We start from the raw sequence: 61,223 nt of genomic DNA, 5'->3' as shown, positions 1-61,223 counted from the left end.
GTTTTCCATTGTTTTTTAAAACCTTTTAATTGAAATTTTAGTATCATTCTCCTGTTGGGAGAATTTTGTTAAGGAGATCATTCAGAGGACTGTTTCAGACAGTAATCAAGGTGTATGCTTATTAGCTTGGGAAATCTAACTTTGCAAAACACTTATTAAGAAACACAGTAGTCAAAAATCCAGTCATTTTGCCACATCAAAGACACCCACAAATGAACTTACACGTAACACTTCCTAACAATAAAGTGAATTATAAATAAAGCAATTCGATGGAGGAAAAGGACAAAGGCTTGCAAGAAAATGTTCTGCAGGTCATATGTCAATATTCTGTGACAATGTTCTCAGTGGTGAAGAAAAAGTGAAGAGAATTTTAATGTGGGTAAGTGTCAAGGTGAAATTTTCCTTTTGGAATGCTGCTCATTGCTCACACTTTCAATCAGGATATTGGACTGTAATTCACAGTCCTTTAACTAACCCAGTGTTCATTTTAAAACATCATTTAAAAAATAAATAAAGATGCATTATTAAGAAACTCAGTACTGAAACCAAACACAGACCTACAGGCCACTCCAGTAAAGAAAATGATGTGCTTCCTCAAATTACCCTTGAACTAACTTATCTTCTGAAGGGACAGAAGCCAGAACAGAAGAAAAATGGAACTACCTTTTCTACTCCTTCTTAAGAGGTGTGACATTCTTCTTATGCCAAAATTAGCAGTATTCACTCTTGGCTTGAGGTGTTTCTCTGAAAAAAGTTTCATGAAACAGCTAGAGAAGACTTTCAACTTACTTTTTTTGTTGATGACAGAGGTCATTAAGACATATATTTGTGACCATGGATTCCACAAAAGTGTATTCATGATGACACTGACTTTTGTGTTTCATTGCACAATCCCTGAAGTGCCCTGTGTTCTATTCAATTACATCTGAACTGTGGACCTGACCCACCTCGTTTGAAGCACTACCTGACTTGATTATAAAAATTAAAACTGATTTTATGGTGTGGAAAATTTCCACACAGAAGAAGTTAAAGGGCAACTGGGATATTAATTTAAACCCAGAGTCAATCTAATTTTAAGCCTCTAACACATTAGAAGCAACAAGTTATTTGCTGCATCAGAAAGCTAAGCCTTTCTCTACTTTCAAAATAAAGTATGGATTAAGGTAAATTCACAGTTTAAGAATAAATCTCTAAATGGAATTCTGCTTCTCCACAATTCTGTTGTGTAATTATCCCCACAAGGAGAATCTGATGCATTTTAGCAAATACAATTCATTTTAACCTCCTTTCTTATGTAATGTAATGGTACATCAGTAGTGTCACTGAATAGTTACATTGTAGCAGTGGGGCATTTTTCTTCCTGGACACTGGATAAATAATCTGGAAAAATGTTCACAGCTAAATCAAGGCTTCTTAGCAACAGAGTAAAAAAATTTTATTCCTTTTTAGGGAATTCTGTTACCAATTTTATCATCTAGTACTAACTAACCAGGAAACCTGAAGCCTCTTGAAAATGTATGCCCAATATTCTGTACTTGGAATACTATTTTCTTGGCATTTAAAATATTCAAGTGAAAACAAAGAGAAGGACCCTTATCTGCTGTAAAAGTAGCAAGGCATTGGACCCCAAATAGTTGAACAGCTCTTCTGCAGAAGGAAAATGGAAAAGGGTTTTGTTAATTAAGTCAGAGGTAAATAAAAGAGGTTTAGCTGCACAAAGAAATCAGGAAAGAAAGACATTTTCTGAAAGAAGAAAAAACAGAAGAGTAAGTTTATTTCTCAGAACTGATAAGAAGTCTGGTTAAAAAATAAAGGTGACAATAATATCTTTTAAAATATTACATATGTGTTGATTCTGGGAGAAAAGATCTGGGTCGGTCCTCTGGGCCATCTGCTAGCAGGAAGGAATCTGTTGATTTATTGCTGAGCCGGATTGGAGTGAGCCGTCTGAAGTTGTCTGGAGAATATGGGAGCTGCACTCGGGCCCTTTGTGAGGGTACCACAGTGTCTTCACCAGATAACCATGGTGTGAACTTCATGTAGATGCTTTGGTCATCATCAGCTGAAAATACTGGGTTATCAATTCCTGAAAAAAAAATTCACCAGTGACAAATAAAAGTAATCAAAATAATTTCTTGATAATACAGCAAGATGCTTTATAAAAGGAGAGGCTGTTGGAAAAAATGGGTTGATACACTGGTATTTGTGTGTCTAAGTCAATACACAGACTATTGCACACACATATACCTTGGTTATAGCTAGTAGCTAGACATATACTGGATTTCAATAAAGAGCAAAATTGGTTGTCACATCAAATTTGCAATTATGTTAGGGATATCTTGAGAAAAAAAATAAAATTAATAAAAGAAGCAATCAGTCCACAAGTGTTAAGCAAGAGAAAAAAAAAAAAAAAAAAAAAAAAAAAAAAAAAAAAAAAAAAAAAAAAAAAGCAAAAAAGCACAGCATAAAATAACTGCAGAAAATTCAAATCAAATACCTTAAAAAAATGTGAAAAAACCCCAACTTCACCACTCCAGAAACAGATGAGTGTGAGGTAGCTATGGCAGGCCACGAAACAGTCAAAAGTAACATACAGAAGCCTGTTCATACAGTTACCAAGTTTGACAAGCTTTTACATAAACATTTTGCATCTTACCATCCACTTATTTCTAGGTGTCTTTATACATACTCAAACATAGAATTTGTCATGAAACAGTGTCATACATAAACTGCATTTAAGGATGTCTGCCACAAGAGTATGGACACAAGGGTTTTTCTTCACTGTAGGTACCAATTACACATGAAGCAAACAGTGGCATGCTGAAAAAACTTAAACACAGAAGTGCTAAAGAGAAATACTAAATTTTATAACTCCATAAGTCATATGAGGTGGTTTCTGTTATATATAGTTATAAGCTTCCAATCTAATATTTTGGAGTCTTTTAGGCCTGGAAATCAAGGGCATTGAGGGCTCCAGAAATGTTGCAATCTGCCCTTTTCAGTGACTTCTATAAGCCTGTAAGGATCTGACGGGATTGTAAACGTAAAAGTAGAAATCATGCCTGAAATAAGAACAAAATGTATCACAACGAAGTTCCAATGCAAGTGAAAAACAATTCCAGAGGACTAGTATTGACTGGTCTTGTGAGGTAAGACGATTCTAAAATAACATTTTCTGCTGCTAGAAATAATTAGTGGCTTTTAAACTGGTTTAAGTAGTCATGTTCACCACTGCTGTCAGTTTCAAATGTGATGCTCTCCATACCTCCAGATATCCAAAAATCAATTAACATTAATATTAAGCAAATGTATTTTCAGATTGAACACATAAAAAAATCACTCCATTAAAAAAAAACAAAAAAAAACAAAAAAAAAAAAACCTGAAAAAATCCAACCAAACAAAAAACCCCAGGCTAACTCATCAGCATTTCTAATGCATTTTGTTATATTTGAGGGGGAAAAAAAACCTTTGTAAGTAATAAATATTTTTACCAGCAGGAGCATCTGTGAAATTTTGTTTCGTCACATTAGCCAGGAAATCAACTCCTTTGCCTAGATGCAAAGTCTCATAATCATTATTTTCTTCTGATTCAGAAAACTCCATATCTAGGGGGAAAGAAAAAAAAAACGCAATTTCATTAGAAATTTTTATCAGTTCTGATAGAAAATGCTATTTCTTGCTGGTTTGACGCTGTCATGGTTATCAAAAATACATTTTTAACAAGGATTTTCATCACTTGACACAGGTCAGGATTAGTATAATGACTAGTTTCAAACCTAATGAGGTCATTGCTGCTTTTACTGCAGTAGAACAAGTTTTTCAATAGCTGCTAATCCACTTGCTAAGTCTGTCTTCCAATTAAACTTTTTTGGTGTTAAGTAGATGATGACATCTCTACGCAGAGTTCTTTAATAAGACAATATTGAATGACCTACTAATGAGTATTCAGAAGGCTCTTCCCAAGCAAAGTAGTTCTAGAATATTACACCTGGGGAGCCAACCTGTACTGCTCCTCTCAGTCAAACAAAAATAACACTCAGTAAATGATTCAAAGAAGGTACATAAGGAAAAATATATTTGCTTGGAGCTACTGAGAAAAGATTAAATTCCTCTCTATTTTACTTGAGTTGTCTTTGAGATCAAGGAGTTACAGGCATAACAAAGGGAAGAACACAAATCAAACTTAGTTCAGCGGCTTTTAACCACATTTCAGTTTTGAAGTGACACATATAATTTAAAATTGTATAATAAACATGTTAACACCCATCACATCTTGCAATGCCTGACACCAGTGCCAAAAAAATGTGTAAAACAGGAAAGAATTTTGGGCTTTATATGCAAAATCAGCATTTACTAGGGATAGTCCCCAGGCTGGTCAGCTTCCAATTACACTTCCAAGCCTGATCCATGTGATAGATCTGTTCATGGAGGGTGAAGCAGTTCTAGAACTGACCTCTGACTATGTGTTCCTTCCAAAGCTACGCTTTCCTTGAGTTATATCGTGCTTGCTTAGCCTCAACTCTGATTCAGACCCTTCTAAAACAGTGGACTTTAACTCAGATAAGAATGCAATCTCAGCTACTGAATTTTATATGGCTGATGTCTTAGGTAGACATATCCTGTTGTGATGAAAAAAATGAGCAGCTCTGTGTACCTTATCCAAACAGAAGCTGAAATTTCATTTCTATTGTAGCCACTGCATTGTTTTGGTTACAGAATATAAATGTGATACTTTTAAAATGTGAGCAAAAAGGCCAACTAAAATTTTGTTTGTCATCCAGATTCCTAAAAAACCAACTTCTAAACACTACATTTAAGCATTAAGCAGATCACTACTCCAAGTTCTGAACTATGACTAGAAGTCCCTTTTTACTGTCAAATTTGCTATGGCATATCACAATATCTTTTAGTGATGCTTTACTGGCAATGTAGCTGGTAAAATTCAGTTAATGAATACAGTCTAAGAGTCTTTTTACCTTTTTCCTTCAAAGCAAAGTCTTGTACTGGATTTTCTGAAGGAATGTTTCCATTTGGTATGACACTGCTATTTCTCTGAAAAGAAAGCAAAAAGTGACCAAAAATGCTAATTTCATCAGATAGCAATGGCAGTGATACCCTTTGAAATGACAAGATCAGCAGAATAACCTAAAATCCATTGTAATCTTTGTTTGAGACTCAATATGGATACCACTAATTTCCCACCTACACCTGAAGTGTGTAGAGATGCGGTAAAAAAAGAAACTTTGGCTCTTTTTATACTGTGTGTTCTCTCTTAGTTTCACGCAAATTTAGTTGAATGCTCCGTGCTATCCTGCTACCTCTATCCTGCAAAATCTCCCCGCAGTGTAGTAGCATGGTCCAGGGTCTGTTGTTTTTCAAGTGACCAGAAATCTCTCACCCAGAAGAACAGTCCCAAAGCATAGAGAAGTGCAGAATGTGAGAAGAAGCCCTTTGAATTATCTCCTAGTTTTATCTTTTCTTGCTTAGGTCCTCTAAATTCACGAAGTTCTATAGGACAGCGATAAGTGCAGGACATAGGACCCTTCAGAGTCCTCCCTACCCTTCCCACCCATTAGTTTGTATAATAGGTGGCTACATCTGGGTCCTTGTGAAAGTATTTTTACCCTTTTTTGGCCCCGGTCTCGTTTGTGGATTTTATTGAGCTTCTTGGGATGGTTTATTCCTAGTTTGGTACTCTTGAAAGATTCTAAGCGCTTCCTCATTGTCCTATGGAAAATCTCCTTGTCTTGTTTGTCATCTTCACTGTGCATGATCTCATGACGACTGTACAGGTGTTTGTGCTGTGGCCAGGAAGGGAAGACAATATTCATTTACTTAGAAATACAGGTGAAAGCCCTGAATCAATGAATTCAGTCAGTGTCATGAAAATGTAAACAACTCCGTAAGAAAGAGTGAACTAAAGATTAGCCTGAAGGCATTAATAAAACTCACATTTTTCTTTTTACTTCATGAAACCAGTCCAGGATTTTTAAGTGTGTAAGAGTGAACTGTCATTCAAAGTAAGCTTCTCCCCTGTAAGTGTCCGAATCCCTTCAGTTGATACACTTCATTTAATCCTGATCAGAACCTTTCCTGGACACAGTTCTGCATTCCACTGGCCCCAGTGATTTCAAAGGCACTAGTTATTATAAAAAACCATGTTCTTAAATGAGAAATCACACAAAGAGCCTATCTTCCTCAAGGGTCCAGATTTTGCAGTGAGTTCTCTCCTTTTGAGTTTCACTCACAAATTTTGGTTCCTATTTCCTCTTAGTTTTAGATTGAAAAACAGTCCAGTGCTAGCCTCTTGCTCTCACCTCCTGCCTGGGTTTATACAGGTACTGCTGCAGGGTGTGATGAGCGAGGGTGTCTTCTGTGTCCCGGATGCTTTTTCTTCTCTGCTCTAAAGCTTGCATGTCAAGGCAAACCGGTCCAGCTTTTTCTCTCCTGAAGAAAAACACAAGAAGTTGTTTTTAAAATCAGTGATTGCTGAAAAGGAAGAAAAACCAGGAAGACGAGGAATAAAAAGGAGAAAACAAGAGGAAGTTAAAAAAAAAAAAAAAAAAAAAGAAGAGTAAGACCTGGCTAAATGACAATGACTTGGGAAATGTGGAAAGATCACTGGTTTTTGTCTTTCAAGGGGATGTAGCATTAATTTATTCCACAGTTTACACTACACACGGAGTGTTCAGTAACAGATTCATCAAAAAGTTAAGGAAGGGGCAATTTTTTTCCTTCCCTCTCTCCTTACTTTTTCTGGAGCAAACACAGAAATAACATCTAGCCCTGTATATAACAGTTGGTGAACCAAAGACAAATGAAACAACTCTAATGTGGATGTCTGCTTCATCTTACCAGCCTTTACTGAAAAAGACTGTGTGTAAAATATGACATTACAAATCCATATATACACATTTTCTGGGGGAGAAAATATTAATTAAAGATCAAAAAAGTAGTGACTGAAGCCCCTGTAATTTGCATTTTTCAATTTTTTTAGCAGTGTTTCAATTTCCTCTCATGCACCACCCCATCAGTCCACATTACTTACAATAAATAAGAGACAGAGCTTTCCACAGTGCTTGGGAGTGGAGTGCTGAAATCCACATTTACCATGTTATCTGTACTCGGAGAACGTATAAATGCCAGCGAACCTCTACGTTCCCCCTGGTCACGGAAAGAAACAAGACATATTACAGCTGTAAAAACCTAGGACAAAATGCATATCAGAATACAGATAATTTGTGAGACTGTATTTATGCAAATGGCAGAAGAAGCACGGGAGGAGTTGTATCTAGATAATAAATAAAAGCCATTTTTAAGTTTTATGGTTTCTTTACGTTGAGTGACATTATCCCAACAAACAAAGCAAAGAGAAAATCTACTCTGCTCTTAGAAATTGATTTTGAAGAGGTGAATGATTTCCTGTGCCTCAATAGGTTTGTAAATGCTGGAAGCCAAGAGCATAGGAACATACATAAGCATGTTTATGTTTCAATACATCAACACATTATCAGCACCATTTTCTATTCTCTACCAGACTGGAAGCAGCAAATATTAAGTGGTAATAGAAGTCTACAAGACTATTAGAAAGAGGTTATGGCATGACAAGATGATATATTGAAGAGATGAGATTTTCTTTCAGTTTTAAAACTGGTGTCACAGAAATGAACTGCTGGAAAAGTTCAGTTTTATATCTTCATACTTTTCCCTACACCTTAAGTAATCTCTTGCTTAGCTAAAAGCTATCTGTTGGGTGACATTGTGGTTACAAAGGCTGAAAACATCTATGGTTTTGAATCACAGTGGAGTGAAATCCCATAGCAGATCTCTAGATTTTAAGCAGTAATAATCAAGAAAAATCACCTCCCTTGCAGAACAGAGATTTTATCTACATTTCTCCAACTTTACTGTGTGCCATTTATATTTTCATACTCATGGAGCAAACCAAAAAAATTATTTCTTTTGTTGTGGTAACCCACATACGTATCACAGTATGTGGGTTACCAATGGCATTAAGAAATACACTGTGGCCTCTGCAGGCAGAAAACTTGAGGTTAATAAAATTGAATTCTAGGAGAACATCATCCCATCCATTTTCTTAAGTGAATCTGACTTTATTTTCAAATAAGGTTTAATGTTTCATACGTACATCATACCATATCATCAGTGAAGGTATTTTAGCCAGAACAAGTTATGAACCATGAGTATTTTAAGTCACTTCCCTTCAGCTCCTCTGGGTTATTTTCATTTTTCTTGGCTTAGGTTCTCCCCTCTCAACTGTAAGGAATTTTCCTAGACAGAGACTGAACTCTCTCAGTTCTTATTTATTATATAGATGCACCATAGCAGCAGAGTTGAACAAAGAAAAATATATGAAATAATTTTTAAACTCCTAAGTTTCTTGCAAGTAAGAAGAGAGTGAGTAGCTGGGGAAGGCAGGTCTTTACTTGTCCTGGAAAAATAGCTTTAATTTCAATGTCAGCTTGTAATTCATAGATATTTAGTTCAAAGATATATTTGCAAAGTGAAGTTTTCTTTTAATACATTTTTTTGATACATTGCTTTAGCAACTTTTTAGTTGTTAAAGCAATGTATCATTGAAGAAAATATTAAAGTGAGAATTTAGGATTTACAACTCATAATTAATTTCTGCTGGAAGAAAATATGTTGCAAAACTTCTGTAGAACTTGGACAACTTTCAATTTCTTTTTCTATTATCAGATCAGTAGACATTTGCCCAACAGAATTTATCTGCAAGAAACAATATACACAAACAGGATTTGGACTAAGGTAACAAAAAGCCGTTCTCTTGTGTTTCATCTCCTAAAAAATTATTAATCTAACTTTTAGAAATCTATCTTTACTATATGGGATCAAAGACATTATTGGATAGAAATTCTAACTCTAAATCTGCATGTATTAGTGATCTGTAAAGCCCTTTGCATCTGTTAAAGAAAGAGAAGAAACCCTGTAATGAATCTACTGAACAGATTCAGCAATGCATCTGAACATGAGTTTCATGGTCATCCACCTCAAAGTCATTATCCAACTTTCTTCCTCTGAGGTGTGACCCAGAAAGAATCACAAGAAAGAAAATTAGTTCTTGAGCTCAGCTGGTCTAAAAACTAAATGGATAATTTACAAAATCTCAAAAGGAAGAATTTGCTTGTCTTATTGAACTATTCTCCATCTTCCATACTAACATAATTTCTGAATTTCCTCTTGTTTTCTGAGTTCAATCTCCAAAATTATGTTTCATTTGAAGGAGACTGCCTGGCTGTAGCTCATTTAAAAAAAATAGCTTAGCAGTAGTAGTAGTATCAATGATAGTAATTGTTTCTATTTAAATTAAAGAAATTAACTGACATATCACCTAACTGTGAAAATTAATTCAATTGGACATTATGGGCATGGATAGATTATAATTTCAAAAACCACTTTTAAAAATATTCAATTTAAAAGTATCCTTTACACTGTATCAATACTGCACATTCATTGCTGAGGTGACTAGTTTCATACTGAAGAAGATACATAATCGAGCAACATTGCTGCACTACTCCTGCAGAAGGTCAGAAAATTTCTTCAAATCTCCTTTAAAAACTTCTCCTGTTGCAAGTCCTAAGTTTCCCTAACTTCACAATTCTTTGATTGCAATTGATATTTGTAGTATATTTTACCCTAATTACTGAATCATGGGGGTTATGATTCCATGGAATTAAAGTTACATTTTACACTTTTTTTTTTCTTTTGTCCATATTACAGTGATCTGGCAGACTGAGATTAGCAGTCCCACATTTTGACCACATATGCATATCATTTGGAAGTGAGCTTCTTCAAATCAGATTTGTCATCACATAGACCCACTATCCTGCAGGATGTTGGCACATTTAGAAAGACAACACCTCTCCAGAATTACAGTATTTTTTTCATGTAATGAATATAGAAACAAAGATGTTCAGTAAAATGCAACAGAAATGTACACTGAAGTAAGTACAATATACTAGCATTTGGCAATCAGGCACAATATTGAGAACTACAGCTTCTCAAACCAGCAATACTGACACTCAAAACATATTAAAAAAAAAAAAAATAAAAGCAGAGCTGAGATGGAAATAGTTTTCCTTTAGGCATCTCCTGCAATAGATCAACTTTAGGTTATAGTACAAATTTTAAAAAAAAACAAATTCCAAATGATGCTATAATATGTCAACAAGTGTTCATAAGTACCTCAGCCACATAGCTAATTGCATCCTTCAAGTTGAGCTCATGGAAAACATTAAGGATTTGGTCCCTTGATTTTTGAGCAGACCTTCTCATCAGTATTTTTCTGAGGTATTTCCTATCAAAATTGGACCACCTGATAATTTAAACAAACTGTGTTAATGGCAACAAGCAATTTTAGTTTCAAAGCATTTTTAATTTAGTATAAATGATATTTTTTTAGCTAAATACTTTGAAAAAAATAGTGAACAGTGGAATGTGAGGGATTTGTGTCTTGAAGCTTTTCAATTAGCATGTAAAGAAAGTCAAGGAAAAGCCTGCTACAGACTTATGCAGCTGTCACAAAGCATTTAATCAGTTCACTTACCCAACACTACTACAAGAATGCTATGATTACAGTATCCCATTTCGGAGTCAGTAACACATTTTATACTTTGGCATATTATGCTACATTATTTTGCCACTTCTGATTATGTTTAATTTTCTTCCCTTGTTGAGCCCCCAGGTATATTGTAGGACAGACCAGAAAATCAGTTCAGAATGACAGTGCCCTTCCAGAAGCTCTACCAGAGGGCCTTACTCATGCCACTGATGTGCTCTGCTCTGGGGATAGTAGCCATGTGTATTTTCAATTATTTACACTTCCAAGATTGTCTGATAGAATATCTGCCCTGTCATGTTTAGGGTCCAAAGATTAAAGGCTGTTGTACTTTCTTCTAACTTCCTCAACACTTCACCTGAAGAGCACGAGGCAGCTTTGGAGACTACTGCTCAGAATTACTCTATTCATCTCACCCAATGGCCATTTTGACTTTACAGCTTTTGATTCAGATTGCTTAAACCCTTTGTGTTAAATATTATTCACATAATTGATAACTATTCCTCTTCTCTGGCCAGAACATCTGACCAGAAGGCTCTAATTCATGTTGCCACACCTGAACCCATCAGGGAGGATGCTGGGGGTTGTCATTTCTTCATGGAAGCAGCACTTTCATGTACATAAAGTCCAAAAGGCAGGCTTAATATGGTCTCATTCAAAATACATTTGTCATCAAACCACATACTCAACCATGAATCTACATTAAGCTATTCCTTCTGTTCTTACTCAAGGGGATTACATTGACATGCAAGAGGTCACATGCCAATCTACCACTTTAAAAATATAGCTGTATCTTTGAGGCAATATATCAAAACTGGAGACATATTTGCCTATATTATATATAGCCCACTGAAATTTATTTCCGAAAAGTAAACTACAAACTTAGACCAAAATAAAGAAGATGTTCTGTCTGTAGTGCCTCAGGAAAATTTTTTATTGCATAAATAAATGAAGAGCAAAAAAAAAGTAAGGAGATTGTCTCTATAACTGGACGCAGGTGAACAATTCTGCTTGAGCTCCAGTACAAGCTATCTTCAGCCTAAGAATTGTATTGTTTTGCATGATAATGTTAAACCTAAGCTAACACACTCAGCTTCTCAGAAAGCATTAGAGGTGTGCTCTGCAGAAAGCTAACACAACCACATAGCTTTTGGATTGGAATTGGCATGTTGAGTCAGCAAGAGGTTAGCAGGTCAAAACTGTGACTGTTTGCACCTATGAAATGACCTGACTCCAGGGAGAGAATGGCCTAACTTGAAATAACACTCTTAAGGATGTCCTTTTTTCCACATTTATTCATCTAGTTATGGAATTGTGTCCATCACAAGGGTAAATCTTCACATGTACTTCAAAGGAAACGGTGTATCTTTCAGCTGAGTAATTCTGCTTCTCTCTAGATGAATCAACTATAGACAGAGGAGATGGTTCACTATTGGTTTCAGACTAATATGCTGAAACTGTCAGAGCAATTTCAGAGCACCCTGTGCCATAACTTTCACAGGTGTTGAACACTTCCTTGTAGAGACAGGATAAACAGCTAGCATAGTTGTAGCTGAGGTTTTTTAGTGCCTCCACACATAAATAGTGTCCATGAAATGTAGTAGTACAAAGGAAAACCAACATTAACATTCTAGGTGAAAACTTCTGCAAATAGTCAGTTCTCTAATCTTGAGAGAATGACCCCTGTATGTGAACTGAGGCACCTGCAAAGGCATAACCTGAACTGTGGAAGAGAAAGGAAAAATTCTAGTTGTAAGGGGACAAAAACACACTGTTTTGACATTTGCTATATTTCCAGTATGTTCAGTATGCATCCTCTTTAACTACATTTAGCACTCTTCCTTTCCATAAGCTCACAGGCTTAAAAAGTTATAATGTAGAGATAATATTTCCTAGCAGTATTTCAAGATTCTAAGTTGCTTGCTACTTACTTGTCTCTCAGATAATGATGCCCTATTTGTCCAGAAATGTCTTCTATAGCAGAAAGAATGTGATCAAAGGCCTAGGAAAGTGAGAGTGGAATTAATAACTTTGCAGAAATAAAAAAGCATAATTAGAAAATAGCTCAAGTTATTTCATGTTGTACCAGGTGACTATGCAGAATAATTTTATGGCTGTTATAATTTTTTTCCCCATTTACAGAAGTACTAACTACTATAAGCTTTTCTTCAAAGGTCCTGAACTTTCCAACCAGTTCTTCATAAATTCACTAAGTATTCTTGAATTACAAGGGTCTCAGTGAGAAGGTACTTAAACCCCCATTTTAACATTCAATTTTAAAACTATTATGGACTCATTTTATCATCTCCATTTCTGCCCTATTAAGTACATCTGCCACTATTAGTGTAGGTGATTATTTCAGTTGAGCAGTTTCCACAGTGATACTTTTTAGATGTTTCAGGAGTTCATACTCCCCTCAGAGTAGAAGTAGGCACCATTCTTTTAATATCTAGGGCAAAATTTCATACTGAGTGTATTAGCTGCCTGATAGAAATCTGGAGACTTATAACTCTTGATTCAAACCAAGGCAGTTGCACGTACAATTTGGCATTTTTCTGTGTATAGTTTTTAACATTTCACTCTGAACATTAGAATGATTACTGCAGAATATACAGGTGTTGGTCTGGATTAGCAGGGCTGACATTTGGCACTGGTGAGGCTGTATCTCTAGTCCTGTGTCCAGTTCTGGGCCCCTCAGAAAGGATATTGAGGTGCTGAAGCCTGTCCAGAGAAGGGCAACAAAGCTGGGGAAAGGTCTGGAACACAAGTCCTATGGGAAGCAGCTGGGGGAGCTGAGGTTTTTAAGCCTGGAGAAAAGGAGGCTCATTCTCTATAACTACCTGGAAGGATGTTGTAGCAGGTGGGTGTTGGCCTCTTCTGCCATGTCTCAAGTGAAAGGACAAGAGGAAATGGTCCTCAGTTGTGCCAAGGGAAGTTCAGATTAGATTTCAGACAAAAAAAGTTTTCCCTGAAACAATGGCAACCACTGGAATAAGTTGTCCAGGGACATGGTGGAGTCACTGTCTCCGGAAGTGTTCAAGAGCTGCCTGGGTGTGGTACTGGGGGATATGATTTAGGGGTGACTATGGTGGTGATATGTTGATGGTGGGACAGGATATTCTTGAAGATCTCTTCCAACCTTGATGATTCTGTGATGTCTTATAGTCTTCCATCCTTTAACCTATATTTATATTGAAAAGTTGTGTTTTCTTTTACTTAATGAAAACTTTATAATGTGGTGTGAAAGTCAATTGGAATAATTTGTGTTTCAAAATATTCTAAAAGGGTAAAGAAATCCTGGGACACAACATTCACACTGAATTAATGTTGTCATTAGTCTGGAATGTCAGTATATATTATTTTGTACTGGGCAGCTGACTATTTTTCTATGTATATATATATATATATTTTTTTTTCTATGTAATGTTGAAGCTACAAAGCCTGCTTTTATACCTTTCCCAAAAATTAAGTTTTTGAGAAGGAAAAATAAAAATTTTTGGACATGCTTTGCCCTAGCAATTATCAATCATTCTCCTCTTTTAGATGAAGACAAAGAAGCATATTCCATCTGTGCTGTTTCCCCAATACTCCCAGCCCCATTGAATTCTCAAGTGAAAGACCAGAACTTCCATATGAATATCCTCTCACAGGTCTCCAACCAAAGAGAAACAGCAATGTACAAATAACTTTTGAAATGTTTGAAGGATTTTGCTCTTGAAATTTGATAGCCCACTCCCTTACAAAAAAAACACATTTTCACTAACAATTTTGTATTGTCTTAAGGTGCTCTGTAAAAATGCAAAAGATACCATGAGGTATTTTTAAAATATCTTACTCTGCCATGAAGTTTCTCATTCAGTTTTGGGTCTCTGTGTTCAGTTTTCTTTACTTTCAGCCACTGTACCAAAGGTTTGATAGTCAGTCCCTAAGGATGGAAACATAACAATAAATACTTGGAAGTCCTCTTAGACTTTCCTCCATCTGGTTAAACAGAAATAAAGCACATTTGTGTTTTATTTGGTGGTTCTCATACTTTCTCAGTTGATTTCTATTCCTTCTAGAAAATAAAACAATACAGTACCCTCAGCTCCTATTACAAAGGTTTGAAAAGACAACGGTGCAAAAATATATCATCTATAGGAAAAATATGGTCATGGAAGAGTAGAAGTGTTTCCTATGCCACCTGATGTGGTATTTTCTCCACAAATAAGGAGTTTGTGAATACAACTGAACTTTCTGTAATATACTTCAGAAAATATTGCAAGCTGCTATCTAATGACATATTTTCATTTATATTACTTTTTTTTTTCATCCAGAAAGTGCTATTTTGTTTGGATGTTAAATACTTTCTTGTCCCACTGCTTGCTGCTATATTTTAAAACAAGGACTGAGGCTCAGGTAGATCAGCTTAATGACTGTATCTGCCCATTAAAAGCACTGTTCCCTATAGTTATTCACATGAGGTGAAGGATGTTTAATCAGATATTAACTTGGCACTATTAATACCAAGCAGCTAAGACTGAACAGTTTTTAGCACAGAGGAAATTGTGTTTTGCCCCATGTGGTCCCACATGAAAACATAAAATAGGATCTTTGTTACTAAAATTACAAATTCAATTATGTTTTCAGTTCAGTGAAACAATATGCAACCTTCAGCTGAGAACTGCTTTAAGCATTCAGTACATTTGGGGGACTCCTTCTCCTTGCAAGAAGCATGCTTGAGAAGTTAAATTACCTGGAATATAACAGTAAAAAACACAACAATGATAGTTGTGCTGACAAACAGGTTTCTGTCTTTCACTTTATCCCCATCCAGAAGTGCAACAAGAGCAAAAGCAACTGCTCCTCGTAGTCCACCATAGGACATCACCACCTGGTCTATTATCTCCAGCTGGACAGTTCTGTAGCGGTTAAGAATCCACGTCTGTATAATGACACCTGTAACAAACAAATGTCAGCATGTCTAGAAATATCCTTATGGAACATCAGTATCCCAGCTGTGAGTAACGGAAATGGTGCCACCAGACTGCCTTTATAACAATCTTCACCATCTACTTCTCCCTCTTATCACTGTGTTGCCCACTTGGTGCCTTCTCATTACATCAAACAAAAGGAATTAGGTGAAGCTGCTTCTGTGAGCCAGCAGCTCTTCTGAGAGTGCTGCCCTCTGGCACAGGCACTCCAGGGAAGGTGCTGCCATATTCTTTAAGAAAGAATAGGTTTTCTAGCACTGTAACCCGTGATATGTACAGGTCAGTTAACAGAAACTGGTTAAAACAGCACTGATTTAGGGAGTAAGTGTCGTACACTTTGCAAATCACTGAAAATTACATTTAAGTCATTGTCTTATGAAGAGTTGTCTAGTTATGCTAACACTGTCTCCAGACCTACAGGTGAGATGCTGCCTACTGCAGGAGACCTAAGGCTCTAGCTATCTCAATGTATCCCAGAAATCCCACCATACAGAGGGAAAACAGCTTCAGCACTCCTGTGTCTGGCATGGCACGTGTTTCCCACTGCAGCAGGCCAGGGCTGTTAACCAGTGCAAAACAGTTTCTTCTCTTTTTAGAGAACTTTGAACTTGTGCCAAGAGAAGTGTCTTGTCACTGTAAGGAGGGACTCCAGGGGAGGGGACCTTGGAAATGCTACCAATTTGACTCCTTCAGGGAATGAGAACTGCAATTACGTAAGGCCCAATATCATCCTGTATTTAGTAATTTGTCAATGTCCAAGATCAATTACTTTAGTGGGTGCTTATTGTTATTGCTGAATATTTACTATTTGCTTATCATCACATCTATTACAGGATTATTAACCACTCGTTTGCAGAATACAAAAAGTGTCAAAGACTAGACAGGAAAACTTTAAAAACATCTCAGGCACATTTGCAGTTACTGAGAGGCAGCTAAATGAACAATGCTTGCAGAATATTTAGAAAAGGAGGGCAAGGGGCTAGGCACTTCATTCAGCTCAGGAGCTTCTAGACAGAATAAGAACACAGAATCTAGGAAAACTGCCAGCTAGATAGATGTGTGACCTGCCATTTGAATTTAAGTCAAGACAAGCAGGCAAATAAGCTGGTTTAATTTATTCCCAGGTGTAAGTACATACACCAAATTGCCATGTGTGTTACTCTCCACAAGTATTTCATTCTACAACTTTTTTGCAATTTTAGCAAAACTACAGCAGAACTACGTAGCTGGGCAAATCGTCATTGGTATTTTGAAATGTTTGCAAACTTATATAAACCCAGTAAATTGACAGTAGATAATCCATACCTGCCACAGCCTTATTTACTCAGTTTTTCATCAGTCCCTGAGAATTATTTCTTAAGCCAGAGAACCTGCAATGTAATTATGTATGGTCTGATATCATTGTGTGCCTAAAACCTGAAGTCAACCATAACATTAGCTTAAGACAATCTCTTTAGTGCCAAATTGAAAGAGCTGAAGGAAAGATGCAGCTGACAAGAGTCATATCCTTTGTTAGGCTGCAAATTAAAGAACAAAGTTCATTTTACTGGGAGATTTTGCCAATACCATTTGCTGGGTCAACAAAGGTTAGCCACTGAATGATTCGTGTTAACTGCTGGGCTACTCACGTCCTCACACATCATCAGAAATTACATCCTGCTACATTTTCAGCATATGACGGAACTCTTTTTACTGTAGAGCTTACTCTGCTACTCTAACCCAAATGCAACAATAAATTCAACTGAAATACATGGAATGTTTTAAAAGGAGCAAACCTACAACTCCAAATATTTTTTTGGAGAGAGGGCTAAAGAATATGTGATTCCATCAGTAGTGCAATGCAAGAACAGGAAGGTCACTCTCTTACCAATAACTCTATATACTGAGATGAAGACCAGAGTCAACAGAATAAAAGCCGTATTCCAAGTCCAGATTTTTGGATCGACAGCTGAAATACCCAGGAACATGAAGATAATGGTTTCTGCTCCACTGGCTAGCATTTTCATAGTATATTTTACAGTTGTAGAAGACTGTTCAGATATGTTAGCCTTAACATATTTCTGACAGCAAATGCCACAGAAGGTTATCCTAGAAAAAGAAACAATTGTTCAGAAAATATGTGTTGCAACATTTAATATTTTTTCCATTTATCTGTCACATAGTGACAAAAACCCACTATAAATTCCTAATAAAAGATACATTCATGAGCACTTGTGGAGTCTACCCTTGGTAAAAAGCATATCTCAAACATACACTCTGATGTGACCTCAAGTGGCCTGAAGACAGCATTTCATTAGAACATAACAGAATGTAGTTCTCTTCAGATTACCATACTGCTTTCAATGCGAATTTTTTAACCTTGTTTACATTAGACATAATCTTAAACTAATGATCTGTTTGCAGAAAGATTTTCAGAACTTGAATACACTTACTATATCATCTACAAGCATGACAAGCAAAACTGAGAAGAAAGGTATGCTGAGAATCAATGGAGACTAAGAGAAGAAAGGCTACAAAAGTACTCAAGCCAAAACAGACAATATTTAGGCAAACCTTAATGGCCAGTCAAGACAGAGAGAGAGGACAGAGAATAGTGACATTTACACAGTGCCTTAGAAAAATATTGCTTTAGTTTCAAGTTATAGGGAAATATGTCAGCTCAAATGGACAACTGTTAAGTTTGAAGTGCTATTAATAACAGAGAAGAAAGAGTCACGTCTGTATTTTGCAAAGGAGTTCTCATGTTGCTCAGCATATACTGGAAAACTTGCATTCCTTTTCAAGGCTGAATGACAGGATTGGCAAACTATAATCCAGTGCAGTGTGAACATAGTATTATCCAGCATAAACTTAATGAGTGTCATATTCTATAGTTGTCCTATATAATTTAGGTTTTCCTTTCAATGTTTTTACAAACCATATTCCCTTCTCAGTAATAAAAAGAGACTTACGCTAAGATGGCAGAAAGAGAAAGCATCTCTGCTGTGAGGTAGGACAGGTAGGAGATGATAAACACAAATCCAGGTTCAATGATCCTCACGTGCTTGGTGAAACGACTGACCAATGAGAGCAGGAATGCAAAGAAAATGCCAACTAGTGTCCCACCGAGGCTCACCACAAAGAATGACACTGAAAAACAAAACACCTAACACAACTTAAACCATAGAAATGTAATAGCTTGAACTGTTTCTCTTCCAGAGAGAGGACAGCAAATGACCAGTAAATCACAGAAAAAACTGGAGAACATGTCAAATTTATTTCTAGGCTCAAGGCTTTTGAGCACTTGATATGTGGATGTAGCATTCTGTAGAAAAACAAGACTACTTCTGTTGAGCCTCACCACTTTACTTTTATTAAAACCCACTACATTTCTTTGTACTATTTTTTCCCATGCTCTGTAAACAAATGTTTTTTTTAAAAGCATATTATAGAATATGACAACACCACTATTGAAACATTTATTCATAAGATAATTTAGTTTCATGTAATGCTTGGAATGGGAAATAGTGCCTAAATTTTCAGGCAAAATTTCTTGATAGTTACTAGCAAACATTACTTGATGGTGATCAGTGATAAGGAGTGGCAATACTTGTATGCAGTCTTGACTTTCCAGGAATGCAGGGAGAACATTGGCTGAAATTAAGGAAATGCTATTTTTATTAAATAAAAAGATACAAATTTTTTTTTCTTTACAAATAAAAGATATGTAGCTGTCAGGTTGGGTATTCTCAACAAATGAACTCAACATCCATTGAGTCTCCTCAAAAGAAAAGAGATCTGATTGTGTTTACCAAATATTCAGAAATATTTATTTATTTATTTTCTTAAGACATTTGCCTATGTCATACAAATGTGCGAACATGAGTAATAATGGAAAGAGCTGAAAAATATTGCCAGTAGCATAATAAAAATATTTTGTTTAAAATACTGCATATATGCACCAATTGTGTGATACAGAATTCACTCCTACGCACCTATGCCTTTGAGACATTCAATCCCCGTCACATTCGTTGCACCTATAGCAACAAAAGAGTCAAACACATTGTACAGCACCTGGAAAGAAAAGTAGACTAATTTAATAATTGCTCCTGAATTGAGCCTATTAAAATAAACTCCTTAGGGGCCTCAACATTATGAAGTCTGAAATTATGTTTGACTGAGGGAAATTCTGTCTGGAGGATGAATTTTATATTTTCTCAAAATAAAAGAAATGCACTGGGCCAAGAAGAAACAAGAATTAAAAAACAAAACAAAACAAAACAAAACAAAACAACACTTACAGCAATACATTTCTCTCTTCAATATGCCCCATATGTATAAGAAGCATTGTTACATATAGATGTGTTTTCTAAAGCATTTCTTGCTGTAAAATCCAAATATTTGAAAGATTAATTTATTCACATGCATAAGATAAATAAGGTACTTAATAAGATGCTAATAATAAGATACTGAATTGAAATATGTTGAATATATATAAGTTGAACATAAGAGAAAATATAATAATTGAGCTAAAACTTTTTAAATAATTGACTAACAGTGATTGAGCTGAAAGTAATGAATTCACCTTATCTATACCAGTGCCTAAGGAGGTTTGTATGAGCATAATTTTTTGAGACAAACCAATTTAATCTGCTCTTAATTCCTCCAGAGGTGAATGAGGACTTTACTGTGCCCTTCTCAGTTTTCTTTGTTGCAGTTAAACTTGATAATTCTTAAAGTATTCATGCAGTCATGGTATATGAGTTACTTTTTTCTGTAAGAATAGTCTTTTACATATTTATGTCTAAAGAATGCTATACCATCCACTTTCTTCCGTCTTCCAGCCTTTCCTTTTTCAAGGCAGTAACTCCACTGTTTCAAATCTCCTCACAGGCCGTGCTTTCTAGCTCTGGATCATACTTGCTCTTCTGTTTTTTCATCAATGAACAATCAAACTTTCTTTTATTTGTAGACTGTTTGTATTCATTTCACAGTGACAAAATCTCCTTTCCTTCTGAAAGCCAGTGATGTTGATACTTGAGTTCATCAGAGATTTATTTCAATTCTGGCAGTACCCCAGAAGTACTAATGACACCAATATCCAAGAGCAATTACGTTTCTCTGGAAGCCATACTGTCATTTTCAAACTCATGTGAACAGTTAGGCTGCTGCCAATGACCTTGGAGCGCTTTGCTTCCTTGGCTGCAAAAAGTTAAGTCACTGGCAGGAGCAGGAATAGGAAATGATCCAAAAGTGAACTGAAGCTGCACAGCAACTTGTTTGCATAGCATCTTTCTGCCTTAGGACTTCCTGGACCACTAGCACTGCACTACAAAGTTATTGACCATTTCATTCAGGGGAAAAAAATTGTGTGAAAAGAAAAGATGTTTCAATCAAAATAAAAATATCAGTAGAAATCTGGGATTCTCTTACATCTATTACAGACTTTCTAAATTAAAAAAATGTTTGCAAAAAAAAAAATCAGAAACTTTATAAAATGTCACACAATTTTTTTCCAAATTGACTCTTTGTTTTATATCTGAGAAACATCTGATCAAAGTAAAACTAAGGGAGTGGGCACTTGGAAGAGTATTCTTTCTTTCTCTCTCTCTCTGTCTCTCTCACACTGGCTAAAGTATGCCTATAAATTATGAGCATAACACAAATATGGAGAAAAATGTATGTGCATTAAAAATAACAGCAAAGGAAGGCTTAAAATCCCTGGAACTATTTTCATTAAGTCATGAAAGCCTTACTTAAACAACAAAGGCAAATAAAACATGCACCCTTGAAACCTGATTTGAAGTGTCCAACTCAGGACTATCTGTTTTATGTCACTTACCAGCTCCAAAAAGCTTTCAAGCTCAAACATCTAATGTTTGTAAGCAAGAGAGAAAACACCATGAGCTGCAGTACAGTAGCCCATGAGTAGATACATACAGAGAGTACAGTGTTCCTTTAAAGGGAAAAATGCACTTCAGAAGAAATCCCCTTGAGTTAGGTTGACTTTGGGATATATAATTTACTTACCACAGTTACAGCATCATTCAGAAGAGATTCTCCAAAAACAATGATGAATAGAACTTCATTGACATGGACTTCTTCAAACACTGCCAGAACAGCTACAGGATCCACAGCGGCAATTAAGCTGCCAAAGAGGAGGAAGTCCAGTAGCCCAGAGTGCAGTTCACCTTCAAAAACAAAGCAAGGAAATTATAAGCAGAATAATCTCTATATTATCAATAGCAATGACAGACTGGGATATTACAGATAATGCCAAATACTGGAAAATAGAGATGCCAAGGTATCAACCAGAACACGTGCTACAGTGACTACTTAAAAAGTTCTGCACTGAGTCATGTTGTATCCTACAAGTTTTGTTGGATTCAGCATTGGCCCATGTGGATCAAAGTTACTTCTGGGAGCAGGAGCAGTACTGCCTTGTTCTTGTGACAAGACAGTTCCAGATCTAAACTAGCTATTTGTGTGTGGTATGGTTTGTCTAACTTGACCAAATTATCCCAGGATAACTGAGAACTCACAAGATGTTAAGAGGACCATACCAGCACTTCTGAAGTAAATGTTCCAAAATATTTCATGTCACAGGTCAAATCTGACTTTTGGTCACTAAGAACAGCTACAGTGGTGTTTAACAGCGCTCAGTACAACTGAACACCAATTGTGGCCTCCTTACTCGCTGATAGGTGTGGTTAAGCTACTTGTTCCCAAATTAGGATTCATGAGGCTGTTAAATTGTCTGCAAGTGGACCATAAAAATAGATGAAGGACCAAAATGTACCTCAACATGTTTGTGTTGTAGCCCCTAAGGAATTTTGGCAATGATTTCAAAAGTTTTAAAGCTACAAAACTCTGGTGACAGTGTAACCCAGTATTTTTTTAACTTAACTTTTAGTTATTGCAGTTATTTTGTTCAGTTATGCAAACAGACCATGACAAGCATTCACTGTAATTTTAAAAGTAGCAGAAAAAGAAAAGTAGTATAAACATAAAAAATGCTTTTGTCAGCTTCCTAAATATCTAGCAAAATCTACCCTCTTCATGAAATCAAAAGTGGAAACCTAGTCATTTTTTTCTAGGGAAAAGATTTCTGAGCAGTAAAATTCCCTTTGCGCTCATTAATGGATGGGGGAAGCAAGGTTCATTAAGAAGTTTGATGTTGCCAAAAATTATATGAGGAAGAGCAAAGAAGGAACAGGTTGAGAATTCATTCATTAAAACACAATGCAGAGGTCCATGCCCAAAATTATCAGGCATGATTTCTACAGGTAAAGAAGAAAGTCATCTAATTAAATGGTTTTGAAGCATGAGTCAGACAATGCCAGTCAGTAGCCATAGCCACAGGATCAGTGCCTGTAAGGTACTTCCAGAACAACATAGCCACCCCTCTAGAAAGAGCTCTGAAAGGTAATTTTTCAAATTCAAAATGGTTGTGCTTAGAATGCAATTGAAACAGAAACCAGATTCCAAATAGTTTTGATACAAAACGGCATAGGCCTATGTACTCAAGAAAATATATATGGGCAGTCAGATGCAGGAGTAAACAACACCCTGTTATATGTGACAATGCCCAATATTCTGGTGGAGCTGCAGATGTATATATTCTCTTAGCAACTATCTGCCAATCAGAGTATCTACAAGGTTTCCATACAGTTTGTAGGGATCTTGGTATGGCCCTGAAAACAGAAATTCGTAGCTTGCACAGATGTATAACTACTTTATTTTTTCAAGAAGATAAATAGTCTTGTTCACACTTGGACCTATGGGGCTGCGAACAAGGACTGAGCCTATCAGTTTTAGCATGCGAGTGGGGTTGAGGCAGTGACCTTAAGTCTGTGCCAAAAATTCTGAGAACAGCCTTTAACCTAAATCTAAGCAATGGTTCCACCAAATGTTGTCCTTTTCAGTCAGGCCTAAGGAAGGAACAAGTCCAGTGACAATAACTATCAGATATCAGGGTATGATAGAACATAAGGTCTGAAAATAAATTGGCTCACTGAGATTGCTTATCTTTTTTATGTGTTACCAATTATAACCATTGGTACATTCTTTTAAGACTTGCAAACCTAGTAAGCAAATATTTATGGGGAGATGAGGACACATCTATAATTCCTATGAAACACTATCAAGAGGCCTGTAGTTTCTAAAGCAGACTTTCATTTAGAGTAATAATGTCAGTTATTTTCAGTTGGTATATGAACCATGGCTTCCTCCAGCTCATCAGTGACGCCTGACCAAGATATGTTCACTGGGCCCAGTTTAAGACTTTTAGACACAGTCAACATGTTGCAGCTAGATTGACCTAGATTGTACAGGAAAAAGTGTTCTAAGCACTAGTCACAACCACAATACTGCAAGTGTTAGTTCTCCAGTGGACAGTGAACAGTTCACTGCAATCAGCAATTACATAATTCTTCCTGTTCTGTGGAAGCAGACTGATACAACTAATGTTTAACAATTAATGTGCTAATCTTTGTATTTCAGTTCTAAAGAAGAATTTCTTCATCATTACCACCTTCTCCATTTTCCTTCTGCAAATAATTATATCTCAAGGGTATTGGATGCCAACGAAGAGCTGCTTTTATGTTTATTTATATAGGAAATCTATGCAATCCAGTTTGGAATATGCATTCTTATATTGATGGACAGTACTACAAGCTCACTGAATGGCAAAGCTAGAAGTCATTTGGTTTTAGTTCATCTTAGTCTGGAGTAGATTTACATTTCTACATTTTAATATTACTTTTGTCATTATGCACTTCAATTGTAGAACAAATGGGATAGAAATAAATATAAGCCACGGAGCTTCAACCAGAAGGTACTATGAACTCTTCTAGAAACTGAGCAGCTCAGCATTCTTCTATCTTCAGCAAGTAACAAGAGCAAGGTCTTTCACAGTATGGTGGCTAGATCTTGTTGACCTCTCAGAAGTCAACACAATAGATTTAGTGGATTAGTGAGTCTGTGTCATGTAGATATTTTAGACTCCTACTCAGCTTTGCTGGAGAATGACATAGTTTGAATCAGGGACAGCCTTGTCTCTAGTAGGTCTTCATGGCAAAGACAGGTGCCCACAGTACACAAATAATGTTCTTTCTAAACATTAAAGTTTGCCAGACATGTCATTTTATTTTTTGCCTTTATTAATATCCCCGTATTTCTCTTGTAGAGCTTTAGCTGTGACCTGTGGTAGGGGCTGACAGTCCTGTGCAGCTGTAAACTCAGGGTTCTAGTATGCATTGCCACTAAAAGATTCACATACTGATGAAACAGAAGATAAAACCATCAAACCCAGCTTTTGCAGTTAGTCATGAGTTGTTTACAGATTGGGAGGAGAAGAATAATTTAAATGATTTTTTTTTTCCTAAAATAATTTTTTTTTGAAAACAGTCAACTTTTCTATTTCACATGTTGTAAGGAAATCAATCCTTTCCCTTTAATGACTTATAGGAACGTATTTTTAAAGTAATTATCATATATTATATTTCCGAGAACAGGTTTTTTAAGAAAATATTTTTGGTCATATTTTTAAATAGTTACAAGCATGGAACAATTTAAAAATACGGATATTTACATAAAGATATTTACATAAAGAAATCCTTTTCCAATCTGTAGTAGAAATATCCCTGTTATATATTTTCTTTCTGAACACCTAATTTTAATCATATATGTGATATTGTGGATTAAATATATTGCTTAAAGCACAGTAAACCTCTTATCTACCTAAAAATGTCAAAGATTTTTGCATCTGAGCTGTCACCTTTGTATCTTCTTAAGAAACTATTACTATTTCTAAAATAAGAGTTATAATAAGGTAAATATTTAAAATGTATTCATCACAGCCGTCTATATTACAAACATATGAAATTACATAACAGGAGTCTTATATGAAAGTAGAGATTAAGTACTGCTGTTCTGTGCCTCTTCTAGCAGCCCTGCGCCCTTACATCGCAGTATAATTAAGACAAAGTGTGTCTTGGAATCACAGAATGGTTTGTGCTGGAAGGGATTTCTTACACCCTCCACTTCCACTACCTGGGACACCTTTCACTAGACCAGGTGCTCAGAGCCCCATCCAACCTGGCCTTGAACATTACCAGGAATGGGCCATCCACAGCTCCTCTGGGGAAAGCACAAGCAATAGGAAACACTCACTTTTTGGATTTGTGGTCTAGGAAATTGTGCGTCAGCCACCCTTTCAAGCCCCCTTGGATTGCTTCCATTAAAATGGCTTCCTTTTATTCTTTTTTTTTTTTTTTCGGTAAGACATCTGCTACTTCATTCTGTAAAACTTTTAGATCTTCAGTTACAATTTCCAGACTCAGAAAATGCAAAAGAGATGTGTAGATGGGTCATGCATATATACACACTCAGTAGCCACTTAATATTGGATAACACTTACTACAAATAACACTTAATTGCATTAATAACATTAAATGCAGTAATAACATTTATTATTAAATAACAGTAAAAATAACACATAATACTAAAGATGACTTCAGGAAGACGCTTTCATTTCAGAGTAACTTTTAAGGTTTCTATCAGAGCAGAAAGAAACAAGCCCTTTAGTGTGTATTTTTGTCCAGATATCCATTAGAAAAAGAATCCTGAGCTTTATCCTGAGAGTATGCACACACATTTAGAGCAGGACAATATAAAAGACATGGATTCAAGTAGCTTTTATACTTTCCTTAGGGAAGATTTTTCCCTAAGGAAAAGGTCATTCTTAAATTTGATAAAGATATTACAAACTGCTCCCATTAAAATTTAATTTTTCTACTGGAAAGAGTTGTTACATTGTGACTTATCATCCATCCAACAGTATATACAGTGGCATTCATAACTGTGTCTTTACAGATCAAACTTACCCATTATTCCTGTCAGATAGACACCGTAGAGAGATAAACCAGTTGTGGCAGCATTCCAGACTGTCCCAATGACAGCATACAGAAGGATGGAGCCAAGATTTCCAAAGAACAATCTGTTTGGCATAAAATATCCAGCATCCAAAACAATGGGGGGCAGCAAATAGAAGAAAAATACAGTTGGTGTCAGGGAGAAGGATGCAAGGTGATCTGCTGCCCATACAATGCCACCAAGGAAAAGACCAAGGACAATCAGCAGAGCACTTTCTGGAACCACCCGAGTGACTTTGTGGGACAAGTGGAAAACTGCAAGGAAACACAAAAACTGTGCGTCAGAAATGAAATGGAGAAACAATTTGAGCAGCAACTGTTGTTATCTGGCAATTTTGACTCCACACAAACTTTTTGCTTTCATTGTGATTAGACCCAAAAGTGTGCATGGAATGTTTGGGAAACAGACACTTATAGAATAAAAAAAAAGGAGTCGATCTTCAGATTTTATCCAGCATATTTTAACTTATATGAAGCCAATATTCCATGACCTTTATATCCTTCATTGGATTATCTTCTCTTAACAATGTCTGTCTAGGGAAAGATGATGTTCTGTGCAAAGAAAAGTGCAAGGCTGAAAAGCAATGGAGAAGTCCTGGAAATGTATGACATTATGGTTTATTTCTGTAACTAAAAATAGACATCCAGCCTCCTAATTATTGTCTTTAAAAATTATCAGTTTATCAACAGGCTTATTGGATGATATGACAAGGATGCTGCAAGAAGAACTAGTTTCAAGACAACTCTTTTAAAATGTACAAATATTCTGATAATGTAGCCTGGAGCAGGAAAAAAATGAAGCTGATATCATGGGAGATCACTTTTGAGCCTTTTCTTCAAGACATCCCTAATAAGGATTTCTCATAATTCAGAGGTTTTCTGAAAGAATTGAGGTTTAGTGGTTCCTTCAAATATGTATTTGTGGGGGAATTGTTCTGCAGTAGGCTGCTTTCTTTTGTATAAGGTGTCACAAAATTTGTATGTTACAACAGTCTGTAAAATCTGTTAATAAAGACAAAGAGTATATGGTATCTATCACAGCAAAACATGTAACAGTATGGTGTGTTCAAACTATTAAACTAGCCAATGATTAGAAGGAGGGAAAATTACTGAGTTCCATGAGCAAATCTAAAGAGAGAGAGATGGCACAACCAGACAGAAAAAAACAGACCGTTCAAGGTGACAGAAACACAACTACGACTGCAAACACATGTGGCAACATATATTTATAGTGCATTTGGTAGGTATCAGATAAAAGAAAATAAAAAAGCAGAGAGAAGAACAGAGAGAAGTCAAGTCTACAAAGAAAAATGGAACATAAAAAGGGAGGAAAAGGCAGAAATGTTTGATAATAAGTAAGGATGGGTGGTTTAACTGACTGTCTTGGGATTTCTGTAAGCTTGTCCTTCAGTTTATCTTAAGTAATGATGTGTCCCAGATGGCCTGAACTCTGGTACTTTGTGAAACTGACCCAATAAATATGTTTACTTACATAGCCTTGTGTTGAAAATGCAATTTACACTTCAGGAAGAAAATTTTAGTAAAAGCCACCAAGTTTCTCCTGGTTTGAACATCAGCTGTGTTGAAGCTGTTACAACGCTAATGCAATTTAGCTAAGAACTAGCTTGGACAAAAATCCACCATTGTGAATTCCAGACTCTTAAGCCATAGTAGAAGAATATTTCCAATGACCATGCAGAGATCTTAGACCAGGTGACTTTACTGAAAGACCATTGTTTTTCTTCCTATCCAATTATTTGTCCTTGTCAAATATTTACTAGTTACCCTTTAGAATTTAGAGTGTTTTAAGGGCCCCACTGCTGAACTGTCAGCTTTTGCCTTGGCTGCATCTACACAGGCACCATCCACCATTACAGCAGCCCCACAAAAATGTGCTTCCTTAAGCTATAGAACCTTCATGGTCTCATCAGAACAGAAAACATAAAAGTGACCACAGCTTCCCTATGCCAATAATGAGCATGAATGTAGATGTTCCTCAGTGTTTGCAGACAAGACTTGTAGACATGTTGGAACACAGCTAAAAAAGTGGGATGGGATTAATACAAAAGCAATCAGACATGAAAACAAACTGCATTCAGTGAAGCTGATTAAACCACGCCAGCTTTCTATGTCATCAGTGTCATGTAATGAAGAGATGAATGACACTTCACAGAAAGAAACACTCTGGTTTTTCTGTTGTTTCCTCTCTTTGTTATAAAATCCCTTGGGCTTGCATTTAAAAAGAAGAAGAGAGAGGAAATTAAATGAAGAAAAATAAACTAGTTACTATTCTATGTGTACACATTGTGGCATTTACCTTCTCAAAAGTCCTTCCTACTAGTCATTCTTGATTCCTTGAATTTCCAGTCAGTGAATTATCAACTAATTTATCACCTCACAGAAAGGGGATTATCTCCTTATCCCTGAAAATGAATGCTGCTGAGCTAGTCTTACTAACCAAAGTCTGTTTTTCCTACTCTTACGTTAGCAGATAAGCCATGACTACAAGAAGTTAAAGTTAGAAATTTTAAATGAACCTGTGAAAACTTTTCAAAACTAGGCATTTGGAAAACAATATCCAGCTAAAATTTCATATTGTGTCGAATTCTCCACTTTAAAACCAAAATCAGTTTTGAATGCTGGGAAGCCAATCTGATTTTGGTTATAACATTGTCTCCTCCTAAAAGTTGCATTTTCCCAGTGAATCAGCTCTGTCTTATCTCTCTCAGTCCCCTTTAACTCCAACCCACTGATTAATTGTGCCAGATTTTAATACTATCAGCAATAAATACTTCTACTCTGTTACTTTAAGGATGCAGGCCATGGACAGGAAAGTTATTGCATTAATGGGGTCTAGGGAAGCCTCTTTTCATTTTTGTATATGGCCCAAACAAAGTCTGAAAACAAGAATGTATTTAAGATAACTGCTTAGCAAACTCTTCAGGTAGATACCATGCTATATGATTAACAGAAATATGTCTATAAGCATAGAAATAAATAAAAGGAAAATACCACAACTGATGAAATACAATAAAATAGCTTTGGACTGAGATGCAATTGGAACTTAGATTAATGTTTGAGCTCATATTTGCACCTACACAGATTTTATTTTTTTTCTATGTTTATAAATTATATTTAATCAATATTGTACATTATGAGTAGTTATTACATTTGTGGAATTTGATAGAGATAGGTTGATTCCAAATTAATTCCTTAATGTTCATTTTTGTAATTCATTATTCCAAAGCAAAGTCTCTGATATATTCTGAGACTATTACAAACTCATACAATGATAGCACTTCCATTTCATAAAGTTTGCCTTTACTTGTCTAAAAGAGATCCAAAAACTGTGTTCCCATGACAAAGTATAACTGGAAGCTTTAATTACACCTAAATGTCTAGCATGACTAGGTCTTTCACCTGATTGAGGAGCAAAATACAATCCAGCAAGGTTTGTAAACTCCTAAAGGACAAAGCGTTTAATTTGATTCTGATATGAAAGAAATTTCAACTATCAGGAAGGAGGATAGCATGCAGTGCTGCTCAGATAAATTACTCTGTTACAGACCCAGAGATGAAATTGTCTTTCACTGCTGTTAATATATTTTAATGAGGAGAGGGAAAGGATAAAGGAAGAACACCTGTAGACAGTTCATGGCATAAAAGAAATAACCATGCACAGGGCAATTTTGTGATCCATAAATTTTAACATTTAACATTTTAACATTTAGTGTTTGGAATTAATCTACCTAAGTCTAGATACAGTATTAAAGAAAAAGTTGAACATCTGCCTCCCTTCCAGTACATGCTGTACCTGGTTTGAAAGTGGGTTGGACTGGCTACTGGGTAAACTGGGTTTATTTTCAAGCTGAGCATCACCAAATTAGAAGCTTTCTACAAAATTAAGAAACAGTTGCACAGTATAAACATCCTGTGATTTTTTTCGAGATGCTTCCTTTGAGATCCAGGAAAAGGGCCTGTGGCATGTAAGCTATCTGATGAGAGAGACAAAACAAATTAGCAATCTATGATGTGGTGGCTGGAACCACTTTCTTTTGACACAAAGAATGAAACATACTTTAAGAAGTAAATTGGGATTTACGGCCTTTTATAAATGCAGTAACTTAGATTAAATCCTTCAGTGGAATTCACAGCATTCAGCAAATAATCTCTTGCTTTCTAAGGCCATCTGTGACTGGTTTGGAAGATGTGATTCAACAGACTAAGCTTTTTCTCACTTACTTGAAGAAATGAAGGCAGGAAGACTGGTTAAAAGAAAGAAAAAATTAATTTAAACATAATAAAGAAGAGATACTGTACAATTAATCTTCAAGTTGTAATGTTTGTAGACACCTAAAAATTTTCTGAAGTAGGGTTTTCACTTTTTTTTTTAATTATCTCTAACAAAACCTATTTTTAATCAATACTGATTTTTTCTTATCAAAAGAAATATTTTCATTTAGTTAGAGCTAGGATGTTTTTTGCATTATTTTCAGCCAAATTTAACAATTCAAGATAGATTTACAACCTTTTGAAAATACACCACTGCAAAAACAAAAATCTGAAAGTACCTATTTAAAATACTGCTAAATTCCAGGACTTATGCAGTCATTTCAACACTATTTCAAATTAATAATTACATTTCTATTGACTTTGATAGTGTAAAATCAAGTCTCTGAAAACAATGAAATTATTTTTGCAGCTAGTATCACTGTTCCAGTGAATGACAAAACCTACCACACATGCACAGTACACGTGTCATCCAGAGAAATCAAGAACTGACCTATAATAATGACGATAATTCTCTGATTATTTTTTTCCATGTATCTTTGGATAAAATCCAGGAACATATAAAATAATTTAGAAAATTACAATATCAGCCTATCATTTCCATAGTTTCTGTGAAAGCATAGGTATGAATCTACAAACATTTCTAAGCTCCCCCTATCAGGGTTAGTGGCAGGCATGAGGTCTCCCATATGCATTTTTACCAGTGGTTCAAATATGCACTGACACTCCCTTATTAGTTTTCCAGTTTTTATTTTTTTTATATTTTGTTTTCCAGTTCTGACTTTTTATTTTTACTTCTGAAGTTGAAGTTAACATACTTCATCAAGCCATGAATGCTTCTAATTGGAGCTCCAAGGCTTGATTCTCTGCAGCTGGTGAAAACCCTTGCCATTGACCAAAGTGAGAGCAAAACACAGCAAACTCCTTTGTGCTTCTTTTCTTTTCAGGGATGCAAATAACAGGATCTCCAAGGCAGCACACAATAAGATTTTTTTTAATAGCACAAGAAACTTCTTAAGAGAAGGCATAATAAATTACACTGAAGAATATTCTGCCCAAAGAGAACTTTTCCCTCTAAATATCTTCCAGTAGTTGGACACTGACCGGCAAGCATGAAATTTTTGTATCTTACCTTATGCACCTGTTCATGTTCTCCTTAGCATTATAAAGGAATTCAATACAAAAACTGTTTAGTGCTACAATTTTTGCAATTTTTTCAGTGGTGCCTTTTGCAGATATATGTTATTATTTAATTAAAAAAAAAAAAAAAAAAAACAAAAAACAAAAACAAAAAAACCATTCCTATAACATACCTGGAGAAAAATCTGGTTTATCTTGCCTGTATAATAGCTCAAAGTATAGTCAAATACCAGTTTGTGACCTAAATTGTATCAACTGTAGCAGGTCAGTAATGTAATTCAAAATAATCTACTGCTATTGTGTTGGTCTACCTAACTAAGACATGGCCAAACCCTCTAAAATAAAATATACAGCATGCATTTTCAAGAAAGGATCATTTTGTTTCTCCCATGCCTAAAAGTCATGGATCCCTGGGCATACTCTTGCTCCATAGCCCCACACCTTAGCTGCAGCCACGTAGTGGGTCACAGCTCAGACTGATCAGCTGCATCTGCCATACCAAGAAAGAAGCAGCAGTGCTGTAGAAATACATGCAGCCAATACACACCCCTGCAGGAGATTGCAGCATTCATAGTGTAGGAACTGTGTGTAGATGCTGGGACAATTGTGTATTTTCTATGTTTGGTTTTTTTTTTTTTTAGTCAGCAAACTCCTTTAACAGACTGAGATTAGATTAGATTAGATTAGATTAGATTAGATTAGATTGTTTCCCATTAAACTGTTTAAATAGGAACCCTGACATCTAAAAAGCAGCTGAGCAGTCACTGTTTTAAAATTACTTCTCACTCTTGCCTTACCAAGAGTCTCATACAATCACTGAGTTTAATTGGCTTCCTCTGGTGTGGGCTGTGGTCCTCTCATGATACTGAGGGCAGCGTATGTCAGTCCCATGTCAGTCCCAGTCTGCACATCACCTCATCCAGTCTAACAGCAAATTTTTCTTATAAAATGGACAGCACAAAATCCTTAGCAAACTTACCCATTGCAATGGTGCAGAATATTGCTTAACAATAATGACCATTTTTGGTTTCATTTTTAAGCATGTTGGCATTTTTTAAAAGTAGTTCTCTGCAATGCTACAGTTAGTTTCTCTTCTGTTTATTGGGCAAATTTATTTATACTACCACTTTAATCTCAAATTTCTCCAGAAGTTTTGCTGATAAATCTAATCTCTACTTACTCCACTCTTTACTAAGAGAAGGTTTTTGATACTATTTCCTGTTTAAATTTTACTTGTTTATAATTCTCCTATCTTTTATTATGGCTCCTTTTACTTCTCAGCAGTCATGACCACCTAGTAGTTTCTCAATAAACTTTCTGCACATGCTGTACTTGATTTCTTTACACTCTCATGTCTTCCATTTTCTGCTCTATCCTTGTAATTTTTATTATTTTCACAGATCCACTAGTTTTACATCCTTCAGTGCATTGACCCAAGTTGTACTAGATCTCTTTGTTAACATGTCTTTCATGACTTGACTTCCTGAGTTTCCTACTTTAGCAAACACAGCATTTCTTGCCTGCATAGCCATAGGCACACCTTTCAACTAATTACAGCTGCTTATGTAGCCTGCACAGAGTATCTGGGAATTCTCATCAAGGACCATAAATACTAGAAGGGCTATTTGGCTGTTTATCCAGACCTTCATTATCACATCATCATATTTAATGATCCTCATCTCAGAGGATTATGGCTCCAGCTATGTCTATGTGAAGGTACACCACCAGCCCTCATCACAGTTAGAGACTTAATTCTGATTTCTAACCTGAACTTGTTCACAGATATTCTATGTCCATTTTCTTTTGCGAAAGTGATATCAATTTTCTTAAATGGCTCGTTTTCCCTGACATTAATTCTTTAACTTCCTATTATATAAGCAGAGGGAACCACGTTTTATTGCTTGTCCCTGGTTTTTGAAAGTAAACCACTGCTTATCAGTCTTCAGCTCTGTGTATTTCAATCTGAGTTCACCTTTGTGGATTCAGAGCCATCAGAAATATGGATTGCATTCTGCATGAGTCATAGTAGAAACGGATCCAACAGCATTAATAATTTCCTATCACAATCTATAGTTCAGCTACATCCTGGATTCTTTATCACACTGGGGACTCACAGTCACCCTGTATTCACTTTGTACAGATGTACTTCTCTTCCCCTTCCCATTCTCATGTCAGTTCCTGTCATAGTCTCTGAGTTAAACTGGCCTTGCTATTACTGTATTGCATACCTCCCCTAGTACTCAGGATTATATTTTTTTCCCTTGTACAATAGCCAGATCTACATGACTACTGATAATGCCTGCAGAAATGAGTAATCAGAAACCTTCAGTAGGAAGGCCCACATCTGTGTAGTGGTAAATCAAAAAAAGAGCAAACCCAAAGCCCTGCATAACACCTGTCCAAAAACTAAACTCTAGTGACTTCCTCTGGCTGAAAAATAATCCTCTTATAGTTTCATACTTTTATCTCATCTTTTCTTTATCCACACAGAAACTATTTTACCTTATCTGCAGATGAATTTAGGCTTAAATTAAAGAAAAAATATCTTTCCCTTGTGTTCTAAAAGTGGTGCAGTTGAAGCAAAGATTAAAAGCATTAGGGAACTGCATTTCTAGTTTGTCCAGGAAGTGTTTGGGCAGACTTGTCAGAAATGAAGCTGATCATTATTATTCTATATTTGCCTTTCTAATCTTTATCAACAGTGTGCTCAATTCTTTTTTTCCTGCTCAGAGGACTGATAGCATATTTTATAGTCCTTTGGATTCTGTTCTGTGGACCTTGCAACAACAAAACAAGTGTTGTGAATTGATGTTGCCATTTTGAATTGTTTATATACAACAGGCAAAAATCTCTTAAGTAAACAGATTTTAAGGATTTCTTCTATCAATATTCCTTAGACAGACATTAAATTATTTTATTAATAAGTTCCTTATGCTTTTACCCAATCTAGAAAAACCATGAGAGATTTATTGAAAAAAAATTGGAGTTATTTTATACCTGAAGAAACCCAAAAGTGTAATATACATATATTGTACAACAAGAGGTGAAATCCATTTTTAGTATGGGATCTTGGTACTGTCTTAAAATATACTACATGAGCATGTCTATTGATATTATTTATACTTAATCTTGGACATATTTTTCCTAAGCAAGGCACAGAAGTCCTTCATATGGAAGGACTGGTTTGAGTTTGGTTTAATCCAGCTCAAGAAAGCTTGCTTTATTTGTCTCACAGGTAATGGTCACCATTTCCAAAGTGTACAGCATTGTAATGAGCTCATTAAGGAGGAAATTTTAGGTAGCTGGTCTCTGTAGGTGAACAATTAACAAAATATGTTAGCAATTAAAAATGTAACCAACATACAGGTCAAGGTTCCCAGCTGATAGGTCATAACACAGTAAGATTGCCTCAAGCCAAACTCAAAGAAGTGTGTGAGTAAGCAACTATTACCTCTATAAGCACTTAGAACATAATGAAGTTTAAACAGTCAGGCACAGTTTATCATAATTATGCTAAATAGTTCTTTTTTGAAGGGGCAGTCCCACTGCAGTGCAAGTGTGGTAGCATTTGGCCCTTATGGAACTGAACAGCACTGAAAGAAAAATGGGAACAGTCAAAAATATTTCAAAATGAGAGCAAAGTACACATTAGAAACACCTTGAAGTATAATAGAGGATATAAAACAGGACAGTAAAAGAATCATAAAACTGCTTCACTTGCTATGTAAAGGTATTATAATTAAGTTGCAATATATTACAACTGCTCCAGCTTTAAAATTGTCTTCAAAGATTCACTGAAAGCTATTGACAGATAGTGAAAGCATATTTTTTAGTTTTAAAATACCAAACTATTTTCCAGTCACATGGGTTAAATAAAGAAATGCCAAGAACTTAGTTTCACACTATGAATTTTAATTTTTTTTTAATTAATTTAATTTTAATTTTTTTCCTTTCAACCTCCATTTTAATATGATAAATTAATTGAAACTAAGACATCCTCATGGGAATGTTTTGGCATCTGCTCATACAGATAAAAAACTGCACGGAAATGGGTTACTAGTAATATAGTTGTTTTGTTGTATGATAAATTGTGTAAGGAATTACCAAAGCCTGAATAAAAACCAGAATCCATTCTCCCTGGCTGAGGTCTACAATAAATGAAGAAAAAGAAGATGAGGAAGAAATCATTTAATGAATACCAGTAGTAGGCTGAAACTCTGAAAACGTCCTTATATGGTAGGGACTTTCTCTTCTTCCCCTGTACTGCTTCCAGCAAGTCATAGTAAGGATTGTTGCTGCTAGGAAGGGCATGAGGGACGCAATTAAACCCTAAGGGCTAGGGCAAACATCTATGGAGGCTGCTCCAAGTCATGGGGTAGGAAAGCACTTTTTTTCAGGCACTGGGAGACTGTCCCTTACATTCCACCCCGGTAAGGTTTTAATTAATACAAGTGGAATAGCATGGAATTACAGCGGAAGTATTCCTGATTACAGCAGTAAATTAAATAAGCATTACAGTATTCACATTCACTAGCAATGCCTACAAACAAAAAAAAAACCCCAACCAAGCAAACACCCATATGTCAAGTAGCTCTTGCTTAAAACTAAAAATTAATTTGAGAGAATATGCCAGGCTACTTTCCATTGAAAGTAAATATTACTGCACCCCCTGAAAAGCTTCAAAGTTTTGCCAGTCATTTGTTGGAGGAGAGTCTCCAGCAGCTTGATAAGAGAAGAGTTTCATGGTGGACTACAACTCCTCAACTCCTATACATAATTTCAGAAACTCAAATATATTGTTTATATGTGCCAGAAGTTTGGTAATCTCAGATTTTCTGGGTGAGATTTTTTAACCAAAAAGATGGAAATACTTTTAAGATAAGCATTCCCCATTGACATAAGGTGTCCAGAATGACAGCAGAAGAAGTGTCTTTCCAAGCTCAACACAATTCAACAGTGTGCGCTCACAGCCCAGAAATCCACTTGTATCCCAGGCTGCATCCAAAGCAGTGTGGACAACAGGGCAAGGGAGGACATTCTGCCCCTCTACTCCGCTGTGGTGAGACCCCACATGGAGTTCTGCATCCAGCTGTGAGGTGCCCAGCAGAGGAAAGGCATGGACCTGTTGTAACAGATTCAGATGAGGCAACTAAGTTGATCACAGGACCGGAGCCCCTCTGCTATGAAGACAGAATGGGAGAGTTGGAGTTGTTCAGCTTGGAGAAGAGAAGGCTCCAGGGACACGTTATAGCAACCTTACAGTAGCTAAAGGGGGACTGCAAGAGAGCTGGAGAAGGACTTTTGCCATGGACACGTAGTGAAAGGACAAGGAGAAAATGGCCTTAAGCTGAAGGAGGGTAGATACTAAGAAGAAATTCTGAGCTGTAAGGGTGGTGAGGCACTGGAAGAGGTTTCCAGAGAGGTTGTGGACTCCCAATCCCTAGAGGTGTTCAAGACCAGGCTGGATGCAGCTGTGGGTAACCTGGTCTAGGGGAAGAAGTGTTTGTCCACACAGGAGAGCTGGGACAAGATGATCTTTAGGTCCCTTCCAACCCAAACCATCCTATGATTCCAAGATTCTCTAATTTTTTAGGGCTTTGGAAACATCTCAGTGAATGGTTTATGATCCGAGAGCTTTGTCAGAAAATGGAGAAGTAAAAACCTTTGTCTTTAAGAATGCTCCAGACATAACGTGTCATTTACCTGTTTCTCCATATACTATTATGGAGAATACATTATGGAATTTACTTCATGACAGAATAGCTGTTTTAACATTAGTAGTCCTAGTTAGAAAGGATATGGTAAAGAACTGAGCAAGGTGATCTGTGGGAAAGAAAGAGGCAACAATTCTCACATTACAATAGTTACACTGTACTCTGTCTATTAAGAAAACACTATTTTCACCAATCAAGCATGTAAGTTTCTGGGTTAGGCAACAGAAAACAGAATTTGTTACTGAATGCACTCATTCCTGCCCATAAGAAATTAAATTTGCCCAGAAATCCAGATATGTGATTTTTTTTCCCTTGGACTTAAGGGCAAGATGCATTTTAGTTTATATCACTCTAATTTTATCCTGCAAATGGCTCTGAGATACTGCTATCATTCAACGTGCTTTAGCTTGACTTTTGATTTTTGTCCCTACTCCTTCTCCAGTTAAGTAACATGTTAACTTTCATACCTTCATTATCTCATTTGAGAGGTGGTGTACACGATGGTAGTAGCAGGAAGAACTGTAGTTTAATTAGGGGTCTTATACTACAAAATGTAGTACATGGAAAATAGCTTTGATGTTTTGAAATGCAGTAGGAAGGTGGTACGACAGCTGGTTTTTTCAGTCATGCATTTGTGTTTTGTAGTGCATGAACAGGCAAAATAAGAAGGGACAGTGTGCAAAAAGAAGTTCACAAGGAGATTAGTTTAACATTACTTTCCACAGTGGAGAAATAAAAAGGAAGGGAACAAAACAATTGGCTAAAGCTGCATTTTAAGGCTAGCTCACAACTCAAATATTTTAGGTACTTAAGATGACTGTTTATTACAAGAAAAAAGAAAGGTAGAAACCAGACACAAATCCCTTCCTAAGTAAAAAAAAAAAAAAAAAAAAAAAAAAAAAAATCCCAGAATGCCACATACATAGACTAAGTATAATTCTATTGTATGATACATAGTATAAAGTCATATCAACATCGGATTCTTTTCATTGTAAAAGAATGTGCTTCATATAGCTAGATCCCTTCCAACATGAAAAAGATTTTGCATATATTCCTAAAAATATCTGCGCAGAAATTAAACTTTGGGAGCAGTAAGAATTCAGTATGAAACAAATATTACTCAACTATCTACAGTAGTGCCTCTTTTTTACTTTTATTGCCACATATATAAGAATTAAACTTGAGTTGAATTCTAAAGTAGTTATGAAGAGACCTTTGAAGGTCATCTACTCCAATCCCCCTGCAATGATCAGGGACATCTTCAACTAGACCAGTTGCTCAAAGACCTGTCCAACCTGGCTTTGAATATTTCCATAGACTGAGCATCTATCACCTCTCTGGGTAATCTGCTCCAGTGTTTCACCATCCTCATCATAAAAAATTTCTTCCTTCTATATATCCTGAATCTTTTACTTAACAACCACTAGTCCTAGTCCAATCCCAGCAGGCCCTGCTAAAAAGTCTGCCCCAGTCTTTGTTTTACCCTCTAAGTACTGAGAGTCAGCAATGAGGTCTCCTCAGTGCCTTCCCTTCTCAAACAACCTGAGTGCTCTCAGCTTGTCTTAATAGGAGAGGTGCTCCCACCTTCTGGTCATCTGGGTGGCTTCCTCACGACCTGCTCCAACAGGTCCCTTTCCTTCCTGTGCTGAGGAGCCCAGAGCTGGACACAGTACTCCAGGCAGGCTCTCACCAGGGCAGAGCAAAGGGAGAATCACCCCACTTTGACCTGCTGGCCATGCTGCCTTTGATGCAGCCCAGGAAGCAACAATAAAACAAGGAGCAATACCAATGCCAGAGCAATAAAAGGAAAACGGTGACTAATTCTCACATTATCGTCTACCTGTCACAGAAAACCCCTGTCAATACACTGACCCCCCTCTGCCTCACAACTCAACCCAGAGTGGGAACCCTCCCACCCTCCCCAGAAAATGATTTAAGGGGTAGAGAATCACCTCCTTGCCATGCCCCTCCTGGCTGCTGCAAAAATTAATCCTGTACTGTCTGGATCCAGGATTCTGTGTTTTAGACACTACAGCAGAAACCCTACCATTGGCAGTAGTATTTCACCTCCCTATAATCAGAAAGCATTTATCATATGATGGCATATTGACAAGATTCTACTGACACATTGGGGTCCTCCAAAATACAACAGACAACACATGCTGGACTAGGCAGCAAGAGGAAAATGTAAGATCATTCTCCTTTACATTTGCATGGGTCTTTCCTGACACAAGCACTTCAGTACCCACACACAAGCTGAATTTCCACTTGCAGTGGCAGGTTTATCTTGGATTGCTTTTAATCTTTACTCATAAATCACAATAAACAGAAGGAAACTTCATACTTCCTCCTGCTGGTTTTACATCCTCATACTTTCAAACACAAAACAGCATTTTTCAAGTGGACATGCCTTAAAAATTATGGTTTTTAGTAAGGTAAATTGTGCTGTGTTCCTTAAGACAGGCTAAAGAATTAAGATGCCTTAATGAGTGCTTGAAAGTAATAATTTTGGTTCAAAAAAATTTGGCTTATCCCTTAATTACCATTTTCTTCAGTACAAGTATTCAAGACATGAAAACAAAATATTCTTCCGTTTACTGAAAGGCTAGGGAACATAAGGTTCGAATAAGATTAATGTATTGTGTACTAAGGAATTGCTGCTCTCCTTAAGTCCATGGTAAATGTGACAGTCCATTTTTTTAAGCTCATGTAAATTGTAATGACCTCACCCTCAGATCAGAGTATGTCTGAAAATTGATTGAATTAACTTGAGCAGAGGAGGGGGCAGGTGAATTACAAAATTTTATTTTTCACTGACTTCCGTGATGTATTTATCATACTGAAAAAAAAAAAAATTTCTGAACTTGTCTTCTTTATTTCTAACAAAAACTTTGGAGGATTGTTGACTCTTTTTCTAAATTTTGTAACAGAGAAAGTAACAAAACCTGCTTTCCTTTTCCAGGCACTTCTACTGCACAAGTAGTGTAAGTTTTGACTGGTACAAGTTTCAGTCTCTATTAAAGATGCTACACAACCACTCAGATATCTGGTCTGAGTGAGCTACTAACCTATATTTTATTCTTGCCTTGAATCATAAGACTTTGCTCCATGCAGCAATTGGCAGATTCAGCTTCAAATATCCCAGTAGATTTGTAGAATTTCTGAGAGCAGGTAGAAAGGCGGCTCCCTCATTTGAAAGAATACTTAGCATGACAGTGAACTGAAAAAATTGATGCTCAGTGATTTGATGCCTATTCATCTTCTCTAAGAAATGCTGCCTGAACAGCAGATACACTGTACTCCACAGGATAACATGGAGAGCTACTGGATGAGTCCTCCTGAGGACTGATTGCCCAAGAGCAAAATCAGTTCTCTCGAAGCTCTATAGAGCAAAGTCGCAAAAATCTTACATTGTTAATTCATGACAAGACATTATAATTAACAGACATCTTGATAGAATCTGTCAGGCAGTAGTTTACGACAAAATCCTTTCAATGAATAGAAAATATTTTAACAGAAAACCTTTAATGACAGTCAAATGCTTATCTTTGTGATAACAAAGCAACAAAAATTGAGAAATTAATTAATACATGTATGTGTTTGTTAGGCTTTGAATGTAAATATGGAGATCCTTTCTGCTGTTTTTCTTGTTCTTTCACAATCTAATTCCAATGCTTTTATGCTTACGTAATAGCATCCTCACCTGTAGCTTCCATTCTGCCCTTCATTTCATACCTTTTGTCATACTTTTTCATTCTTGATCAGGGCATTGCTCAGTTCAAAAGTGTTCATTTTTTTTAGATGTAGACTATCTTTCTCAATTCATTACACCAGAAAGATTGTGCATGCAACTTCAAATACTTTTTTGCCTATGAAGTTATTAGTGATTTCTTTTCTACATGGCTTCTATGGTATCAAGTGAAACAATGGAGAAGCATGAGAATAAACACAGCATTTAAGCAGTTCTACTTAGAAAAAAAAATACACTATCCTCCACTTATGATCATCCATAGATGATCTGACCAAGTAACTGAGTTCAAAATATCTTTATCTGCAATAATGTGTCTTGACAAAATACCAGTTCAATAGTTGAAATGTCCTCCTATCCAGAGTCAGAGTTTTCACAGTCCTTTGTCAAATGTTGTTAGCTAAATGAGTATAATTTTGGGAAGGAATAGAAGACCATTATGGCCATAATTTAGGGTCCTTGTTTTAGAAGGACAAGGGCAGTCTTCTTGAGAAAAGCCCATTAAAAATGGACAAACTGAGAAGAGGTTGCAGAGTGCCAGTGCTGCAAGTGGAAGACACAGAAGTAATAGCTGCATAGTACAGAGGAGAGCCACAGAGGTGTGGTTTTCTGGCATACAGCTTGTGTGCAGAAGAGGGATTTGTAGGAAACAGGGTACACTACAAACACCACCTCTGAATTTACACATGTTCCTACTGACTCATTTAGCTGCTGCTTGAGCTTGGTACTACCAGTTAACAGATCTCACTGCACGTTCCCATAAAGTAATAATAATAATTCCCATTAGAATATCAGTTCATCCTGGAGAAAGCTTTGGCTAAAATAAGAGATGAAACTCACACTGTATCAGGTGAGAGAAGGCAGAAGGGTGAGTGACATATGAGTGAAAGCCATTCATAACAGAAAATTGAAGCCACTCTGATCAGAGAGCACCTAGTTTAGAGGAGAGAGAAATTATGCAGGTACTTCGTCATTCCTCTATTTAATTCACGATGGCAGGACCATGAGGCCACTATATGACCACCTTTTATTCTTCTCTTCTATGTAGTGTGCACTTTTGTACCCGCTAACCAAAGTGTACCAACTGCATACAGAAATGCTGCTTTCTTTGACCAGGTAAGATGGAGATAAAGGTCCACCCGTGTATGACACTGCTAATCCAAGGTTCTGCAGATCTAACTGACAGAGCACCTAATTCGGTAAACAAACTCATGAGGGACAAGAAATATCTCAGGAGGCGTCAGCATAGTTCACTACATTAAAGTGCTTGACTAACCTGATAACAATAAAGTGATGCACAGGGAAGATGAGGGGAGAGCAGTGCCTGACGAGTTTCTAATGAGCCGTCAATAAGGCCTTTGACACTGCCTCCCAGAACAGCCTCAGGCTGTTGCTGTAGGGGCTGGATGGGCTGCTGTGGGGTGGATTGAAAACTGGATGAATGGACAGACCTTGAGGGTGGTGATCAGTGGTGCAAAGTGTAGTCGGAGGGTGGACTAGAGGTGAACCCCGGGGGATCTGTACTGAGTCCAGTCCTGTTTAACATCTTCATTAATGGTCTGAATGATGGGGTACAGAGTACCCTGAGCAATTTGGCTGATGACACAAATTTGGAGGAGTGGCTGATAGGCCAGAGGGTTGGGCTGCTACCCAGAGGGTCCTTGACAGGCTGGAAAATGAGCTGACAGGAACCTTAAGTTTGGCAAAGAGAAGTGCAGAGTCCTGCAAGTGATGAGGAACAACCCCCCACACCAGTAGATGTAGGGGGCCACCCAGCTGCAGAGCAGCTTGGCAGAGGTGTGAGGGTGGCCAAACACTGGCACAGGCTGCCCAGAAGGGTTGTGGAGTCTTCATCCTTGAAAATAATCAAAAGTTGTCTGGACATGATCATGGCAATGAGCCATGTCACCCTGGATGAGCTGGAGCATAGGACCAGATGTTGCACCTTCCAACCTCAACAAGCCTGTGACACTATTATTTTATGATTCTGTGAACACTATAGGAGATCCAGTATCTAATGGTTTTCCCCAGTTCACTACTGTCCCGAATTCATTCCCAGAACTAAATAGGATGGAATAGCTTAGAGCCAGAATTATTTCAACAGAAAATCTGGATATTTAATTCAAACCAGGTCTTAGAGCACTTCAAACTCTAGACTGTGCATAGACAGAAAAGCAAGCATTCAAACACTGCTGGAATTAATATTTTAACAACTTAAACCACTAAGTAGCATTTATTAACTGAATTTCCTAAGCATATATCTAAGCGGCCAAGGTCTGAAAATTTACATCTAGATATTCACCAGTTTGGTATTTCACTGGAGTAGTATTGTAATATCTCCAAACTATACCTATATTCAGTTTTATGTATGAAAGTACAACTGTTAATGCATCAATATTAACATAAAGCTATCTTATACTAACTGGTATCACCTAGTCCCTGGAATATTATTATGCCACCAAACCAATGAAACAATATTAATTTTAATAAAGGAGCTAGCAAGTCTTTCCATCAGTTTACAATCTGTTTGTACCTGGGAGATTTTCATTGTGAAATTTTACTGTCTCAAGACCTTTACTGGTTTCTTAATATTTAACATTTTCCTCAAAGCTTAATTTATTAAACTGGCTGAATCCATAAAGACACTAGTTCAAACTTCCCCCCCCCCCCCACCCCAATTTTTAAAAAATTGTAATTGAAGCAGAAATAATCAAAACCACATGTTTTTGAAAATCAATCTACAATCTAGACTGAGATTTTCTTCCCTGGTGTGTGACTACTGCTATTTTACATTTGGCTTTGGCAAAAACAAAGGCATTTTTTCTTTCAATAGATAAAAGCAGAACTTCTCTCCTAGGCACATTTTAATGAATCCAGAATTACTGTTTCTATTTTCATTTATGGAAGGAGAAAACTCTCCAGATCCAACTACTTAAAACCCCTGTTATTGCGCAGGCCTTTCAGAATACCTTCCAGTTTTCTTCTGCCATGAATGAACATTAAATATTCGTGCCTTAATTAAAAGTGTTTCCACTTGATGTCTTGCATTCCATCTTGGTCAGCTCTTCCTTGTCAGGCTGTAGTTTCAGTATTTATGACTTCACAGCGCTTTACATAGCAGCCAATTGGGTATCAAATCACTCCTTCCACAGGGGTAAATACTCTGCAAATTGCTTTACAGAAGGAAACAAAGTATTGCAACACAGCCAATCCACCATGCTCTGTGGTTTACCACGACTGTTTTAATGGTCTCTAGTTTTAAATGGTTGCCACTTGTCAACAAACTGAATTACAATTAAAGACTCTAGTTCTTCAGGCCATTAGTCTAACTTCACTGCTGCAGAGAGAAGAGAAAAATCAGAGACATTTTCCTGAAAGAAAAAAGAATACTCAGATAAGAAATATTTTTCTATTACTTTGGACTCAACATTTCATCTTGGAATAGAGTGAGCCATATGATACAGAAGAACTAAGTAATCCACTAGCCCGTTACTTCAGAGGAATTAAAAGGCTGGTAAATAGGGGGAAACTCTTTTAGTTGGATTCCAAACATTTCTTAAAGCAAACTTGTGGTAAAACTACTGATTTTTGACAGGCTTCTGGTTGTACATGTCAAACAAAGTAATAATTCAGGATTTCCAGTACAGCTTCTCTGCCAAACATCACTAACACACAAAGGTCCACAAAAAACAAAGGGGGACCTCAGTGCCTTTCACATGAAGAACAAGTGTGCACCTCCTTCTGTTCACCTAGAAGGATTCGCTGCTTGGTCTTATTTCTTGTGGGGCTGTGGTCTGCTGCATTACCCCATAAGAGATTTACAGTCACTTCGGGGGTTTGTAGATCGCTCTTGGTAATAAGTGGCTTGAGCTCTGAAGACAGTAAATCAATGGTTCCAACAATCCTAAGACTACAGTATTAAAAGGATTCCATTGTTCTGCAGAGAACGCCGAGTACTTTGCACACAGGTGCCTGAAAGTAATTGATGGCAGAGATCCTTTCTTAGGTATGCATGCCTGAACTGTATTCAATTCAGGGCCATTCTCAAAATGCCATTGTTTTCTTATGTAATTCACACAAGTTGCCATTGTACATTTGCTATTTGCCAGGGCATGTAATCTGAATCTTGTCAAATTATACTATCCTGATATCTTCTTCCCTGCTCTAAATAATTAAGACTTGAGACTTGCAAGACTTGGAGGGGGTGGGGGAAGAAGATAGATGTGTGTTACATGGAGACAGGAAGTACAGGAAAATTATGAGTAAGGCACAAGAGTAAAATGGAATTAAAATGTGGGAATAGGCAGTCACAGATGATAAATGTAATAAAAATATGGCTCACACAGTTGTTCCTACCATTGGAAATCCAAAGCTATTAATCAATTTTAGAAATATTATTTTCAGGTGCCTAAAACTTATTAAATGTTAGATACAAAAGGTAATCCTTTAAAAGATAGAGATTTTACAGTACTTAACATTCCTAGCTCACAGGTATTTTAAACAGCACGTTGGAAAAGGAAATACAGCATTGTACAAAAATGAAGACACCGCAGATATATAACAGTTGCCAGCACAATTTTATAGTGTTTCTATGACTATCCGGGGAGAAAACGCACATGCCTCTGTTCTAAGTGTGCTAACCTGTTTCAGCTTCTACTGACTTCACAATAAAGGTAAAAGAAGCATTTTCCCCTTCTTATCTTTGTCAGGCTATGAGGGAAGATAGCCAACTCCAGGCTTCTTAAGTCACTGCCAATGACTTCAGTCAATGTAAAGACTTTTTCCATATTATCACTTGCTAATGAAAGCAACTTTTAACAAGATCTACAATCATGAGGAGGCTGGTAGTTTAAACTTTGCAGGATCTAGTGATATCATCACCTTTGAATCTCTGACTCCATTTTCAGTAAAATACAGCCAGTAAAGTTCTGCTAAGCACCCTTGAACATTTTTTCTAACTGTCATTTACTGAAGAATTGCCAACAGAAGAGCTAGTCTCACATTTTTTATTTTATTAAAACAATACCCTAAATCACTTTCTCTACATAACTGACACTTTCCAGTAGCTAGAGTGCCAGGAGGAGAAACTTTGGAGTCAAATGGGCTTTTGTTATGACAAGTTTGCTTTGGAAGGAGGGTTATTGATTTCTTCAAAGAAAATATTGCCCCAGGAATCTAAATTAGATGGGTGGTTAGACCTGCCTTTCACAGTTCCTTCCCTAGCCCATCCCTAACATGCTTAAAATTCTCCACAGCAATTGCTTGTGTTAAAATATTCTAAAGAGTTCCTTTCTCAGTGTAGTGTGAGACAATGTGAAGGAGCCCAGGCATGCAGAAACTGGATTGTTTGTGGAGACCCGTATCTCTAACCTTAGAGATGCATTGTGCTCTGAAGCTCGTGTCCTCCTGGGGTCTCAAGAGCTGATGGACTCAACAAGTCCATCTGACACAGTATCTTCACCAGCCTTCTCCTAAGTGTTTGCTCGCTGTTATTGAATCATTTCTTCTCCCTCCTCCAAAGCATTGTGGCACTCCTGAGGACAGATTTACCAGCTGCCCTGGATTCAAGTTTCACTCCCACTTTTTAATTTCTTATATAAGAGCCTTTAGAATTTGCATGCAACGACACAGAAATTAAGAAAAAAGAAAAGCTTTTGTGACATTCTTAGACTCAGCATAACCTATACCAACAAAAACAGTTGGCAAGAGACTTGACTCAGATAATGAAAAGGCTGTGTACCCTTCCTCATTCCTGTTCATAGTCACTTACTCTCCCACTATTTCTTCCAGTTGCTTATCTGCATACACTGAGCAAACCCAGGAGGCCAGACAGACAGAAAGGCTGCTTTGTAGGGCTTTTTTTTTTACTTTGGGACAATTACCTATTCTTCTGTAAAAATGTTGAAAAAATGTTATAAAAATATTAGAGTCCAGAAAGGTATTTAAACTGCAAGAAGGAATTTCACAATTTCCCCAGTACAACCTCCAATGAAGATATAAATACAATCTCTCTGTTTCCTAGGATTCTGAACAAGTATAGAAACAAGTATAGAAACAAGTATAGAAACATCCCTCCAGGAGTAAGCATACTTTTTTTTTTTCTTGCATTGACATGGCCTGAGGAATACCGTCACAAAATTGTATACAATGTTCAGTGTTAAAAAAAATTCTTCTCTTAGCCATTTTTACCTTCTGAGCTCATTATTCCTTCCCTGCTTCTACTTCTTTCCAAAGTTTTCTGATCTTCCACCTGTTTCTACCTCTTCCTGTAAAGACTTTCCTGCTGAAATATTGTTTGTGTCTTCTAAGCATCTACAAAGTTTATTTCCAAAATGTTATCCTTGACAGACATATAAAGAAGAAAAGCACATGGCCAAGTCAGCTTATAAAGAACGTGAGAGTCTGGTCAGCATACAAGTATGTTTCATCTCAAACCATAACTATATTGTGTAAGCATGTTGTTTAAAAATGGTACATCCTTTACCTACAGAAGGAAATGTCTGTGCTGTCTGTAGCTATAAATGCATACATGTGTGCACTGGAGGTTATTCTTTTTCAGTGGTATTGCTTATTTCATTTGGAGCACTGAGACACCAGGACATGGACTCATGAAGTCCACTAGGAGGGTCCTCAGCTGTACCTCATGTACCTTCTTCATGTAGATAAGATGATTTTCTGGCTTGGATTTTCAAATGTAAGTAGTTTATTGGACCTATCCCACAAGGATACTCCTCTGTAGTGATAAGACAGCCTACCAAAAGAGGAAATAAAGATCAGTAGCCAAAGCAGAACACTGTGAACCTTAAGAATGTTTCACTTGAAGTGGAAGAATGAAGAGTTGGAATATTTCAGATGAAGAGGGTCAAATCAAATAAATTAGAATACGTTAAACAGTAGACCAAGATGCATCAGAAGTTTCATAGAAGGCACAAATTTTTTTATTTTCTATAATGCACGAAAGCCAATTGTATGAAGACTCTTTTCCACAGTTTCATTTGTAGCAATATTTAGAGTTAACCAATAACTAGACCAAACTAAAACTAAAAAAGCTGTTTCCTTCTCCAAAAGCCCAAAACACTAGGCACTTCCTCATGCATTTGGGATATTTATGAGATTTAACATACAATAGTTCATGTTGCAGAATACCTTGTACATAACATGAACATCAAGCCCCAGAAAATCTGCAAAAATCTCCTAATACAAAATGCTTCTCCCAATCATATAACATCATGAACTGAAACTTGTTTTTTACAAAAACCCTGAAATTCCACACAAATGAAGCAAAACAAATCTAAAAAACCCCCGAAAACAAAAGCCCAAATAAACACTGAACTACTAATGCTATTCTAATTCAAGAGAAAGCATTCTCATACCTTTATCCCCAGGTACCAACTGCAATTCCTAGAACACTTTCTGCTGACCCAATTGTCTATCATCCATCGGTAAAATAACTCCCAATCCCTGTAGCCATGGAGAAGTGAGCTTGCATGTGCAAGAACAGCTCCTCCTCTGCTGAAAAACCCACAGCAAAACCAGCACTTTCACTCCACTACAACTGACCTGCTTCAGGTAGTAAAGAAACCCAAGGACAGACGTTCTATATTTTCTTTCTCAGTTCTTTTCTGTCTGCTTTTTGAATATGTAAACTTTCTTTGGTGCAGCACAGGACTTTTGCAATTCAAAAACTTCTCATAGATTTCTGACCTGCTTTCCAGAACCCTTGGACACACCAAGGCAGACAGAAGGCTGAAAAGCTAATTTTTTCAGTTGTCTTTCTCACAGACTTACATCAACACCTTCATGATTTCTTCATTAAGACGGTGTTGAACAGTGAGTGTACATTCTTGCTTTTCTGTGTTATTTCTGTGACTGGTGGGGAAAGCAGAGACATTCATAGGCTCTCAGGGGAATACAGCAGTTAACCATTGCTTCTTCAGAAACTATGTCCAGAGAAGTATAGAATCAAAAACACAAATGTGAAGAGAGAAACAAACAAAGCTTGAGAGCTTTGGGGAAGAGAAGTGATGGAGTGATGATAGGTATGATCAGCTAATAAGTGACATGCTCTGTGTAGCTGTGAGAGAAGTACAAAGAATTTAAAAACAATCAGCACCACTCAGCTCTTGACAGTAAGTGCTTTATCAAGAGTTTATATCAAGGACTTCATGGTAAAATGGCTCATATTAATCTCAACTAATCTCAATCCAGGCCATTGCAATTTAAATATAGTACAATCTAACTGTCCTGTTCTTGGGTTCAGTGGCTTTAGACAGAAACTGATATGGCTGTGCACCACTAATATTACACTCTACAACTGGGCCACATGTACAGAACAGCAAAGCCTAAATAGCACAAGGCCTTAATAACTATACTTACTTAGAAGACTATCTCAAAAAGAAGGTTCAAACAAGCAGCCTGTTTATTACTTTGTTCAGCACCATTTTATAGGCACTCAGTGTTGTGAGCTGTTTCCTGTATATGGTTTCCCCAGCTTTCTAATTGCTATAACTCATCAATAAAAGTCAATTAAAACATAATTGTCTGTTATGTAATCTAGGTGATGCAGCAACTGTCTGAAGACAAACTATTTGCATAGTGTAGTCAAACAGGTTCAGATAAAGGTATTTAGTTATATATCTACGGTTAATCAAGTAAAAGCCAAGATGCAAATACTGCTGGAAAATTATGTACAATATCACCCCAACTTGTAACATACTACTCCTTTTTAAAATACTTTTTTTGGGTTTGGATTTTCCATCCAGGTCTTACTATGCTTCTCTTATGTGCTAGACCGAATATACCTAAGTATACCTTTTTACATCTTTCATTCTCTGTGGCATGAAAAATCTATGGAATGTGACTCTGGTATACCAAATTAGTATTAACAATACAAGTCCAGAAAAGTCTTCAGTACGATTTTCAACTGACCTTCTGAGATGAGACTGATTATAGAAAAGATTTATTATAAATTGAAATGGCATTTATAGTGTCAGCCAAAGTGGAGATGTGTTTTTAGATCCAAAGGCAAAAGGTCTGAAAGTAATAGCATCAATCAAATAAAATACATTCTAATTAAACAGTGACTTTTCTCGTTCAGCAAACTGCATTATTGATACAAGATCGCTTTTGCAAAAAGTCACAAAGCTCAGAACACAACAGCTGGAGCACTCATATAAATTCATTTAAACTACACTGATGTTAAGCTAAGTCCTGACTTTTCACTTATTCCAATTTCTTGAAGAAAATTCTGGGTGCTCTAAAGCTTGTATTTTTTTCAGCTACATCAGATGGACTGATAATATGTGTTACCCTTCTCTAAAAACGCTGCTCTTTCACTAATCCAGCAATGTACTTCAAAGCAGAGAGCGCTAAATTCATATGTGCAGTTTGCACTGGTTATTTTTGATGATACCAACTGATATAACTAATAACCACAGGCAGGAGAAAAACATATCATAAAGTGCAATAGATATTGTGTAAGCAGGAAGGCCCGATTTCTGTTTCACTTTTGCAAAAAAGGTTTTTCCTGGGAGCAAGAGGAATGCAAGGTCTCAAGGAATTGGAAGGGTTTATAAGAAGTCAGATGCAGAAGCCATAGTCGTGGGCGGTGAAAATGAACCAGGTAACCCCTCGAGGCTGGTGAAAATCACACTGCTAAGCACCGTGTAGGGCAGTATTATGAAATCAGGACAGAGTACAGTAAACCCCCAGAAAACGGGTCAGCGGACCTATGATAAGCTTTCTTCATTTACGCTGGGTGGGAGAAGGGCAAGGGGGAAGGGAAAGGGAGAGGACACGTATTAATATGTAACCTCAGACTCACCGATTTTGGCCAAGCTGGCCACAAGTATCCAGAGTGCAATGATATACGGCTCCTTGACGTGATCCCATTTGAAAGAGACTATGGCAAAGCTTTGGTTGCTATTTTTATGGCTTTCCGAACTTCTCTGTCCCAGCGCCGCTGGGAGAGCCATCAGCCCCAGGAGGAGCGCCACTCCAGATACCTGCCTCATCTTCAAGCCACACAACAAAATCCTGCTTCCCCTTCCCGGAGAGATCCCGCCTCTTCGGAGGTCCTTGGGGGCGAGGTCCTTGTCCTTTCGCAGAGACGCGCCCGACGGCTCAGGACGGCGGGACAGCGGCGCGCGCGGCCGGCGGCGGCAGGGTCCCCTCCTGTCCCGTCCCGCACCGCCTGCCCCAGGCGTCGCCTCGCGCGGCGTGGCAAAGGACGGGTCAGGGGCTCCGTGCACAAGCAGATGCTTTGAGCTGGGGTCCCGCTGCTCGCCCGCACCTGTCTTTATCAGGCTGTTCCCGATCGGGCGGAGGCGGAGCCTCCCGCCGCTCCCGCAGAGGCTGCCGTGCGGGGACGGCGATGCCCTGACTGACAGAGCGCCCGGGGGTCGGCGGGCAGCTCCGCTCCGCTCCACTCGGCCGCAGGCTCTGGGCTGTGTCCGTGCTGCCGAGGGCAGCTGGTCAGCGAACAGCAGCGGCCCGGAGCTGCCGGCGCTCGGAGCCGGCGCTGGGACGCTCCCGCGGGCATGTCCTAAGGGAGCCCGGCGTGCGCGCCCATACCGGAGCGGGTGCGCGGGACATCCACCGGTCTCCGTTCGGGCGCTTGGGATGCTTTTGTATCAGCTTCCCTCCCTCAGCCTCACTCTCCCGACAGGCTGTCACAGAGGAAACGCACTCTTTTCCGCTTCTTAGCCTCGAGTCCCTTTCTGAGCTCGATCTAGCTCACCGAGGGCTAGAAGCATGCTTCTCAGACCAGCTTTTCCTTCTGTCCACCAGAGAGCACCTCTTCCCACGGTGCTCGGGGAAAGGACAGCAGCATGCAACATTCGGCTTTCCGCTTAGGTCAGCTTGCAGTTGCTTGTTAAGATGTGCTGTATTAAAAAAGCTATCTGGCTCTTTTTTTTTTTTTTTTTTTTTTTTTAATGCTTACACCGTAAGACCTTTTAGGAGGTTCTACTCTCCCCCTAAAGCCTGTTTTCCTGCTGATAACATTTGCCTGCTATCCTGCGTGGTCCATGACATCACGGGACCATGGTGCTGCAGGCAGACGGACCCATGATAATCATCACCTTGCACCTCATCATCCTTGTCAAAGGACAACAAAGCACCTTGTTCCTGACGGGTAGAGCTGAGGGCGCCCTTCCACACACCTCCACAACGGCAGCAGCAACTCCTCTCCGCTCTTGTGTGCTCCAAAACAATCTGTGTGCAGTCTGCTCCTTCTGTGACTCTCTGTGGAAAAACACTACCTTTTTGTTTTCCTAACATAACAGCTGGTTTTATCAGAGGTAAGAAATGAACAGGACTCCTTTAACGCCTTCAAAATTATTGGAAGACAGAGAAATTATTTTTATTATTTCAATCACTAAGGAGAAAACCTACATACTTTTTCATAGTCATCTGTCCTGCACAGACACTCCATAAATAAATTAGCTAGTTAATTAAATCTATACATTTACATGGAATGTTATTGTCATTATTACCTCAAAGCCAGTGCAGGCCCCAAATTGGACCAACTGTCTTCAAGCAATGAAACATCTTGGGGACTTTCTTTCCTTCTTCATTATTTATGTGAAAGGAAATTATGTGGCAAGTTTTCTAAGTGGGAGCAAATCTGAAGACAGAATTGGCAACTCTTTTTAGAAAGCATGACAGACAGCAAAACATCTCTTTCACATTCAGTAAATGTTGTAGACAAAGACCTGAAGAATTCTTCAGTGTCTAACAACAAATTCTATCTACATTTCTTTATCTTTTTCAGAGCGTGACTTGGGCACCCAAATGTTGTTTGCTCCTAAGTTGTTGTACAAGTGGCTGTAGCCAATGCCTAAGTAACATTTTTGTGGATAGCCAGTTGAGAGAGAAAACTGTAGCTGGAAGTAGGTAGCTGCTGATCGTCTGTGTAACTTGTTGCTGAGCCCCGTGGAGAGTATTAGTTCCTAGTCATTAACATGAATTCTGTTTGCTACTATTAGGAGAACCACAAACTTCAGTAGAGACAAGCTGTCAGCAGTGTTTTTACTGTCACAACTTATTCCAAGTATCTTCATACCACAATTAAACATTTCAGCTGCAGCTAATAAAAGGGCACCAGTGTTCCATCTTATATTCATGATTCTTCCCAAATCTAGTTCCAAAAAATGCTGATTAGAAAAAAATCTTTCTATTGAAAGTGCTGAAGCTAGCCATGTTGTCCAGATGGTTATTATTAAATGTGTCATAGACCAAGATTACCTGCAGCAGAGCTAGAAAAATGAGAAAGCCTTCTCCAGTGGATCTTCTCTAGAGATAAGCAAAGGCTTGGAGGAGCAGCAGTTGAGATCCTGCCTCTGATTGCCTGTAGGCAATGTTCTACCCATGTCAACAGTAACCAAAGTTACATGCCAATTCTGAGTTTGCTGATGGAGGAAACCAGTATTAGGGAAAAAAATTTGTCAGCACCATGTTCTAAAAACAAGGTCTAAAACACTGTTAAAATGCCAACCCTGTATTTCTTTTAAACAACAAGCAGTTAATAGTTAAAAGTGTACTTGTGACTGCTTATGGAATTTTTTAAAGTTGGCAGGGTATCAAATGATTGTAGATATCAGGGAATTGTTGTGTGATTCATAATATTTCAGCAGGACACAGAGAGGACAGAGAAGGGAACTGACAATCATGAATTTCCTATAGGTACACCAATACATGTACAATAAACCAAGAATCCACTGAGTATACATAAGCTCATGTACAAAATATGTACTTGTACAAGAATACATTTGCATATATGTATTTATTATCAGAGTCCATTTTCTTGTATGTTCTTTATGGATGACCTTACATAGTTTCCAATAACCTGACTCTGTATCAGTAACAAAAAACATTGGTTGAGTACTGTGCTTGCAATAAAGATATCATATCACACAACAACTGATACTTCCTGACTTCCAGAAAGATTGCACAAGGAAAATTTCTATTTACTGAAAAAATAGTAGTGTTGTGTCCTGAGCCTTCTTTTCTTTTTTTTTTTTTTTTTTTTTTTTTTTTGGCAAGTGACTGAACTCCAGCATTGTCATTTCTGGAAATATTGTGTACATAATGGCTGAAAGAAAATAATTATTAATATCTTACTATAAGTGTTATACCTTTCACATGACCTGTGTCCTGTACAGATTTTTTCAAAGATTTTTTTTCATTGTCCTGGCAATTTTTTCAAAGCTGAGGTAAAAGACAATTACAGTTAAAAAAATCCCTAAAATTGCATCAGTTTTCTCCAGAAAGCACTCACAGTATTTCAGTTATGCTAATTTAGATGTAGAAGCTACAATTAACTTTTAATATTAGCATTTGCCAAAAATCTGTTTAAGGTGATATGAAATTAAGAAGCACATCCCAGTCAATCTGAGAAATCTCATGAAAGGAAAAATAAATTAATAAATAGCAAATATTTGACAAGTGAAGCATGAAAAATCTCCTGATGCAACATAAACGATCATAAATCACTTATTATCACTACTGCCTTTCCTCAAGAAAATGCACTTTTTAATATTAATGTCTATTAAATGCGTAAGCAGGTTAAGATTTGAATGAATATAGTTCCAGTATATATATTTTTATGCCATAATGCCAACTGTATACAAAGTTAAATAGAACAGTAATTATTGTGAATGGCATTGTACCAATAAAACAATTTGGTGAAAATTAATGCAGATGAATGCAGAACCACACAAATGTGTAGTGAGTTTACTTGATTCAACAGCTGACATTTTGTCAACCACTCTCCAAGTGAAATGAGTGCCACTGTGAAGTTTATGCTGCAAGGAGCTGGTAAAATACCGCTGGACTAAGTGATGTTGCAGAGCACCATGTTACAACATTATAAATATGAACCTCTGAAATTACATTAGAAAGTATATTAATTCAGCCCACACACATTACTACCAGTTAAGGTGAATAAGATGAAGACTAGGGTGAGAATGAATTAATCAGACAGGCAGTTGGAAATAGATTGGCTGGGAAGTAGGGTGGAAGAGGAAATTAGCTGAATTCTTCATGACTCTTTTCTTGCTTAAGGATAGCAAGTGAAGGGGATTCTTACCAGAACCTTCATTTTTAGTCTCAAACATTTTTGAAACTGGAAGATATTTTAGGCAGATTGTGAGATTTGTGTGTGTGTGTGTGTGTGTTATTGTTATTACTGTTTTTAATGAACCCCCACATTTATATTAGATTAGAAGCTAATCTAGTAGGAGTGGGACAGTACGAATGACAAACTGACACAGCCTAGGACCTTCACTAAGGAGAGTCCTCTCCATAAGGCATTATATCTGTGTGAGCTTTCAGTGACATGTACAGTGAAAAGGGAATGGGACAGAAAAAGAATTTCTTACATATCACCAGACACCTGATACTTTTCATCATCTATGTTCAGGAAAAAAACTCCAAGTATTTTTATAAAATGCCGTGTGTATTAAAAGTACTCTTTATTTCAGTTCCAATTTCAAAGAAAATTCTTCTATTTTTTATGAGGAGTCTTCTAGGCTTGCTATTAGTCAAATATGGCCACAGAGATTTCCACCTGTGACAATCTGCATCTTCTACACCTTCTGTCTCGTATTCACCTCATTCCCATGTTACTGGCATCCCACTTGTATTTCTCGGTTCTTTGTTCTCCATGTCTCTGCTGTCTTTCCTTTTCATGCATACCTTCTGTCAACACTCACCAAAAATCCCTAATAGTGAGATCTAAGGAACACTCAAAATGCAATTTGTGTATGATGTTTCAGCCCAATACTTAAGATATGATTCTCTCTCTATCCATTCCAATTCAGCTTTATCATTTTTCACCACATATACTCCTTCTGGGTACTCACACCAACCTGACCAACACAAATGTTTATACTAGACACAAGACACAAGTGATTGCTCTGACCATAATGAGATTGTATTTGCTGATCTTTAAAAACCTTCATTCTGTTTTATGCTAAAAAACCTGGGGGAAGACTGGGACAGAAATGATATCCACAGATTTCAGAGATCCAGTGGGGGGAAAAGGAAAATAAAGGTGTATCTCAGCATTGTTTCTATGTATAGGTATTTAGCTTCTTGTAGCTTAACCTGAGAGGAAAAACAAAACAGATTAATTTCTTAGGAAAACTAGAAAGACTCTTAAATAACAAAGGCAGCTAAGTAGATAATTTCAGCAGGATAATTTTACACTTCTTTCTTATGTTTATAAGTAGGCTCTGATGTTTCTTGGTCTTAATTTTTGGCTGATCTACAGAGAGGGAATCTTTCCTTTTCTTGATTCTCCATATTCCATGCCTCTGTGAAATCCATCATTCATGCTTCCCCTGCCTAGCTAAAAGTGTGCATGTTGATGTGAAAAAGTTCAGCTGATTTCATTTCACCTAAAGCTGTTCCAGATTCAATACATCATCCCCAGTGCTCCTGTTTCGGCAGGCACATAGATTGATTGCTCAACATCACCTGTGACACCTGCAGGTGGAGACACCCGCAGGTGGAGACACCCTGCCAGAGTGTCCTGCTGTCCCTGCCCTCCATGAATTACATGCTGAGATCTACTCATCTGGCAGCAGCCCCTGCCCTGCAGTCATTCATGCTTGTTTCAACTGCTAGGCCGTGGGGTGGGCGTATAGGCAGTTTAACCAGTATGTGAAAACCAGCCACATGAATAAACTTACCTCCTTCTTGCAATCCAAAGCTAATTCCAGCAGAAGGTGGTCTGCCTGGGCTTGAGGGCACTCAGTAACCTGTGAGGACAGGGCTTCCTTAAGCATCTTGGATCTGATGATAGTTTAAAGCTATTCCTACCTTTAGTATGCTTCCCAATGTCAAAATGCCAAACCTAAGCCTCCCCTCTTTCAATGTACATAAAGGAATTTTCCTCTAAAATATTTCTAAATCTCAAGGCAGTTGAGATTTTGTAAGTGAAAAATTTAATGTTTTTTCTTTATCTAAATTATGGTAAATGGAAAAGTGAACCTTGGCTGAGGAGCGGCAATAATCTTGTAACAATTAGCAATTCCTTTGAACTTAAATCACATAGACGGAAGAGTCAAATAACTAAATTAATTACGATGCCAAAACCGCGCCCCCCCCCCCAAACTGCCAACACAATTTATGGCTTAAGGTATTGATTATGGCAATTTTATCAATAAAAAAGACATAAATGGCAGGCGGTACTACTTTGTTGTTGACATGGTCTTTAAAACCTGTTGCTATTTAAACCTGTTACTACTATTAGATGTTGTGCAGATTTTTGTTAGTTCGTTCCAGTTTACTAAAATCCAAACATTTAAGTGGAACATACATATTTTTATGAATCTTTCCTTTGGAAGTTTTCACATGATCAGAATGGTATTCCTGGCTAAAATCACAGAGAAAGGAGAAACTTCAGAACTAACATCAAGAATCTGCCTAGTTTAGTTCAAAGACATAACCCTGAATTTCATGTATTTCAAGTGAATGTCCTGATGATGACTCAAAAGATTTTAACATGGTTCTAATTTTATTTTATTCTGCACCAAAGCAAAAGGAATTGCTAAAACTTCAATTTTTGAGGGAATAAAAAAAAGAAAGATAACAACTTTTCCTCCAGTTTGGGTTATTAAAAACAGTTATTATATTATTACATGACTCTTCACTAAAAGTTACAATCAATTTGGAGAAGTTTGCAGGTGTTATTTCAAATATCAGTTTAGAAGGAATGCTGTACTTTTGCAGTCCACTGGGCAATAGTGGAGCAGAATGAGAAGAGACACTCTGTCGCTACTGGTGTAAAAAGTGACAGAGATTCTTTTAAGTCGAAGGGCACTCCATTTTGAGTTGAGTGAATCTGAACTGGATTGCTGCTTATCTAACTGAAGTTCCAAAGGCCACAAGGTGCAGAGTATACATAGCATGCACTTCCACATTACCAAAATAGCAGCCATAAACTAACTAACTAAGGTCAGTAAATGGGTAAGTAAACAAACAGGAAGAGGGATGCTGTCCAAATATGCAAAATAATTTGACACTATTATATTTCATAATTAACTACATCACTCTGCTATGACAATTTTTTTGGCATCTGGAAGCCTTGATTAGATATATTATTAGTGAATTTTCAAGAATACTATTTAGAATCAAAACATGATAACTTTAAAGTGAAAACAAGAAAGGAAATTATGAAAATGTTACTCTCATGAAACTGCACAAAAAAATTAGGCAGTGGATCCAGGCTTTGTCAGACTAATGTATTTTAAACGGCTGTTTTCTACAAAGTCTCACTATTGGAAATACAAAAAAAAAAAAAAAAAAAGCTGAACAGTTGCAGAGAAGAAGTATTAATTTAATCTCCTACATGAAAATAAGAAACCACGTAGTAAAAGCATACTTTGGGAAACCTTTCTAAATTTTAACTGTTGTACCACCTTGTTGACTCTGTTTGACATGATGACACAGGCATGCATCCAGTTTTGGATGGAAACTTTGTTCCTGGGACTAATAATTCAATCCTATCACTTGGCCCCTGGGTGCACATTCTTACAGTTTTCCTTCTACTTCCTTTTTGGACCTTTTGATAAGCCATTTCTCACTGCAGTGCTGAAGTGAGGTGACACTAAAATTAGAGGTAATTGTTCTGAAAGGCCCTCACTAGCTTTATCTTGGCTCAGGACATCATCAAGTTTTATGGACTGTACTCTCATCTTAAAATGTCAAAAGAAAGCCCACAGAAACTCAGGTAATACTGAAGAGAGATACATGATGATGCTATGAAGAGAGATACGGGATGAGACTATGAGGACTGCCCTGGTCACTAAATCCAGTCTCCTGGGACTACAGGCACCACGTCGCATATTTCCTGCGTACATTTGCCACACATTGTCTTGAAAATCTTATCTCAAATAATTTCTGCTGGTTAAGCATATTCATATAATTTCTAGCATAAACTTAGTCAGAAAGTTCATAAGTTATTTATTCTTTTATATTGTCCTTTAGCACTGTTTCTTCTTCTGTCATTTTTTACCCTTTAAAAGGGTAAAATAAACTTGAAAAGAAGTATTATTTAATCCTTCTTGAACAGAGCCAACCAGGACACACACAAATGAAGTTTTGCTAAGCTTTGTAGGCTGGCAGTAATACTTCCTCATCATAAAAATATGGCCTGAAGCACAAGTGAATGGTATTTGTTTTCAATGGCTACATCCCAGAACTTATCACAATGCTCACCTTGAAATCCAGCAATACAGGCAAGTCCTACGCTTTTCCATGGATTCCAATGAATGAACCTATAGCTAGCTGATTATTGTATTGCTATTGCATATCTTTCTTTTTAATACATTAAAATTACTTGAGTCCTCAGTATCACCATGTCTTTTCAATACAGTCTTCCTCTATATGGATGGTGACTCCAAACTTTGCATTATCAGCAATCAGTTGTGGATGTCAAAAGCACTAATGAAAATATGAAACAAGATGGGCTGCAAATTGTAGGGTTGAGGGATTCCCCTTTGGGCCTTCTTCCAGCTTGATTCTCCTTCTGCTTTTTTAATAGTTGTTGTCCCCACAGATCCTTGCAGTCTATAAAACATACCTTAGCACCTTGACAAGACGAACACTGAGAATGTGGTGTATCTCCATCAAGCTAAGGTAAATATTGATAAGTCCTAAGCATATTCTCTGCAAGAGTGGGAAACCAGGATCACACTGGGCATCAACAAAATTCTACTTTTCCCTGTGCCTCTTGTCTCATAACTGTCTCTTAATTTTTCCTTCTCTCAATCCTAGAGCTCTTAAGTGTCTATCAAAGCAAGCATCAAACATTATTTTAGTGATCCAGATAAATTTATAGACTTACTGTTCTTGATATTAATACGAATATTAAGACAGAGTAGGAAACAGTGCATAATTAAACTTTTCATTTTTACTTCTGCTGATTTATGTTTCACTTAACTTTTACTGTGAAAAGAGGAATCACTGAGAAGTGCAGCTAATGTCCCTTACTGAGATTCAGTAAAACAATTTAAAAATATTTGAAACTGTGATCTCAATATTCTATGCACTTTACTTGTTTCTCCTCTTAAAAAAAATTAAAATTTCTTTAATCTATTTTTACGTGCCCAGTTTTACCTTCTATTTTTAACTACTTGTTTGAGAGAGGCAAAGAGACAGGGAGAATGCCACTTCAACAGTGCAGCATTTTGTATCTGAGGAAATCACACAAGCAACAAGTTTTTACTTCCCTATTGCCTTGTACAACAACTATGACAGTCCATCTATTAGGTCAGGCAATAAATCTGGGTTTATTCTACATCAGTTTGCATCACCTTGCATCATCATATTCTGTCCCACTAACCTTGTAACAACAATCCTTATCCCACTCCTCCATGTCAGAGCAGGGGTGAAAATAACCACGGCCATGTTGAGGCAACAAGTACCTTCTAAAGCAATCAAGTAAGAAAGCTCAGCATCTTTAATGCACTATAAACTGTTGTCCCATATAGATGCAAATATCAGCTGCATATTAAAATTCTCACTCTTCAGCTAAATCTCTTTGAAACCTCAAGGATGACATATTTGTTAATCAAAGGACACTACTTGAATTACTGGCCCTACATGCACAGACACCTCAAATTGCTAGGAGAAATGATGATGCCCCAATTTGTACGTTGTGCTCCTTTGGAAGAGTCCTTATTTACAACCTTAGTGGCATTGAAAAGAAGACATCAATATGTAAGTACTGTAAGATAAAAACATATCTCTCTTCTACATCAAAGCTTATGTGTTAATTAATTTGGATTAATTACTAGTTACAAAACATAGTACATAAGAGCACTGCATCCTTGGCT

General features: G+C 37.1%; 1 protein-coding gene across 1 annotated transcript; it reads right to left on the bottom strand.

Annotated features, from left to right (window-relative positions):
- Positions 1-1,838: 1,838 nt before the first annotated feature.
- On the bottom strand, positions 1,839-51,392 carry SLC9A3 (solute carrier family 9 member A3). Its single transcript, XM_041405184.1, has 16 exons — positions 51,203-51,392; positions 26,440-26,742; positions 21,584-21,744; positions 19,549-19,627; positions 18,526-18,703; positions 17,442-17,662; positions 15,337-15,539; positions 14,437-14,526; positions 12,533-12,603; positions 10,229-10,358; positions 7,050-7,165; positions 6,319-6,448; positions 5,626-5,802; positions 4,978-5,053; positions 3,493-3,606; positions 1,839-2,086 (listed from the first exon to the last, which is right to left on the bottom strand). The coding sequence occupies exons 1-16, from the start codon at positions 51,390-51,392 to the stop codon at positions 1,839-1,841; spliced, it is 2,487 nt and encodes an 828-aa protein (XP_041261118.1).
- Positions 51,393-61,223: the final 9,831 nt, after the last annotated feature.

This window comes from Onychostruthus taczanowskii, unplaced genomic scaffold, assembly GCF_017590055.1.
Source record: "Onychostruthus taczanowskii isolate IOZ18803 unplaced genomic scaffold, ASM1759005v1 scaffold222, whole genome shotgun sequence".
NCBI classification, from domain to species: Eukaryota; Metazoa; Chordata; class Aves; order Passeriformes; family Passeridae; genus Onychostruthus; species Onychostruthus taczanowskii.
Note: the sequence above shows the minus strand (reverse complement) of the source record. Positions and strands in the feature narration are given on the sequence as shown.

Bases quoted from the DNA above. Each gene is read 5' to 3' on its own strand.
- SLC9A3 (XM_041405184.1), bottom strand. From the start codon at position 51,392: ATGAGGCAGGTATCTGGAGTGGCGCTCCTCCTGGGGCTGATGGCTCTC. The intron at 15,540-17,441 runs GTAAGAGAGTGA...TGTTTGTTACAG, and splicing joins CTCAGTATATAGAGTTATTG to GTGTCATTATACAGACGTGG. The intron at 10,359-12,532 runs GTAAGTAGCAAG...TTAAATTATCAG, and splicing joins CATCATTATCTGAGAGACAA to GTGGTCCAATTTTGATAGGA.